Below are 72,089 nucleotides of genomic sequence, written 5' to 3' on the forward strand. Positions count from 1 at the left end.
ATAATAAAATAGTAAGAAATCACATTTCTAAATATATACATTTTAATGTTATTTAAGAAATGTTCTATTGTAATACAAATTATTTTTTTTCTAATGATAGCTATATCATAATCAACCTTTTAAATCCTGATCGGAACGATAAATGCATTGGTTCTATAATAAAGACTATTTTAATACGAGGAGTAAGAATTCGTCAATTATAAAAATACAGTTTTCGAAAATAAACAACTTTTTATTTTATAATTCAAAAATTAATTATTTATAAAAACTTAAAACTATTCCCAAATATTTATATTATAACTTAACACGATATAATTTCAAAATATTTTGGCTTTTATTGTGTTATTTATATATTATATATGATACATCTATAATTCCAACTTGAGTTTTTTTTTAATTTCTTTTTAATTTGTATATAATAACATGTTTGTAGTAAACATACTTAAAAAATACTAGGAATCTCATAATTCATCATCTAAGTACTGAAAAATATTAAAAATCATGAACAAATTTTTTTTAAGCGTTATCTTAATTTCAAATATTGATAAATTTTGTTAAAATCACGAAAATTTGAGTATATTTTGTAATTTATATAAGGATTCATAACATTTTAATACGAGGAATAAAAAAAAAAAATGGTAAAGAATTCTTTATAGTTTTTTATTGCGGATATATAAAAAAGTATTATAAATATTAAACTAAATTCATGTTTTACGAATGATTAAAATTCAAATTTGACGATATTAGAAATATTCAAACATTTTAAATTCATAACAACGATTTATCCTGTAACAAATGTTGTTATTTTATTATTAAATTATTATTCAATAAGCATTATTCGTAGAAACCTGACACATTCTGCAATACTGCTTAAGTTTTTATTTTTTTTACACAATGAAACTTTTAAAATATTTAGACTAATTTAAAAATAATTTTAGGCATTTGTATTTTTAATTTTTTTTTAGTTTGTTTATTACCACCCCGACTCTGAGCAGTATAAAATTTAACACTTATTTACGGATGTCAGTTGTATTGTCTAAAATGTTAATATTTACGAGTACGATCAATACCTATTTCTTATTTAGTATATAATTCGGTATTTTACATTAGGTTAGTAAATAATACTTGGCCATATTATGATATATTTATGGAAAAAAGGTAAATGCTCATCAGAATATTTAAAATTGTATTTTATTACATTATCATCAAATAAATACCTTAGTTGTCGAACTGTCACTATATTGTAGTTTTGTGTAGTAAGTAGTTTCAATTGCATAACTGTTATACAAACGTTGTAACTTATTTTAAAATATTATTAAATTAAATTTTAATTTGTTATAAAATTCCACAATACTTTTATTACAAAAACATTTCTTCAAAACAAATATAATATGTGATATTTAAAAGAATGTCAACACAATATTTGTTTTATTTTTTAGACCCCCTTGAAACAAAGGAAAAATGCATTCACAAAAATCGTTTTTTATAACTTTTTATAAATAGTATAAGTAAAATCATCTGTGTTACAATTATGAACAATAATATGTTTGACTTATATTTTTCAGTTTTATATTTCTGTTTTAAAAATAAAAAATAAATTATTTTGTATGAATGCGTTTTGACTATGTTATGCCTACACCAAAGAATGTAAATAAATGGTGCACTGAGGTTTTCTTCAGGAAATCTTATTTTGTTATGTTTATTTAGGTATAATTATGAAATACAATTTCTATGCTGTGTTTTTGTCAAATTTAAAATAAATATTATCGTTATTTAATTTTATTTGAAAGTTTTATGAATAGTAGTTAGTGGAAAAAATAAGAAGTAGACAAGTGGGTATTGCTCGCCTGTTTATTATTAGGTGTCGATTGAATCACTGTATTAGGTATGTTAAATTTGAGTTTAATAATGCTCCATTATATACGAAAAACGATTTTAAGTAGAGATGATCTTTCAACCTATATCATTTAGTACGTATATTATTTCATGATCATTTTGAGAATTATACCATATGGTCCATATGTTTATATAAAATGATAATATAAATACTTGGTAAAGATTTTAAATGTATTTGCTTATTCGTTTTTGAATTTAACATAAAACAAAATTCTTTGAGGAGAAATGGGTTACCTATTAATTATTATACATAGATGAATATCCAATGTGCAATAAATTTTAACTTAAAATAGTCATAAAAAAATTTATTTATCCTTTATTTTTGAATAAAAATCATATTCCAAAATTTATATAGAACATTGTATTAAGAAAGTTAGCAGAAAGAGTTATCCGGTTTGTTTCTTTATGTTATTTATAAATTGTACAGTACTAAGTATCTATAAATGAACAATTTTAAGTAAAAATAGTAGGTATAGGCATGATTGTAGTAATTTCTCATTTATTAAAATGTATATAATAAAGATAATAGGTAATCCTCAAAAATGGTTTTACAAATATATAAACTAAATGTAATATTAGATCTAATATTTATTATTTAGTATGCTTAAATAGTTTTTACAAGTTATAAATAATAATAAATCAATTCAATTTAAAACCACCATAGCTCTCAATCTTTAAAATTTATCACCATGGTTTTTTTATCTTTGGTACACAAAATTAAATAACTCAAAAACTACTTGTTTAAATTTGTATTTTATTACGTCAATATTTTTAGAAAAATTATAGTAAAAAAGAGAATTCTCATTCTAAAAACTGAAGTTATATTGACTCAACCCATAAAATATTCTTTTAATACAACAAAATCTCAATAATTTGAAAATATGGTATATTCAAAAATTCCAAAGATCAAATTTTAAATAACCGCAATATTGAAGAAAAAAAGAAGATCGTGTGTGGCGAATTACTTAATACTGCATAGTATTTTGTGTGATAATATTTTATGTATAACATTAAATGTTTAATCCTTGAACATTTTTTCTACTACGAATTCATATGATTTATGACTTATAAGATTGTTACTAAACATAATATAGAATATAGATAATACATTACATTCAACTGTATTATGATGGATTATAGTGAAAGCTTAAATGCTAACATGTTATTATGTCATCATATTTATACGATTGTTTGAGACAGCAGTAGTAAAATAAAATGACAATGGATTGAAATAATGTCATTATTACTGTCAGAAATTAAAGAACTTAAAGTTATAACAAACACACAATAAATTTATGAAATAACTAAATTGTTAAGAATTGTGTAAATAAAAATATAGCTTATGTATTTACAATAACAAAATGTTTAGTGTTAAAATTTCTTAAAACGTAACACATAATTTAAATAAATATTGTAGATTTTGTAGAAATTGGAAGTAATTTTAATTTGCAGTTTCAACTTTCAAATTTCAATATTATTAGCAATTAATAAAAATAATTATTTTATATAATACATAATACGTAATATATAATAGCATCGGTGTAACTTTAAGCTATCAACACTATTTTAAAGCTTAATAAGAAAAAATAATAAATTTTCAAATATATATTCATTATAAAACAAGATTTAAAAAAAAATTGTTTTGATTATTAAAAAAATATTTTTACTATTTAAAATTTTATTTTTTACATACGAATATATAGAAAATTGTTGATAAAAATTCAATTTCATTATTCACTTTTAAATTACAACAAAAAACTTATTTTATTTTATCAAAAATTGGTAATACGCAAATATTTTTGTTTCCGATATTTTTATTTTCCTAATTATTTTGAAAATCACTAGAAAATTTCTACTTTTGAGTACCCCAAAGACCAACCATTAAATACAATTTTCTACCAAAAACCATATTTAGAATATTAAATTAAAGAATTTTAACTATTCAAAAAGGTGAAGGAAAGAAAAATATTGTAATTAAAAATAATGAATATCATTGTAAGACTGCAGGCACTATAATCGTATAGCTTAGAATCTAAAATATATTAAGTCCTTTAAAATATTAAAAAAAATCTTAAAAGGAAAGGAAATAGTAAGTCACTCTACTGTTAAGTAGTTTTAGAACGTCCTTCATGTCCTCGTCATGGAGTTAGTCACGGTGGTGGAAGTGTAAAATTTGAATTCAATGATAAATCATTTTATGCGAAAAACTATATCGAGCGAAGACAGTCTGTTAGCCTATATTAGTATGAATACATTTTATGATATATTTATATTACTAATATTATAGTTATTAATTTTATTATCTATGAGTATACGATAGATTAAATTAATACATTTTTATCAAAAATATTGCATTTATTATGTATTTAATAATTAGTATTAAATTATTATAAAAGTACCTATGTATAATATGTTATATCATATATTATTGCTGTTAACTTTTGAGTCAATATCAAAATACCGTAGAAAGGTATAAATAGGTTCGTGGTAAGATAGGTTAATAAGTAATAACATAAAATTAATCTAAAGGTTTCAAAAATGTCATGGAGTGACATCGTGTATTTAAAATATAATAATGAACGCAAAAGTTTCAAATCTCCACAAAAAATATTCAAAATTAATAATATTGTTATTCTTTGTTAAATACTTAATTTCGTCCAATTTTGAATTCACTCACCAAACTAGTATTTAGGTATATTATAAGTATTATCATATAAGAATAAGTAATAATATAATATAATATTACTTTTATACATAATTATAGTTTGTAAATAATATAAAAGCAGTAGATATGCACTAAATAATAATAATTTTTATTATATACTAATATAAAATATATCTAAATAGTAAGTACCTATACTATACTTGATTTGCTTTTCCCAACATACAGTAATATACTTATAATATATCCAATTAGGTAACTATATAGTAGTCATAAACATGACTACTCTACTCAATTTAAATGTAAGTTTTGGTACCCAACACTTAGATGCTAGATATACTTGTTTACTATGTATTTAGTATATCGTAGGTTCTATTATTATCTTTAGTGTATTACAGTTTCTTATTTATAGACTTTCAGTTAGCAATTATCATAGTAATAATACAGCTATAGTATATACACATGTATATACTCATTAACATTAGATCAATAAGTATTTTAATACATTAATGTATTAAACCATAAAATTAAACATTTTAAATGGAGCCAAATTTATCTAAAAAAGTTAAATTGATATTTTTCTATAATTTGTCATACCATTTTTAGTCAATAACCAATTCTTGGTTATACAAGAGAATCTAGTTAAAATAAATTGTCTACTGAATTCTGTTATATTGACTGTGATCTATTGAAAATAATAGTATATATGTATATGTAGTACGTATTATGTACCTACGTATTAATTTTAAGTACAAAAAAAAATACATTTATGGTCATAATATTCAGTTGACTGAATAGAATTGTTTAATCATATTAAAATATCAACATTTAGCCTTCAAAAATTGTATGTAAAAAAAAAAAAACTTTATCATATATTATCTGATCATTTTAATCCCAAAAAAGTAACAAAACATTAATAATATGAAAGTCATATATTTATTTTATTATTGCTGTTTATTGACGTTATAATATAATGAAAACTATTCTAAAATTTGTTTATTGTTTTCAGAAAAAAAATGCAACAAAAATTAAATTGCTTGTTATTATTTATTTTTTATCGTAACGTTATCATCACGTATATGTCAACCATATTTTTTTGTTTGATAATTTTAACAATAACCAAAAGATTAAAATTATTTAAAGATTAAAGTATAGATAAAGTACTTATATTTGTGTTTCAGAAACATGCTTATTACAAAATTTATGATTCTAACGAATATAAATTTAAAAAAAAACCAAACTAATTTAAAAGGTTTAATAAAAATGCCCCCTTTTTTAATTAATATAATATATATATATAGGCTTTTTAATCTCTAATTTAATAATTGTTTATACCCATAAAGAACTGATTTTGATTTATTAAAGAATTGAATCAGATATTATTTATGTTTTTTTTAAATGTTACGGAATCAATGAAACCTTAAATAAATCCCTTAGCAAATTACTAATTTACCAAAATCTTGAAACATTTTTTTATTTAATAATAACCTATCAAATTTTCCAAGCATTTGGAAAAACTCAGTAGTTATTTAAATTCTTCAACTCAATAAATCACTAGAAGATCCTGCCTCGTATAGATCTAGAAGATTTTTCCCTATATTTTCTAAAATTCTATAAAAAAAGCTCCTTCCTTTTGCTTTCGTTAACAGCATAATATATTAATATAACACATCAAATTTAGTTTTAGATCAAACTATTCGACTATGCATTAGCTGCATAAGACTGTTGTATACTATATCCCGTTTCTTAGAAAAGAAGAATTCTATACAACAGTATTTCTAGACATCTCCCAAGTCTTCGATTAAGTTTGACATGATGGACTATTATACAAACTTAAAAAATTCCAATCAAAGTCCTAATTTAATTCTACCTGACAAACTGCTCTTTTACCTCCGTCTAACGCTCTAAACACCTTACTTACTTAACTTGTTATACAATTAAACAGGAGTCTCTTACAGAAGCAACATTGTCCCTTTCTTTTACAAGTCAATAATTTGACTACTCTGGATGACTGGACATACGGTATTCAACTATAAGCCTTCTAATACTAAAGCACTTCAGACCTATCAATCCATCAGTTTACGACTAATAACGACCTCTCCTTATTGGTATTTTACAAACAAATAGTTCCATAAATACCTAAAAATATCTACTCTTAATGAATTAACTAAATTTTATTAGGTACTTTAAATTTTAATCTAACCTGAACTCGTACAGTAACACTTATTAATCAAACTATACTATCCCCCATAAACTCAAAAAATAATGGCCAAGAAACCTATTAAGATAAAAAAAAAAACAACAACACTATAATATCAAAAAAGTTACAGGTTGGGTGACACTGTTAAGTTTTTGCCTATTAATGATAAACTCCTGTCATTTATCAGCCAATATTTATGATCAAATTTACTAATTAAAGTATTATAATCGTATCCGATCTGTATAGATTGTAAATCGTTTAAATAAAATAAGTAATAGTACATACAAAAAATAACAGATTACATAGATATTTGAAAATTTGAAAATCCATTATTGAATGCATGAGATTTATTATATTATATATTTATATACGATTCACAATCACATCTCATAAAAGACAAGAATAGGTATAGTATAAAATATTATATAAATCATTATCATTGGTATAAAGACAATTTTTTGATATTGGTTCTAACTATGATAAATAATAGAATGTTTATATAACCGAATCTCAAAACATAAAATATATATTGACATAAAATAAAATGTAAAATATAATCATTAAGTTAAAATATCTCGAGTATCTAAATTGTTATTTTTTATGATTTAGATGATTTAAAATTTTAATCTTACGTCATACCCTAGACTTAAATAGGCACAATATCTCTTCATAAAAAAAAAGTTGACCAAATTATTGTATATTTTTTGAATAACTATTTAAAAATGAATATAAATTGTGTTCAGTGATTAGGTAAAATATTTTTTTTTCACATTGCGTGGTTAAAAAATAAAAATATTTTTTGTATATTTATTAATTAGGAAGAAGAAAGTAAGCATTTGTACTTTGAATTTTTGAAGCTAAAATATATTGTAAAACACTGAAAAAAATTGTGAAAGACAACTTTAAAATCTAAGACTTCATATATAAAATGTATGTGATAAACAGCTTCTACTGTTTCAAGTTTATTTAAGTCGGTGTCATATTTCTTAAAAATGTTTTAGAATAAAATTTAAAATTGTTTATAAAAATTAATGTTTTTTTTTCCAAACATTGACAAAAAATCTAAATTTTTACGCACATTTTTATCAGAATTAAACATATTTATTAATACGTACTTGTAACAATAGAAATTAAGTTTAATAGTAAATGAAAATTTAAATACAATCATGAAATACCTACGAATTATCTTAAATTACGAATATTCAGTAATAATTATAATAATAAATAATAATATAATACTGAAACTATAATTAAACTCACATAACATATGTCATTATAAAAACCAAGACATTAAAATATTTTTGGGAGTCTATTTGGTATATAAAAATCGGCGGTCGTCATTATCGCACATTAACCGTTCATAACCACATATTTTACACCCTTCAATACTGCACATAGGTATTTATTTTATTGTTAAAAAAGTAAATTTGAAAGATTGATAGTTCAAAACCACCCTCATTTGATTGACAGTTAAAAATTAAGGATGTTTTATTATAAAAAAATAATTTAGTATAAATTAAAAATAATTTTATTTATAATTAAATTGAAATAAATTTACACCCTAATGTTTTTAAATAATCAATTAAATTTATTTCCTTGGTCATGAAATGATTATATAAATTTAAAATATATTTTTCTTTTCTCATACATACTTTATGTGTACGATTTACGTTGTCGTTTCGTATGAGTCTAAATTTGGTTTCAGACTTTTTGATCTTGATTAAAATAAATATAGTGTGTGGTACTAAAATGATAAAGTTATTTTAGATAAATATATATGTTATTGAAATATATTGATGTGTGCGGTATTGAACGATTTAATTTGGGGAAATTATGCGGGATTAAAATATAAAAGTGTGTAGTTTTGAACGACGCCCGTAAAAATACGAACTTATTTAGAATGTGCCGACATTTTTAATATCACTGAATAATTACTCTTACCTTAAGTTTGGAATCTTGGTAGATAACTTTTGTTTCAAAAAATCACTAATTACTACTCCACATTAAATTACTGATGACGTATTATTATTTACTAAAATGAATTCAAACAATGATAATACTGCTGCCACTTATTATATACAATAACTATTTCTTTAGGGTTCATCAGTTAAGTCTCATATAGAGTACATAATAATAATAAATTTTATAATGAAGCATTTAATTATTTAACCTCATTGTGATATAATAACAATAAGAATAATGTAGTAGAGATGTATATATTATACAAAGGAGGTCAAAATATCTACCTCTACCTAAGTATAAAGAATTAATTATTGTTTCGGTCTCTCTCTAAAGTGTACCTATATAAACCCTAATATCACCATTGCTAGGCCAGGTGGCTAATTACGGTATGGAACGATGAAAATAAATTATCATTGCTAATTGTCAAGCTACTTAATAATTAAATAATATCGACACATATATGATTTCTACATAAAAGTCTCATCAAAAAAAAGAAAAAATACAAAACTGTTTTTGGTGGACTATAATCATAGAAAAAATGTCATTTTATTCTCACGGTTATTATTTTTGATTTTTCAGATCCCTCGTATTTCGTTAAATCCATGTTATCAACTGACCCACAAAAAACAATACCTATTTCTACTATTCCGCGTTTTTACATTATTTACGACGAACGTATGAATAAAAATCTTGATCGTCATGTGGAATATAACGAACACGTAAAAAACCTTTTGTATTTTACATCATTAAGTTCATTGAGACGTAGTCGTCGTAACGCCGACTGCTCGCCGTCGCATTTTCTATATTTTATAATTTATTAATTCATATACCTATTCAAATAATTCTGACCGACGGGCAACGCCGACCTTTGTCATTGACATTGTATTTATTTCGGGCGGTAATCAAGAAAAATGGCGCCGACGAACGGGATGTTTTTTGAAAATACCGCGATGAAATTACCGCATTTACTGCGACGGGTCGTGTAGATGGCATAGTGGTCGCCCGCCGCTCCGGCGACGTCGATAGTGGCGTCTCCGTCGGTCAGCAGTCGTGAGAAGCCGGGAAACGGACGAATCAGGCAACCAGCTGAACCAGCATCGGCCAGCGGTTGATTTTATAATACAGTTACTACTTAATACTTATTACGCTCACTGCTGACGCTCGCGCCACATACCATTTAGTGGCATTTACCTGAAATGTTGGTCGTGGGCGCCGCGTGTTCGTTTGGTTGAGTGCGATTTCACTTCGTCGCAAATCATCAGCGTCCGTTGTTCGTCCGTTTTTATGGGAATAGTTTAGCCGCACGTAACCGGATATTGAAATTCGTCCTCGCTTATTACTATTATTATTATTATTTTTAATCGTTTTTCGTCCAATCGTTAAAAACATATTTAGCCGTTATCAATTTATCATCCGCGCGGTGTGGATTTTAATGCGTGATAGCGGTGAACAATAATAATAAAAAAGCAACACATTTTCGGGCGGGTCTGCGAGGCGCGAGTGCATCCTGTGATAAGAGATAAAGCGGTGTGAGTCTCAATCGCGGCCGGTTGTTGTTTCGTAACGTTATTGTTTAGGTTCCTAGTGACCAGTGTTAATTATAGAAATAATGCAATATATTTTTTCACCGTTTTTAGTACTTTTCTTTCCGTTTACACGCTGCTGTTGAACGGATGTTCGTTGTATAACAGTTACCGAAATTGTATTTATCTGGCCACTTGTATCTAGTTTAGTTAAACCGGTTTGAATGTGCGCTCATCGAATTTATTTTTTCAAAAGACCCAAGTGAAGTGAATCCAACAACGACGACGAATTCACCAATAACCTCGTTGCCGAATCGTCCTCGCCATACAACTATTGGTAATGGACGCGTGATCTATACGACTGTGTGCTCAGACATATACCCACGAGATAATGTCCACGACGCCGTTCGTGGTCAAGCACGATGGGAAGAAGCACAATATTGAACATTTTTTGCGCTTCCACCCGGGTGGCACCAACACATTGTCATTGCTGAAGAACGCCGATGTCACCGATCGGCTGTTGGCTACTCACCACTCTGCTGCTGCATACGAGTTGCTCAAGGATTATAGAGTAGACGAGGAAGATGTACACAAGCATATTCGAGAAGATGGAGATCTAGAAGTAAGTGATAAGTTTATCCACAAAATGTATTATTTTCCTACTTCTAGTATTGCATTTACAACCAAAAAAATTTCATAATATTTCTATTTGATGCATTAATAAACACAATGCCAATTAAATTCCAAAGTTAGGTTAAAAATCATAAGGTAAATAGGTACCTAATTTTAATAAATATATTTTGTTATATTCCCTATATAAATTATATATTAAATAAATTACATATGAGAGTTATAACAGATAGACATTATTCGTACAAGCAACTCTATTTTATGCATTGAATGCCAATAAATTAATTCTCTAAAGGTAAATCTATGAGCTTAAACTTAAAAAAATATCATATAAATGAAGTGAGATGGGTATTTATAGTGTGTACTTTTATATCATAGGTATTAATACTTAATAATGTTAGGCATTTATTTAAATTATTGAGTTTATTTTTTTTCTAATATTTCCTAATTACTTAGGTACTACAATTTATTTATTATCTTTAAATAAATTACATTTCTTAATCTTTTTAGGTAATAGTATAAAATACTGAAAATAAAGAGGCTTGTAGTTATAATAATTAAATAGATATGTATAAAACTTCTTAAACTTATAAATTACAAGCATTTGAGTAACATTATGTTTAATTCTGTTTTATAGTTAGTCCTTCATAATTTTATGTACCTACAGTTTTAAATTTTATACTCAAGTAGGTAGACCTATATATTTATCAAATTTAAATATTATTATAAGTATATAGTAAAAACTAAAGCTATGAAATTAAATCTAAAAAATGTTTATGTGCTCTATAAATTTAAAACAACATATTTATAAAATGCACTTCAAATATTTATTTTAAAATCATTTCTAAATCAAAAAATTCTTTAATTACATTTATAAATAAAATTTCCAGAGTTACTAAATTCCACATTTTTGACATTAAATTTAATTTTAGTGTTAAATGTCTTAAAAAAATTTTAAAATGCTCTAAAATAATGATCTTAAATCCAAAAATATACCTATATAAAAAATAAAAACACAAGATTTGGGTTGCTATCTTCAGAAAATAATGTACTTATCTAATATGTATCAAATACCTATTGTTATAAATTTTAGTAATTATTCATTGCATGCATGTTAAATCTGGTCAATAAATGTATTTTAGAATCTACTCAATACTTACTAATATTTAAAACAAATATATTTTAGTCAATTGTATGTAATGTAACAGTATACTATGATATCTATATTTCATAAAAGCTAAAAGTCTATACATTCTTGGCAACAACCAAAATACAATACAATATCATAGTTTGGATTGTTAGAATGTTAATAATAAAAAAATATTATATACCTACTTCAAAAATGTAAACATTTCAATTCTTATTTTAGTGAATATTTTAGTTAAAAATGTTGAATACATCTTTATGCAGAATGTAGATAGATAGTGACCTATAATCTTACTTATAATTATTCAATTTAGAATTTTATTATGTATGTACTCTTATGTAATACAGTTTGTATTTTTATTCTTAGTTTTATTTATCATTTAAAAATATAAAAATCAGATTAACATTATAAGTTATATTAAGTACCTAAGTTAGTAACTATATCATTAAGTTTGAGAATATAACACTTAAAATCAATTTTAATACAAAATGTTAAATTTATATATAGTTAGGTACCTCTTTTATCAGGTAGGTATTAATTATTTTTTTTTAGTATTAGTAAATTGCAGTTGCATTGGGGTTGATTGTAAATTAAACAGTTATTGTATCATTGAAAAAGTATACCTAATATTCCTCTGAATATAAATTTTCATCACACATCAATGAATTCAATATCTTGAAATTAAACTATATTAGGACACTATTTATAATAATCACAATAATATGTTAGAAAATAAGTAATTAAAATTAATAAGTTTCTTCAGTTTAAGTTGAGTTTAAAGGTTAATATGTATATATACTAAATTATTATTATTATTAACTGCTAATGTTTTAATGTTATGGTGCTTGATAATTGGTGGTATAAGTTAATTTTGAAAGTAATTATTTCTTTATGTGATATTCTTATTAAATTCCCTAAAAGTTCTATGTAACACCTTATAAATAAAACCATAGGTCCATAGATAATGTAGATAGACAATGCTTGTATAGGTACTAATTTTATGTCATGAAATTTACAAAAACATTTCAACTGCTATGAAATTAAAATTCATCGGCATTTAATTGATAAAATTGCCTTAGCTATTTGTGATACCTATTTTATTAATTAAACCAGTATGAAAATAAATAGATCGGTTTGTTTTGTCATTGATAATTTTTTATTAGTAATGTTTTATCTATAATATATTTTATTCATGGTTAAGTTTATAATATATTAAACTAGTCATTATACAGAAGTTTATATTTGGCTAAAGAGTGTTAAGTGCATTTGATTTAAAAAGTTATTAAAAATAAAAATACCAGAGAAAATACATTTATCTTAACTTGATAGATTAAAAAAAAAAAATTGAATTTTCAATAAATTCTATCATAAATTGTAATTAATTGTGTTAGGTATTGTGTTAAAATCTGGTTTGATATTAATTTATTAGAATCATAAAATCTAAATAAGACAAAATATCAATATTTTAAAATACTAAATACTTAACATAGTAATAATAATCATAAATTATAGTATGCATTCATCATTTTTTAATTGCCATAATAAATAATTATAACTTAGGTAATTTGTTATTTATTATAAAATTCCAAAAAAATGTAGATAGTACCTATTTTAGATTTTTTTTGATGATATACTTTAAAGGATTATTAATTTTAACTATTTTTAGAGAATAATTAAACAATTATTTTATACTCTAAAGAATGTTAAGTGTGTAATATATAATCTTAAAGTGAAGCAGATTATTTGTATAATCTATTTTTATGTTTGGTATTGAACTCTGACATTGAACTTAAATTATTAGAAAACATATTAGAAACAAAAGTCTATGGATAAATAAATCCTATAATATTTTAAATAAATCATTATTTTTATTAATAACATTTATAATATCTACTTTAAATACCTATTCATAATTTAGTTTAAATTAAAAAATAAAAAGTTTTTCAATCTAATCTGCTACTAAATTCTTTTAAACATAATTATTTTACAAGACATTAAAAAAATATTCATTATATTACATATCAGAGCAACTATACTCTTAGGAAAATAAACTCTTTAACTGTTAGAGCTGATTTGTGCATTCAACTTATGATTTAACTTTAGGTACAATTTAATGTAAATAACTTCTCTGATCAAAATCTTAACCTTAAATATTATGTATTCTTCTTATTTATGAACAATATTCTTTGAAAAATTTTATAACTATTCAATTTTGTGTCATTGTTAATCTTTTTATTTATCGAGCTATTTATGTAGTGTTGTAATATATGATTTACCTATTGGTTTATAATGTTATGTGACCTGAGATTTTGTAGATAATGTTATTCGTGCTGTATGTCATTGTAACTTTTGTTTTTGTTAGTATTTCTATTTTCTATTACATCCTATAAATGGACACTATATTCATGTTTAAGAAGTATGAGATGTAGAAAAATAAAACAATAAATCTCTCGAAGAATTTCATCATTCCTAAAACAGGTGTAATTTTTAGACAACAATATATATTTGGTCAGATTTTAAATTTAAAATATTAAAAATAATGGTATGAGACTTATCCATTGATGCTGCCATACTATCTTATAGAAACTTGGTATTAATCAGTAAGGAATTTAGAACATATACTTCTCAAATAATTATGAAATATTTTTTTTAAATTTACTCAGGTAAATTTATTTTATTATGTACATATTTAAAAAATGTTGTTATATTGTTACACGTCATTCTTTTTACACATTAAAACAATTAATACATCCTTATTCATTTATTTTTTATCATTGCATTTATTATAAATGTATACTATATATATATATATATATTGTACCCACATGTGATTGTTGGTATCCGTTAATGTAGAAGGTCATATACAACACAAATACTCAATAATATTCCTTTATGCTACCTATGTATCTATGTATCTTTAAATTGTATTTTTATTTTGTAAATAAAACTCAACGTTCCCGACAAAAAAAGCTTCCAGGAGGTGTATAACCATTTAAACATTTAATTAATTTACTTTTGAGTAGGTATATCTTATTAATTATAGTTATTAAAAATTATTATTAAATGTGTGTGTCATGATGTCACACTAAATTTATTACGATTGTCATATTATACTTAAATTAAATTTATTTTGTGTAATTAAAATTAGAAGTAAAATACATTTTCAAGCAGTATAAGTAATAGCCATTTGATATTTATCAATCATTCAACTTAAATTGGACTAAAGTTGATTTTTACCTAGGTATTCTAATATTCATTTTAACATTACACTTTACACAGATATATTTTTAAGTCAAGTCTCATCTATTTTTCTAAATTCTAAAGTAAAATAATAATTTATACAGCAAAAATAGTCAATAGAATCACATTCTTGCTCTATTCTAATAACCTATAAGTATGCCTCAGTAGTCATACAGTTTCATTTTTATATCTATGTTTTGTATTTTTAAATACATGTACACATGAGCCAATTATTTTATTTTATTTTAAACAACAAATGATGAGCAATAATTAAATTTTAATTTTAATGAATTCAAAATATATACGAGTACTCGTATAATGCACAATAGGTGATATACTTGATTTGTTCTAATATAATACAATTATGACGTGTTATTAATCCACCTTTAGTTTAGGTATAATATATATACTTTTTTATCGTGAAAATCACTCAAGTCTGACCAATAGAGTAAAGTTATCAAAAAAACGATAGCTTAACTTTATCGTAGTTTTGACACTCCATAATCCCCTATTCCTTCCATTCTTAAGTAATCCTTGTAGGAACTTGACAGCTTAGTAATAAATTGGAAGGGTTGAAAATTAAAACATGTGTGTCGTTTGCGTCTAGAATATAAACTTAAATAAAAACTTTCATCTAAATATTCTAGTAAATAATAAGCCAAGTATTACAATTTGTCGTTTTAGAAATTTTATGTTTTGAAACATGATAGTTTTTTAAATTTTTAACAATAGCAAGAAACGAGGCAAGAAATGTGTTGATTTACAATATTTCTATGGGCCACAAAGTATATAACTTAAATACTATTTATATATACAATCAAATTTGCTTATAACGATCTTCAAGGGACCTAGAGAATCTGATCGTTATAACCGAACTTCGTTATATTCAGATTATAAAAAGTAACTACACGTAAGATATAAAACCAATTAAATACATTGCTTGGAATCGTTTTACCCGAAATATCATTATATACGGCATCGTAGTAAGCAAATTCGACTGTATATAATATTCTTACTATATTTATTTAAATAATTACTCAAAAATTTCGATGTAGCATCTATATATATATATGTTGGAAATTGGGCCTAGATGTTATTACTTTAGGTAGTAAACTGAATGGTCATTTTTCATGTCGAATGCGATAATGTACCATTGCTATTATCATTGTTTGTTATATTTAATAGAGATCATAATAAATTGCTATCCTCCGTTGAGAAGAACAAAGTAAATCAAGTGCCTAAATACAATTTCTGTCATGTCAACATTTTTTTCTTTTAAATTTTCGTAATAATATAGGAAAACAAGTAACTTGTGAGGGGTCATTTAAAAAATCAAACTTAAATAAAATTCAAATATTTCAAAACATCACACTTGAACGAATCTTTATCTTAAACTTAATTTTTTAGAATGACCATGGTATTAAATCAATTGAGGAAGAAACCACACATTTTAACAAACTGTTTTTTTCTAAGCTAGTAAACATCCACAGCACACTCATAAATTATTTTCATACCCTTACACTTCCTAGAAATCTTCATTGAAAGTTAAAAAAGTGATATCGATAACTTTTAATTTAATTTTCTCTCCTTTTAATCTTTAACTAATATGTTATTAATGGATAGTTTCTTATTCATGTAACTTTACATTGATGTTTTATTTTCCTTTTATCATATTTATTGAATAAAAACCTGACATTTTATAGTTATTGGAATAAATAATCAAAAAGTTTTCGAGCCTTTGTTCACTTGTAGAACATTTAGACATAATATAATGTATATAATGAAACCCAAAACTGAGAAAATATTAAACTTAGAACTCATGTAACCATAACCACTATGCAATATTTTGGTTAATAATAACTCGAATTAAAATCGAGTAAATATAAATTTGTCTTTTAGATTAATTTTATAATAATAGTTTGTTTGTTGATCTGTTGTTATTTATTTTTTGTGCATTCTTAATTATTATATGAAGAAGGTACATTAAATAACTAAAATGTATTTTGCGATATACATTCATTAATTCAATAAAATTTATGAAGAAATTATGTACTACTTCATTTTTGATTACCTTAAAATGTTATTAATTACACGAAATTAATATTGGAAGGATTTAAATAAAAACTAATCCAATCCATATCTTTGTATAGTCGTACGCCTAATTCACAATCCGTAAAAATTGTTTTGATATTGTTCCTGTTTTTTTTTTTTTTTAATTTTAGTGTATACTTAAGCAATATAATTCCTAATACAACTTTGCCTTACTTAATTATGTAACTCAAGGTGTGTCAAATTATGATGATTAAAAATTAAATTATAGACAGGAAAAAGGTGACTTATAATAATTGGTAGGCATTTTATTGACAACTTAAGTATTATATAATATTAAACTATTAATGTATGCTTTACAAATAGTATTATTTTTTTTATTGTTTATTAATTTTATTAGTTACATCCGAAATTTTTGTAGTTGAATTTAATTAAAATTAATTAGAATGATGTTGTAAATAAGATATGATATGTTCGTCTTTTTAATTGACATGCAAAAATCATAAAACTTAAATATTTAAATGTATAATAATACTATTATATATTCCATTTTTATGAAAAACTTTCAAATATTATGATAGTAGATAATAGGTACCTGTAGTAAATTCTACCGCGGTAAAATTTTAATGTCAGGAAAAATGAATCATTGAATTAGTCATTGGTTGATTGTTTAAAATTTTTAGAAGATTTCAATTTAATTTGATATTTTTAACTATGGAAATAATTGATAATCCAAAAATTCCATAACAAAGTTTTTTTTATGATTTTAAAAAAGTTAACCCATTTTTTATTTGGTTATCCATACTTACCCTTTATTACTTTTTAAACCTATGATTTTAATTGAAAATTATCTTAGACCTATTTCACAGCTATGCGTATTTTGCGTAGTTTATCATTCGCTCATTTGATGATTTACATTATTTAAATACGACGTACGCTCCGTCAACACGAAGTCGTACTAATTTTTTAGCTACTATTATAAATTAAAATCGTGCTTGCTTGATCAATTATTTAGATTAATAAATCAAACTTTTTTCAAAAAATATTTTATAATTAAAAAAGATAATTATATCAAAATTACAAATATAAAAATATGCGTATGCGTTAGAACTGAGAAAAAAAATGATTAAAATGCTCTTTTAAAGAAAATTTTTCATTTAGTTGTTAAAATTTAATTCTTGCTACCTTACGATGCATTTATGTCTTATATTTGATGTTGCTAAAAGTAAGAAAAGGTACTCAAAATTGTTATTATCTGAAGGGAATTGAAAGTAGAGATTCTGTCATTGTCTAGCATACTCGAAATATAGGAATTTAGAAATGTTTTACTCATATTTCCGATTGATCTTATAAAGCGATAAGAATTTTGAAAACAGATTTGTATTTGTCGTAGTCTATTTGAGAATAATTTTATTATATCTTTGATTTTTTTTTCCTGAAAATGAGGACTATTGATTATCCTTGTAATTCATATCCTTAAAATAGTCAAGAATACTATAACATTTTTCTATCTATATATTATTTGGATATATGAAGCTTTTGTTTATACTATACAGTTATAAAATTAACATTTTGTGTGTGTATTAAATACTCATTAAAAAAATAGTTAAATTAATTATCATTTTGTATAAAAAAAATATTTAAAAACTTTTTAAATAATTGAATCATATAAGCTAGAGTCTTATATAATATATATTTGGATTTTTATTTGATTATCGAAAATCTATTTGCTTTATTACGTTTGTATCTTACCTGGTTTATATAATTAATAAGCATTATTTATTAAATAATGCTTTATTCACTTACATAGGTATATTTCTTAAGTATTGTATACTCGTGTGTCTATACTCTATACTATATTAAGCTGATATTTTAAACGTGTAAGCATAGAGTACACGGTAAATATAATTTTGAAATTACATTATACTGGCGTTAATACCAAATAATTTCGTTTCAGAATATATTTAATGTTTTTTGATTTATTTTCCAAGAATACGTTTTATCACGTAACTCCACTCGTGACGAGAAAATTGAATAATTAAATTGTGTCATTAAACTAAGTACTATAAAATATTCGTTTAAAATGTATTTAATTTTAGTATCAAGTCTAGTTTTGTAAACATTACTTCAAAGTATTTGTAATTGTTTGTAAATGATTAAAATTCTATTAGCAGTTGTATAATTATATAAAATTAAGTATTTATAATTATTATTGTATTTAAAAATTATTAATTGTATTGTAGTATATTTTTATTTCTTAGCGAAAATTAAATAAGTAAACTGTTGAAATAACATAATTATTGATTAATGATCGATTACCTATCAAAAATCAATTAGAAGGTGGTACTTTACACAAAATTGAGTTTATATTGATATAATATATAATTAGTTTGCCTTGTATTGAGTGATTTGATAAAAATGTATAACAGTTTATGTAGTAACTAGTAGTGGCAAATAGACGTATGTGCGGGATATGTAGGGTTAAGGTTTGTGTTTACATACCCTAATGGCTGAAGAAAGGCACTACTTTTGGAGAGCTTAATATAAATGATGTCTCAAAATAAGGCTTATTAGAAACGAATAATAATAAAATTTGTAGATTTAATCTATGTTCATGGCTTAATTAAACAACATAATTTTGTAATAAAAATTATGAAATAATATTCTTTTCAATAAAGACGTTTTTTTTTTAAATAATATGTTTTTAGTTTTTAGCATAAAAAAAATTTAAAACCTACATAATTTTCTACGTAATTAAAGCAGTGATATTATAAACAGTTATCATAAATATTTTAGAGGTAATAAGTATCAGTATTTATTTTTTAACATTTATATTTTTGGGGAGCACATTTTATGAGCCGTAAACCCTGTGGCCAAATTCAGTATACGCCCATTGCAGAACAATATAATCATGAGATATATCTATCACTAAAGAAATTAAGAACTGATTATATTAAGTTAAAATTCGGTGGTTTTAAAAAACTCTTATAGTATCTATAATTTTTATTTTTATAATTATGTATCATTTTTATTAAAAATTATGATAATTTTGATATCTGCATTTAATTTAATTTAACGGATTCTTATTTCAGTATAAAAATCGTGTTAAAAAAATAATGTAGGTATGCTTTATTTTTTTTTTTTTTTTCTATGAATTATTGTGTTTGGCGTCAAAAGATAGTTTCAAAAATGTAATTTTATATTTTCTCAAAAATTAATTAATAGTTAGGTATATAATTTGAAAAAATAATATATTAGTTTATTTAGATCATTTTTTCATGTAAATTTTAAACTATTTGCACCTCTAAAATATATTTTTAAACTAGACTTTTTAATTTTTTTACAATTGTATAACTATACTGTTTTACTTCTCTTAAAACTTACCAATATAATATAACAATTGCTATTTAATCTTGTACGTTATTATACTTTATTATCATTTTATAATTGTTCATAAACGTTGAAAAAATATAAATAAGTCCTGTTTTAACTAAAAAATAATTAAAATCGTTTTTTAATTTATTATTTTCTTCAAATTTAATATCACTACACAACATAGCCATATCATGCAGAAATGAGTGGAGCGAGACAAGTGTATTACTTCCGGTATCCCGTCTGGCTATCTATTCCCATTTTTAAAGTGTGAGAAAATTACTTCTTTTAACATTTTTAGAGTTATTGTATTGTATATTTTAATGGCAAAAACTTGGCATCAATTTCGTATATTTTTTTTAGCCGTTCTGGGTACTCAAGAAAACTATGAAGTTGATTTACATTCCATAGATTATACATATGTTATAAAATCAGGTCCGCAGAAGTCTAATACTTATGTAGGTTTTTCAGAACAAAATATTTGGAACTCTGACAATATATTCAACCCTTGAAAGTTTTTATTCAGACCTCTTTTAAAAATTTATTGATGTGTGGTTTTGAAAAACAAATAGATTTTAACTAATTTTGTGTGAGTTGTTCGTTTTTTCTTGTATAAAATAAAGCAGCTTTTAAATATTTTTTATGATAGTATTTTGGACATGGCCGTGTTTATTTATAAACTTAAATAATTAATAATAGATAATATGTATTTAATATGTATATCTTCAAAAATTATGATATTTTATCAAAAACAATACTTAATATTATGCTAGAAGCAGAAACTTGGTTTATAAGTTCACTTTCTGCAGGGTCTCTAATTTATTGTCACTATCATTTTTTCGTATTTTTCTAAATCAAGAAATAATTATTTAAAGTGAAATTGAGTAATGTTTTCTGTATTGGAGTAACAATCTACATTAAATAATTACATTTCCTATTCAACTTTTAAGCTTGTTGCTATAAAGTTCTTAATAGTATTTATTCAGACTAAAAATCAGAGAAAATTGTGATGTCATACGTTTTGACAATGCCGATCAATGCATTAGCCCAGAAATATTCGAATATTTAATCCCTTTGTTTCTCAGCATAGATATGATTATTTATAGTAGATAGTCCTTCTGCAGTATTATTGTTGATGATCTTGTACCAAATCATAATTTTTAGTGAATATAAATTCTATATATATATATTAATATACAATATACATATAATACTTTCTCGAGTACTTTCTTTAATTTCATCTACAATAGTAGTTATCTAGAGGTACCTAATAATTTCCATTGGTTTAAATAATAATTGGATTCTAAACAAAAACAACTTACAAGTGTTTATATTTTTTATGTATTCAACTATTTATTTTTTATATTTGATCAGTAATAACTTGTTTATTAAAAGATACTTTAGAAGTAAACGTTTCATATAACTCTTCTTTAAATTTGGAATTGAACACGGATGGTACATTAGAATATTAAGAGTTTATTTTTAAACTTTATAATATTTTTTTCAAAAAAATACGAAAAACTACTGAAAATATATAATATTCAGGAAACTTTGCGGGAGGTAAAATTCCCGCAGTAGAAGAAAACTTTTATCATTATTTTACTATTTTTTTAATAATTTTAGAGACTTGAATATATATTTTTATAATTTTTAATGTATTAATTTTTTAAAAGCAATAAAATTTTAAAAATAATATTGATCATACACAATTATTGATAAAAAATATCAATAACTAATGTACCTACTTATTGTCTTCATTTTATACAATTTGCAGTTTTAATTTAGAACTCCTGTAATTATCTTAGTTAATAAAATGTGTTTTCATAGCTATATTTATTAAATTTCTACAATTATAACTAATTATTTTAGATAATTCTAAGCCGAATGATAAGAAGATTTTACGATGATGTTTGTTTTTTCCTTTCCATGAACACATTTTTGATCAGAAGACTCAACCCAATCAGACATATTGTAACTCATTTTTTGGTAGCAAATTATATCTAGTTGAAAATTTAGTTTTTGGATATATTTGACGAGTGTGTTTGAAAAAACTATTAAAAAAATGACGAAAAAACCATCAAATTCAAAAAATAATTGCAACCTTTAAGTTTTAAAATTTACACCATATTGTCCATATTAGTACTTTATTGGTATTAATAAAAGCTCAATATTTTTTTTCTTAATATTGCATTATTTATCGACATTTTGGAGTTCTAGGTTCTTATACATACATTATATTTATTCCTACGTTTACTGTTAGTATATTTTAATATAAAACATACAGAATACTTAGCTGGTCTTAGAAATTAAGTGAATTATTACTCTAAAGCTCTTCTTATTAGAATTAATTTATTGAATGCAATTATTTACAACTTGATACACTCATTACAGTAATTTACCCAATGATGATTGATATATTGCACTCAAAACCTACTATATAACAGAGGGAGTCTTGTTTTTTTTTTTTATGGTCATTTAAAATTTGAAAATATTTCATTATACCATTATACTTAAACCAACAATTTTCCTAATGATCTTATAATATGTAATTATTGTTTTAAAATTACAAATAATTTTAATATATTGACTTGCTTTGAAGTGAATGGAGCGATATGAGTGATATCATTTTTATACATATTAAATTACTAAAAGTTTCGAGTTCTTCTGGTTGTACTAAACTAGATTTATACCCGACTAAAATTTACAGTTAATATGAAAACAATTTATAGTGATCAAAGAACGTAAACATTGCATGTTTTTAATTATTTTTGTTATTATCTATCTTATTAATATTAAAATAAATAACAGTTATTCGATTTTTCTTGTTTTAGAGTCTTGTAGATTGGAATCGACCCATGTTTTGGCAAGTTGGATCGTTAGGTCCAAAGTATAAAGAATGGGTATTAGCTCCTGTTGATCGAAAACTGAGATTGTTCGGCTCCGACTTCGTTGAATCGCTAACAATTACTTCATGGTATATGGTGCCATCAATTTGGATACCTGTGATGTTTTACCTGATATTCATCGGTTACCAGAGGTTAAGAAGTTCTCTAGCCAGCACAACAGATCAAACAATTAATTCAGGTATGAAAAATAAATTATTTTATAAATAACATCCTTTAATAATCTAAAATGTTTATAAATTGTATATCTACCCACTAAATAAATGATGATTGTATTAGATTTTAATCTTTATATATATTGTGTACGTCAAAGACCAGAGAATTGATACAAATTGTATCATCAAATATAAACTAATATTAAAGAAAATTTTATTTTTTATTTATTGAGTTAAATATTTTGTATTAATGTATTACTAAATTAAATTATAAATAAATGTTTTACCTGCGTTGCAAATTAGAAGTCTTAAATAAACTGAGCGTCAGTGAATAATAATAATAATTTGAATAATATATTTAATTTATATAAAATTATATACATTATATACAATTTATAAATTCAGTGTAATCTATTTTACGTGAATCAATAAATCAATAAATCAATAACTTAAATTTTTTAAATATTTGATTTTTCTTTTATCTATTCAATTTAAAAAAATTTATAAATTTTGTAAAATATATAAATTATCCTTATTAGTTTTAGGTAATTTACTTGGTATTAAAATCATTCAACTTTAATGTTGAAAACTTACTTTAAATATATTGTTGTGTGACAGCCACCCCGAGATATTTGAGAGTTTGAATGATATTAGACTTTTAGGTCACTAGATATGCATACATAATTTATTTCTTAAAATCATTTAATCAACTAAGTAATAAATCAATTAAAATTATTTCATCAATTACTTAGAATTAATTCTGATAATTTTACTACCTTAGCTTGACTAATCATTCATGTTATATAATATTTATAAATTATAACGATACAATTCAATTAAGGATCTAGTTTTCATTAATACGCATTTATAACTATTGACTTTATATATTCTCATTGAATATTGTAATATAAATATACTATAATGGAAACAGTAGCATCTTCTTTTAAAATAGAAAACTAATTCAATATGTTTTCGTATATTATAGTATTGGTAAAAACTGTAAAAATTAATTTCAAATTTTCTTTTTGTACATTTAATTGAAATTGGTTAATAGAAAAAGAGGTATCACTATTATATAATTGGTTAGAAAACGACTACGAATACATTTTTATAATATTCATTCAATTTATATAATTTTCATATAAAGTATACTCATGTCCATTAATAAAATATATTTTGAAGTCAACATTTTTTTTTAAATATGTTTTAATAAATTAGCAATAACCCAAGTAAAATTGTTCTGTTGTGAATTGAAGTGCCAAAATGGTAAGTCAGCCAAATGGGATGCTGGCGAGACTAGGCGATTTTTAGGTCATGACGTCAAACTTCTCTATTCCACTCGTGTAACGACCTATACGATTTATGGTCAATAAAAAAAAGTTTTATGCAATTGGTTGTTTTTAATTTTTTTTTTAAATAGATATTTTGTTGATATGCATGGTCGTTAATCTTATGTATAATATTGTCACATATAATTATTAAATTAGTTAATTCTTTATTAATAAATAATTATTATAAATGTTTACGGGTATTTATTATGAAAAAAAATTTGAAAAGTTCTATTATAAGGTCGTTATATATTAAACAATAGTCAATGTAAAACCACTATTACTTACAATTTTTTATTGCTTTTTATGATTAAGTTAGACATTTTTAAATTAGCTGGTAAAAAATCATTAGTGGAACACTTTCTACTTCGGACTGTTTTATAAGCATTTGATTTGTTTTTTATTAGTTTTGTTCGCAGCTCTTTAAGTTACAAACGTCATTCTTTTGTATCAATTATGTAGAATCAATATTTGAGGTTTATGATATATTCATTGAACTATGTAGCATTATAAATTATTTTTTTTTATAATATTAATATGATCAGTGACAACATTTGAATTCAAAAGAATATAGAATATTTTTAAATGGAAATAGACTCATATTTTATCATGGTTTACATTTATTATTAAATGTATATCTGTATATAATACATGTTCATAATTTTATAAGCATTTTTAACTAAATGAACATTTCTTTATCAACGTTTATAAAACAAAAACTAAGAAAAATTGAAGAAAGTTTTAGGAATGACAATTTAATTTTTTGTATTTCTCTTCTATCTCAATTGTTTTATTGAATATTGTGAATTTTCAATTTTGACCTCATAAAAGTACCAAATAGGTCCATTGTTTTCTAGTAGAAAAAGTGTTTACTGATATAAAAATAAAAAACACATATCATTTAAAAATCAATAACTACACTTATTGCTCCGCTCGGAATCTAAAACATACATGTTAATTCTACATACTAATAACATTATACATTTTGAGGACAGGAAACTCCTAATAATGTATTATATTATTATGATCTTAAAATATTATGAAATACATTAAATGTACAACCATAATAACATTTAAAACTAAATTTAAAAAATATGTATCTGATAAAAAAAAAAAATGCCATTATTGTACTTGCTTGTAATAATTATAGACGATATGTCTGAACGCAGCAAAATAATATGATCGTTTACACCATCTTATCTATATACATATAGGAGACCGCCTCTCAATTCACTCATCGCCCTGACCAATCCACTGTGTCTAGAGACTTGAAATTTGTACAGAGGTTTCTTAAGCAATGTAGGGGTGCACTAAGAAAAAATTTTTCTAAATTTGATCTCTAAGGGGGTAAAAGTCTGGTTTTTAAAAGTTTGTATAAATTTTATATAGCTATATAATATGTATTTTTTTCCGACTGTTATTGCTGATTATATAACTGGTATTAATATAACCAGTCGCAGGTAATCGGTGACCTACAATTGCAATACACAATAGATACTGACTGTCAAAGTCCAAAGATAATGTGAAATGGTGAAAACGTGCTGCCTTCATCTACTGTCGATCGTCAGCCTTACAAATAATGAGAGATGGTAAACTGCGGCAAAATGTACCTTTTTCTAAAAGTCGATAATATGTAAACTGCGGCAAAAAAATAATCAAGATTATACAATCTGCGACAAAACCAATAAGATACATTATACAAACTGCGGCAATTTATTTTATATACTAAACTTATACACGTTTATTGTTTAATTGGGTATAATACGTATTACGTGTTATGACAGCTATTAGTATTTCTTAGAGTATTAGGCGTAAAAATAAAGAAAAACCAATTTTAAAGTTAAAAAATATTATTATTATATTAAAAATTATTTAAAAAAATCGTATAATCAAAAAATAAATAAATAATAATACAATAGGTATCTAATTAAATTGCCGCAGTTTGTATGATGTATCTTATTGATTTTGTGGCAGATTATATAATCTTAATTTTTTTTTTTGCCGCAGTTTACATACAGTCCAAATAATCTAGTAATGCTATAACAATTAACACACACAATTTTTTTTTTTTTATATAACATTTATTTGATATATACAATCTGTAAAGGTATTTACAATGACCATATGTGCGAAAAAAGAAAAATAATACCTAATAATATATAACTATAAGGACATAGAGACGTGAGAAGAGGTCACCCAGCAGTAACACTGAGATACGAATAATGACATGATTAGGCTATATTAAATATTATGTAAATTGTTCGTATATATATATAATACCTAGTTATATATATTTTACTGCTTTAATTTAAAGAGCCAAGTTGCGACACCAACACTTTTTGTGCCTTCTTGGTGAATTTCCAGGGATGTTAGCTGAGTTAAATGCAAAAATCAGTTGATTAGGATGGTTTGTTAGATGGCAGCGGAAGCGTTTATAGTAAGATGAGGCCACTTTGGTGACGGTCGGTACATCAAGATCTGAGTGCAATTTATGATTTGTTACATTAAAGGGCGCATTAGTAATTATAAGTAGAGTTATAAATTGAAACGTTAGTATTTTATAAATGTTGGATTTTTTTGCGGCGCCCCATAGTTGAACACCGTAGGTCTAAATGGAATTCAGAAGGGTTTTGTAGAGTAATAATTTGTTTTTTAAGTTGAGTTTAGAATGTTAGCTTAGTAGAGGAATTTTCGTCTCAAGCTTAATAGGAGACGTTTTTGTTTTATGTTCTCAGCCCAAGTTAACCGCTTATCAAGGATCAAGCCTAAGTACTTGATATTAGAAACCACTGGAATCATTTTATTGGACAAAAAACGAGTAGGGGGAATGCCTTGTTTAAGAGAAAAAGTTTTATGGGTAGATTTCTCGTTATTTATTTTAATTTCCATTTGGAATACCATTCTTCCATGTCATCAAGGTGGACACACAGTTAAAATGTGAATTTAGCGTAATATTAGCATTATCAATACAATTAAATTTAACACCAACACACGGGCTGCGAAAATGTCAAAAAAAAAAACTAATATACGGGCAACGCTGTGTCAGGACAGCTATTATGATATAACATGATATAACTTTTTGATGGTCAGATCTTTTGGTTGGTACATGGAGTACGTTCCATAAGTAGTTTATGTATAAATAATATTTTATAATGTATTCATAATATAAACGTATATAGCCGCGTTAGCATATTAAGTGGACCCGAATCGGAACCGGATTCTTACTGGATCTATGATGTTGATTATTATGTAATATTATGGTTTACACATTATACTTCATCAATGTAAAGTTTTGAGTATCGCTGTACTAGACGTCTGGTATTATATTATAATATTATTACGCGTAGCCGTGTAGGTACCAATAATTTATTTTTATTTTGTTGATTTTCTAAAATGTTTTTAATTCAGTATATTTCGATACCAGTACGTGAATGTTAATATAATATAACAGGTGTCGCGTGTATTATAACATACGACTAGTTGCTATGTATAGTGTTGGTAGGTCGGGTCGAATGGGGTTGGAAACAAAATAATAACAAGTCGTATCGTGACAAAAAAAAAAAAAATCTCAGATACCTTTCACCCGACCCCCGTTTGTGTGGCGCTGGCCGGGCGCGTATGTGGGTACAATAAATGTATAATTTGGCGTAGAATATAACGTGTGATATGCGGGTGGCGTCGGGCGCGTTATCGTCACGAGGGTAATATTATAAAATTGATATAATACGCACGTATAGGGCGAAATGATAATATAATATTATAAAACGACACTGACCTCGCACCGCCGTGCACTTGTCGAACGAGCAGTGGCGGCGGCGATGGCGGACGAGAATACGCGTTCGAGTTCGTTCAACAGGTTCAGCCGCGCAACTCCTCTAATGGGCGGAACGCGCGCGGTCGGACCGTCGGGTGACTTTTATCTCGAGTTTTACATTCCGCGAGGCGGCGGACCTCATCCTCCGACCAGGCATCATAATAATAATAATAATAATAATAATAATTGTATATAGTGGTGCGCGCACGCGGACGAGACGGGATTCCTATTGCCGAGATCTGCGCCGCGCCGCGTCTACGTCGATACCCGACGAACACGCGAAAACGAGCCTGCTGCCACCCACCCGCGCTCGGCACGTGTATATAATAATAATAATAATAATAATATACCGTCACCCACATCGGAAACCCCTCCCCCTCCGTCTCCCGTACATTCTATCACGTCGCCCGCGTTACGTGCGTATAATAATATTATAATGTATAGTAATTATTTTGCTTTGCGAGCGGCGGCAGTGTGACAGAGTTTATTGCGCGCCGCTCGGTTATCGTTGTGTAACGGGTCGGGGGCGGTGAAGAGAAGAGGCGGCGGCGACGGCGTCTCGGCGCCGCGCCTGTCGCCGGTCTGGCGGCTTGCGGCAGACGCCAAGTCGCCGGTAACTCGCGCAATCCCTGCGGTGGTGGAGGCGGCGCCCTTTATAGCGCGCACACACTGCACCACACGCTGGCGCAAAAACACGCCGTCCCGCCTAACTATTGGTGGCGGCGGCGAGTGGCCGTATCGATCTCCCAGCGGCCGTTATATAGTCGTGATGTGTACACATCGAAGCAGGCGCCGCCGTCATTATAATATTATTATATTTTTATATATACATTGTACGCGTGTATCGTGTGCTTACGGTCATGCAGTTTGCGTACGCCGCATGACGTTCCACAAACCTATTATTATCGCGTGCGCGCCAATAAGTGTGTGTGCGCGCGCGCGTGTATTTATATAATATATAATTTCCAACCCGCAGCCCATAACGTTGCGATACGCGCGCGCGCTACCCTCGTCCCTTCGACGTACAGCACGGCCGCGTTGGCGTCCTGTCGTCGCGCCGCCGCCGCCATTCGGCGCTAATATTATGATATACCGATGCGCTTGACCGATTCCCTGTTGAATTTTCACGCGCGCGCCTATAGTTCTATAAAAAATATATACATTTATGTATTGTTATATTGTCGTAGTGCCGCTGTAGAGCGGGGCCCGATCGCCGCCGTGGCCGAGACGAAACGCGTGTTTTGTCGGTCGTCGTCGTCGCGTTATGAATATTATTATTATTGCTGCTTCATCGCTTCAAGCTGTACCTAACCACTTCGCCGCGCGTCCGATCCACAGACGGCATCGCGGTTAAAATATACGCGCGCGCCACCAGAGTGCTGTTTTATTTATCGCCGCGATTATTATCGGGTCGTTTTCGGTTTTAGGTTGTTGGAGGATTTTTTTTTTTTTTTTTATTATTATCATTTGCGATTGATAAATCGACAATTTCTCCGGGTCGCGTTAAATTTGATTTTTTTCCCTACGCCACCGCTATGTATAGAGTATACACAATATACATTTAATGACTCGGAAAATGTGGTTCTCGTAAAAAATAAATTACATTTACTATTACGGTTAATGTCAGACATCTACACCCCGTATCAACCTATAAAATAATCCATATACGTGGTTTATCTTTCAATTTTTTTATTTTTTTTTTTAGTTTTAGTTTTTTAGTCATTATTTAAACACTGGATTTTCTTTATCTCTTAGTGTTTATTTGTATTTGTAAATCGTTGATTTCCGTTTTCAGTATGTTTTAATCAACTTTCATCCGCCTGCATCTACATACCTACGTTTTAATGGTTTTACACGTGACATACGTTTGATTGACAAATTGTGAAAAATTATATTTAAAATTTAATATTATAGTAATATTATTTTATTTATGTAATTTGATTGTTATTTGAAACAAAATATTCTATTTAATTTTATGAGGTCTTTAAATCTTAATGGAATGTTTTTTATGATCAAGCATTCAATGAGCTAATCAAATTAAGTGTCTAGTTGTGTATGTTGGAGTTTTTAAAACAAAATATTTTTTTGAAGGTTCCCTAATATTTAATTGTCAACTATAGATATTTTATTTTATTCAGTTATTAAATTATATAAAATACCTATACAATATTATATAAATAATAATTATTCGATAGAACATTATATACATTATGTTAAAATACCATTTTATAAACCAAAATAAAATAGTTATTTAGATAGATACGATGAACACTTGTTGGACTTTTTTTAATATCCATAATTTTTATTCATGATTTGTATACAATCATAATAAAAACAATAACCATAGTTTATTGATACTAACTTATAATTGTTTAATTAACCCTAGTTTAAGCGCTTTGATATCACAGCGTTTAGTCACCATTTCGAGATGACAATTTGTATTAATTATTATTTGTCAATTTTATCTGTTTTAATTAACTTAATACATAATAAATGCACAAGGATTTCAATATTATCAAGTAAATCGTAGATACAATTTTGTGAACCCTGACTCTGATCCTGGCATATAAATTGTGGAGTTTAGTCAAATGGGATAACAAAAAAGTCGAGGAATAGATATAATTGTCTAGAATCTTACATAGTGGAATTAATATGGTGATTAAGATTTATTTGATAAAATGTTAAAAGATTTTCCAGGATTTTAGCCTCTATCATAATTCTAATTTTGTTTGCATACCTACCTAAATAATATTAATAATAATAATAATTATTATTATTTTTATTATTACCTATATATTAAATACCTACTATTTTTTTTTTAATATTTGATTACTTATTTATAATTTTTAGGAATATTTTAAAATTAAAAAAATAATTATATTCACTTCTGTGCTATTACTGATAATATTATTATAGGTAGTATAATATATTATAAGTAAGGAGCAGATGTTTATGCATTGATTATATTTTTTTAATAACATCTAAATTAATGTGGAGTGCGATAGAAATTTGTTTCATCACTCAAAGAATTCAAATTTATCAATTTAATTTTGCATATTTTTGCATATTTGTTCGATTTTTACTTGTTTGATCATATTTCTACATTCATCTTACTTTTAGTGCATATGTGTGGTTTTTTTTATATTATATTATTAACGGAATCGATAAGACTAATATTAATAGATCAACATTTCCCGCGGCTATAGGTCTATCGCCCATATAATATTTGCGTCAACCGGGAATAGTCGATTTTCAGATTAACAAAAAAACTCAACAGAAGTTTGTAAACATCGTTTTTAATTTTAATAATAATAATGAATTTTATTTTATTTTTTAAATAACCTATTAATAATTTATTACTTTAAATTTTTAAGAAATAAAAAATTTTATTGATGCATATTTTTAATAAATTCTATGCATATTTTTATACTTTATAGTGCATAATCGCATGCATATTTTAAAATTTTTTAGAGCATAAACATCCGTTCCTTAGTTATAAGTATAATAAACCACTATCAATAATAGTGGACCTTATACATTTTTTTACAAAAGAATGACTGCAATTTATTTCTGTAGAACTTAAGATATAGCCGTACAAAACAATCATATCTTATTTTTATAATGTACATTATATATAAAATAACTACGCCTCTATGTACATAACAGTATTTGAATAGCTGATAGAAATTATTTATTTTTCTTAATTAAACTTCGACAATTCAGGCCATTAGCTGTAAGATTTTTATAATTATTACTGTAAGGTGTAGTACTGTAGGCTGTAGGTTTTTGTAACACGTATTTCCATAATATGTGGGACATGAATACGTAGTTAAAAATTTGAGTAGTCAAGAGTTAGCAATGCCGGATGGTGCATTACCGCTATATTATTTAATGAATGTGGCTAAACATTACACCACACTATCCACACCATATCCCATTAATAATATGATTTTTTAAATATTTATTATTTGTATTAGTTGCCTAATGTTTTGTATTCTTAAAACGTATGGTTAAAGATTTATTACTTATTTAGTCGTTTAGTTATTATATACCATATTATATAGTTTAACAATATCTAGTTTTTAGGTATTTAATGCATCATAAAAGCCATTTATATTCTTGATAAATTATAAATAAGGTTTTAAATTAACGATTGTTTCTATAAAAAAAAATCAAAAATTGTTTCCAAAATAATATTGAAATATCATACCGGTGAAAATATTTACAAGATATTTTTTTTTTTTTTACAATTAGAAATACACAATCTCTACAACGTAGCACAATAAGTATATATGATATTATAATAGTAACATAAATATTTTGAAGTAAGAAATCACCCTTTGGTGACACTTAGCTGGGAATTAAAACAAAATAATCACAATTGAATTTAATTTGTAGATTTATGTATTTTTATTTGACCAAACTATTTTATGCTAAAATATTCTAGTAGTGTTGATATTTAAAAATAAATCGTTAAAGTATTTTGTAGTTTAGTATCTAGTATTTATAGGTATTAAATTATTTTAATTTGATTTTAATATTACCTATTTTAGATATATATTTAAATATAACTTTTAGTGAACCTAAATAGTTATAAAGAGAAGTTTAAGTTTGGCTGAAAATGTTATGAGATTCTATGTAATATGTATATATAAGTTTATTGTGATAATACTTATCAATTTATGTTATTTATATTAAGAGAAAAAATCTACAACATAAAATGTTTTCAAATAAATCAAAAGTCGTTAAAATATATATTTTAGTACATAGAAAATGGTTTTGAAATTAGACTAAATAATTTTTTATCAGCGTAAAGTACTTAGACTCTTACTCGGTCTTGCTGATTGTAAAATAATATTTATCAGAGAGCATATTTTAGCTTACATTTGAGTTATCAATAACCCAATGCACAAGACTTTGGTATCAAAGTTATATATACATATATATAATTCTACTTAATGGTCGGTGACTTATTAATTTCTCGAGTATTATTCATGATTCATGATAGTCTACGCCGTCTATAATTTGGTGGTTTAAAGTCCATTTCGATTGTACACACTTTAATGTATTTATGATAACCCTAAAACTGGGGTATAAATTAAATAATAAGTGTAGGTGATTTTATAACACTTCCTCATTTATTCTATGCCATATTTTATTATATGCTAGAATCTGTATCAATCACATTCATGTTATATTACTACGACCGCTAGTTATTGTCTATTAGTAGTTATTGTTCCGATTGAAATTATTCGGTCTGATAAAAATTTATTTAGGTGTACTCGGCAGAATTGTATATGCTGTATAGACGAAAAATTAATTAATTGGAATGTCACATCAACAGGAGTACCCGTAAAAAGGTTTATGGTTGCACATTTTGTATTTTAAATTATAATATTAAATATTTTTAATATTAGTATGGTTAGAATAAGATGGAACAATCAAATATTGACCATTGCACTTACAAACTTGTTACTTTCAGAGATTGTTCTTAACTTGAATATATTACGAAATAACTAATTTAAAATTAAAATAAAAACAATTTGAAATTTTTTAACTACTTATTTAGAAAAATTGGACTTTTTAAATTTTTTGACGCAACTTCAAAAGAATGACAATATTTTAATACTCAGATTAAATGCTTTAAAATACAAGTTTGAAAAAACTTATAAAATATAAACATAGATATACTAGGTAAAGTAAATTTTGTTTTTTGCCCGTTGCACCCACTGAACTTATTTTCTGTGGGCGCTCCCGCATTAACATTTAGTGCATGTGCAGTAAAAATTTGTAGTTATTGCGATAAAAATTGTATGGTATCAAAAGTTATCAGTTTAAATTTTAAAATAATTTTTATTACGTAATGCTATTTTTTAGTACCAATATTTACTTTGCATTAAAATCAAGCGGCTTAACTGTTTTTTAATAACAACCCTTCATCATTATATAACTTAAATTATTATCATTATTCTTTGGATAAACTTGTAACACTTTTTCTAATACTACCTATATTTAATTACTGATTAGACGCATAACATATGATGAGTAATAAACGTATTTTTTTTTTTTTTTTAGATAATTTTTCAATAGGAACGTTGGTCATAAGTTCAACTATTTTGGGATTACTCTTATGGCCTCTCATTGAGTACACCATTCACCGTTGGTTGTTTCATCTGCAGCCTCCAGATAACTCACCATTACTTATCACATTGCATTTTGGCATTCATGGACTACATCACAAGGCATGTATATATGTGTTATATTATCTCAGTCTACTAGTGTGCTTAAATAAATGAGTTTTTTTAAACAAGTCATAATATTATAATAATAGAATAAAATATAAGCTCTTATTTCACTGGTGAGCACACACTCAACATTATTACTATGTATAATGTATATGTGTATACAAATTAATGTGATAGTCTTTGGTGGAATAAATTACTTTGAGTACCTAATCATCTTTATGAAACGCTGTTATATATAACTCTTATTTTAATAAATATAAAAATGATATTTAAAAAAAAATCTTAATTTTGCTATAACATGATAAATCTATAACTATAAAATTTATTATAGTACTTGAAAGTAATGTTGGTAATTTAGGGCGATTTTAAATTATTCAGGTGTACTTTGTTTTTAGTTTATTATTTATTAAGAATGCATATTAAGCTGTGATGAGTCAATTCTTTCGGGTGAAGCTCATTACTTGTTAGTTATTGCTGCACATATTAAAATAAATAGAATATTGATTAAGAATAATAATAAATTAAATAATATGACTTAAAATTTTCAAGGTTTATAAGCAATTAAAATATAATCTACAAAATTTTAAAATATAATCTCTCTTATTAAACTCTAAAATTAATCATTCATCTAAATTTAAAATATTTAAAAATTTTATTATTTTTAATTTTAACAGAATGTGATTACTGATAAATGATAATTTATTATTCTATATTACATTTGCATTTCGCTCTACACCGTTAAAATAATGATAATTTTGAATTATTAACGAATTCAGTTTGATCTATCCGATATCCAACGGATTATTTTTTATTTATGAATAAAAATCCATAATCACCCTAAACGAGTTATTAATTTAAAATATACTACTTATTACTTAATTGTTTAAAATAGGTATGTACTCGTAATCGATATTATACAGAACAACTTCAGTATATTATTAATAAATATTGAGTAAAAATCTTTAAGAGACATTTTTACCTTTACGTATTATTGATCGAATTATATATATTAAATAAGAGTATTATTATAAAATGAAAAGAAATATTAGACACTATTCTGTTTTGTTATCTATAGTTAAGAATTTTTCCTTCATAGGTACATGAATTAATTTATTATCAAAATGCATTAATGACAGGTTTATAAAAGATTAGACAGAGGTCACTTTTATAAATTGTATCATTACTGTCGATTTAAATAATCTAATTTTACATAGGTACTAGAAACGAAAATTATATTATATTAACTCAAGCATAAGTGATTTTGTAAGTACAATATATTTATATTAAATTGAAAACATGGGTAAATATTGAATTAATTTTATATTAATTGATCATTTTCTTATATAGATATTTTAAGTTAATTATTTTTAATCTTTTACAATGTGATTTGAAATTTTAATAAATTGAACGTAAAATATTTTAACTACAATTACACTTATATAATAATTTGTAGTAAAAAAGGTTAATCAAAATTGTTCAATAAAAGTTAATTAATTTTTGTTCAAAATGAAAGAAGTTTTTGGTCTATTGACTTGTGTTATTTTATGCTTCATAATTTTAAAACATTCAAAACACTTACCTATATTGTATATTTGTATCCGTTGTTAGTTAAATCGTCTGATTGGTTACCGTTAATGATTTTAAAGTAGAACGAATTAACATCAGTTTGAAAATTATCAGTTTAACGCCTTCAATTTTATTGTAGTAGTTTTATTTATTTATAATTGTATATATTTCATATAATAATAATAATATATGAGTATATCAATTGCTTTGATGACCTTTTATAAGTGTTTCCTTAAAATATAATATTTTATTTCGAATAATTGTTAGTGATTGGCAACATTTTTGTATTAACGATTATTTCTTGTTTAGATTTGTTCAAACTTCAAAGCAGCAATAAAAATCAATTAAATAATTTTTGCATATATTTTTATTTTTTGTAATCTTAATTTTATTATTTAATGCAGTTCTATGTTATTTTAGTTTGAAATATTTAAATAACATAAGTATTAATATTATAAAGTATACTGCATTTTAAGAATTAGTTACTGTAAATTAAAAGCTTGAAATTGATTAATTAAGAACATTATATGTTTAATATTAAAACAATAATATTAATTTAAAGTACTAGTTCTAAATAATCGTATTTTGACTGCCATTAGAAATAGTGGACACATCGATTTATCGTATAATGTGTGTGTGTGTGTGTGTGTGTGTGTGTGTGTGTGTGTGTGTGTGTAAATTTTATGATGTTAATTTATTTTTATGATACTAATTGTAAAATTTCTTAAATTGTTTTTTTTTCTATGTTCAGTTAAAAGTGCTCTATGGATACCGTAGAATACGGGTGTGAATTCTATAAGATATAATTAAAGGATTGTTAAAATAACACAAAAAAAAAAAAAAATTAAAACAGTTAAATTATTTTTATATTGTTGTTAATTATTGATTTTGAAAAATAACATAACCACGTGATAAAATGATTATATAATTCAATTTTAATCAATGAAATATTTCGTCAATAACAAACAGAAAATTTATGACTTTAAATTAAAAGTAATAAAAATGAAAACAGTAATAAAACCAAACTATAATTAACATGTGTAATAATAGTTAATATTATCAATATTTTTCTTATTTCTAATTTGTTAATTATTAAAGTGAAAAATGGTTGCGTTTAATTTATAATTTTTACCATTTATTTCTATTTATATTCAGGAATTTAATTAATAGAGCTATGGTAATTTATTTTTCTTACTACTAAATTACCGATTTCACTAATAAGATAAATCTGGTTAGTGATTACACAATATTCTTTATTAAAGAAGCCGTATAGTAATATTATACAATATTATGAAGAAAGATACACAGGTATCAAAAATATAAAGTGTCTATTTAGGTACTCTTATAATTTAATAATCATAGTTGCATAATTTTACATTCTTAGAATGTGTATAAACAAGCAGTGAATGTAGATCTAAGTAGAAATTATAAAACTTTTTTTGTTTTTTATAAATTAATTATCTCAAAAATCAAAAGATTATCATTGACAATTGAAATAATTTTAAATTAATTATTCTATAAAATAATACCTAATCCTTAATTTAAACCCAATTAGTTATATGTTTACGTAATGTGACTCGTGTTCACATAAATTTTTCTTATTTAAGTTAAAATAAATTTACAATATAATAAATAAATTAAAATAGACACAAATGGGCATATGATATAAAAAGGTGTAGGTGTTTTAACAAACTGGTCAGTAAAATTTTATACTTTTACATTATTTCTAACAACACTTATGCTTATTGTAAAAATAATATATTTACAGATTTTATAATAAAATATACCTACTATATAATTTACGCAATATTTCACAACTTTACAGAAATAAAAACTTCCATCTCACTAAATATATTTCTAAATGAGTGTGTGTTGAAATTAATGATGCACCTATAGACTATAAAATCTATAATATATTTTATTATATTATTGATTATAGTACTGTGTTACGTCATCTACACCTAAATACATTTACATTTATTATAGTCTATTACGTATTACGGTATTAGTATTTAAGTGATGAATGACGATGATAAACAGTAAATATATTTTCCATTCATAACATAAAATTATTTTAAACTATATCAAAGAATATATAATTAAATTTGTTCTGTATATTAAAAGTTTAATAACATTGTTAAAAAAAAAAATACAAGGTATCCATAAGTGTTAAATTTGATTTAGTACTTTAATTTTTTGTTAAGTTTTAAAACTGCTGGTATCTTTATCCGATCCAGTTATTAGAATACTAAAATAAATAAATATATTTATAGAAACTATAAAAATAAAATTACTTATTAGGTACATTAATTTAAACATAAATATTTGTATCTTGAATTTTATCTGCAAGCATTCATTTATTACAAAATATTAATATCCTCGATCTGATATCTTCGTTTAAATTCAGTGTATCAAAACTTTTCTCTTAATTTACGATTTCTTCAGATAAAATAATATAAGACTTGGTTTATTTTTTTATTTCCATCACTTAGAAAACTGTTATAAATTATGGTTGGTATTTACTATGTAATTATTTGAAAAAGCAGGTAAACTCAATTAATTTGAAATAATATTTATTTTTTCGACATATAAATTAATATATTTTATTTAAATAATTTTAAACTATTTGTTTTGAATTATTTTGTTTGATAAACAGTATATAAACTAGAGCAGTTATTGTTATGTTTATTGCCTCAACGTGTAAGTGTATATGACTATTAAAACTATAAAATAAATTACTTTACAAATTAACTGAAAAACATGCGAAATTACTGCTGCATGTGATTGTATCTGCAATGCTCAATGTATTTCTGCCCTAATTCCTAATTTAGTTTGGCAATTTAAACTTTGATTAGTAACAAAATTAAATTAACATGCATTTTGTCTCAAAGTTATTAAATTTAGTAGGTATGTATATTAAATAGAACATGATTAATTGACAAATACTTAATACTACTAGTATGTTAATATTGAAAACTGAAAATACTGTCATCCACTTAATATAAAAATTTAGTATTATAAATAACCGCTGACAAAAATGTTATAATATTCAGATACATGCTGCATAAAAAAACAGTATAACAATGAATGACAATTTTACGTGGGTTTTTCATTTTTGGATCGATACGGCGCACTGTAATTTAGTGGGTTTTTGAGTACAATAAAACAGAAAATAAGGGTAAAGATGCTTTCGGACCTAACACGATTCGTGTAACCTATTCAGAATGAGAAGCAAAAAGCTATATTTTCCCGATTCACCCTTGTCCGGTCCGTGTTCAATCGATTTCTCGGCGTCCTAGTGTCCTACGTCAGTGAGAATCCTTCAAAATGACGACGGTTACCACCCAAACATATAAACTTCAGACTTTCAGAGCTTTGAAATTTATGGTTTTTTCGTTTTCAAAAGCAATGTGTAAAAAAAATCCAGTCAAAATATCTCGGAAACTTCACACCTGCTTAATATACTATCGAAGAAATGTATTTTGTACAATATTTTGACCAACAAATCGTTGGGTTTGTGAAATGCCAAGTACCCTACCATACATAAGTATTTTTGGTTTACAAAATTTCTTTAGTATAAATTAAATCTTTCAAACACTCAAGTATTCCATATATCTTTAATGTACTACTGTATATGTTTTACAAACATTCATCCACGTAAAAAATTTCGGTTTATTCATGTCTACAGAAATGATAAAATAAAATTAATCATAATACAATATTTCGAACCACCGTAATTTTATCAGTTAATTTAATAATGTTTTATGCGAGACGACGCTAAGCATATAAAGAAATATATTTTGTATGCAAACTATGCTCTCTGTTCATACATCCGGTTCAATAAACGTTTAAATATTACCTTAACAAACATTAAACATATAACAAAGTTTTACATTTTTATTTAGTACATAGAAAATAAATATAATATCTAAATTAATTTTATACTTAAATTTATAGAATTTTAGTTTTAGTATTAGTTTTAACTGATGGATTCTGTTACACATGACTGGATAAAAATTAAACTAATTTTCAATAATATATGTTATCTCTTGATTCATTAATTTATTTATCATATTAATTTATTTACAATTTATTAAGTATTTTATAAAAAAAAAAAAAAAAATATTAAACAGTACAATATACCATATACTCGTTTTCTTTGTTATATTAAATAAAATGTAAAATATTGATAGCTATTTTGTTATTTTATATGATATAAATGTTATAGATACAATAGAATTTAAAGAATTTTCTTCCATTAAAGGACGATTTGCTCCATGGTGTATTTCTAAAGCAACCCCAGCTTTGCATTAGTAGTAATATTTGATCCCGGTGTTTGCTATTCAGGTATCAATAGTTTTGTTCACCAACATAAGATTTTGAATGTATATTCTTATAGGATCTCAGACATTTTTTTCTTTAGTACTAACCACTTGGTATTTTAATGTTTATTTATCTAATTTCGACGATTTTTATATCGCGTAACAAAGTAAATCGAATTTTTTTTCTCAGATTTAAATTAGTTGGATGTCTTATCTTATATTTATTTTAAACGTAGTTTTTTTAAACAACCGTTATTAATTGAATATAATTTATTCTACAAGTTAAACAAAGAAAACTATTTCTCATTAAAGTAATAAAAAAACAAAACTTTCCATTTTTCCTTTTCTTATTCAATTAAAATATTTATATTTTCTTCTCAATAGTTATTTATTATATGATAGTTTGTTAAAGCTGTTAATAAAAAAGCTTATTAAATAATTTACATTTGTGCTTTGGGTATATTAAGTATTAGAAAGTAGAACAGTAACTAAAATAAATGCTATTTTTTTAGTGTTTATTTAATAAACTACATTACCTATATTATACTCTTCTAAAGAGTTTCTAGGTTAGGTTTGAATTTTGAAAAAAGCCATTACATGTAACATACTCGGTTCCTAGAATAATTATTTAATTATTTCAAATTTATTAATTATAAATAATAATATTTTATTTAAATTAGACTTTCGTTTTTTAATCTAAATAGCACAAAAATTAATTAGATATCTTAAAAACTAAAATCCACTTGGTACAACTTTGTGATATGATTATATGAACCTCGTGATTAAAATTCAAATCAACGTTAAAAATTAAATAATTAGTCGCAGAACAACAATCGTTATCAAAATGTATTATGTTGCATATTATTTGTGCCTACTAATTAAATGATTTTATTTTTATTATTTATTGATTACTTAATTTAGAAAACTATAAACTATTGTACACTGCTAAAACATTGACCACTTTTAATTAATCACTATTTAAACATAGATTCCATATTACTACATAATAATCATGATTACATAACTAATACCTATGTTATTATTTTTATTCTAACAAAACGATAACTGATAAAATTGAGAAATACAGAAAAATGGAGTATTTATGTTGTATCAGTTTTTGATATAACCGATTTTTTTCCAGGCAGGAATAAATGTAAAGTTTCTCTTGATCAAAAAGCTTACCATTTTAATTTAAGGTCCTACATATGTTTTTCTTGCAGAATTTCAAAAATGTTAAAAATATTTAAGTATAATTTATTTTATAAAAATTTGAAATTCAAATGTTGAAGAAAAAGTTTGTAAAAATTGCAAGTTTTTTCAAAGTTCATTTTATCAAGTTAAAATGTATAAAATTTTTAATTCTTATAACTTAAGCTTTAAATTATAATTTCATAAAGTTTCTCTCAAAATATTTTCAAATTGTTGTAAAAACATTAAAGCATTTGAAAATATCAAAAATACACATCGTTATTAAGTACATGGCATCAATAAATAGTAAGTCAACCATGATAATGGCCTTCATCTATATCGATACTTTATCTATTGACGTCACGTCGTTGTAGTCATTTTACAATTGAAAATTGTAAAAAAAGAAGCATCCGGCTCGCACAAAAAAATTGTGATCAAAGTGAGAGTAAATGCGACGGCATGTTTAGTCGTAAACATACATTATTGTTGTATACGTGATTGAATTGTATTTAAATAATTTGTTACAATGTCGTGTTGTAAAAATTGTATTTAATTATGATATTTATAATATACTAATATCGATAATTACTAATAAAAATCAACGTCTAATATTTAACGGGATGTCTGCGAAAAATTATAGTACACTTTCAATCAACTAACAAACAAAACCTGCTTCATCGATCTCCAAAGTTCTACGATCATTCCAACTTTGAAGTTCGAAGAGTAAACGTAGTTGATAATTATCTGTTTCACATTCAGGATTGACAATAAGCGCAATGATCGATACACTTCAGGGAAATCACACTAAACATCAAACTGTGAATACAACATTTGGGAAATCAAAAGTGATACAGCAACTGTTATTTTCGAAAGTTGTTGTTATATACAAACTTATTTTCCTAAAATTTAATGAAATGTATAAATGTTTCTTGGTTATTTTTATTATACAGAGTATACTTGAAGTATGATCGGTTCTTAATGAAGATCATAAGACGACCTGTTTTCCGAAGGTATTGACACCGTATCTGTACCGGATATATTTCCAACACGTCTTCGTTAATTTAAATTTAAAAATAAATCATCACCAATTGTATTTAAATATATTATAATAAACATATTATATGCATTTCAATATAACGAAGTAGAAAACAATAATATTATAACTTAAACTAGATGACGATACGATGCATACATAAATATGTATAGTATTGATCTTAAAATTGGTAATCCACTAGCTCATCATTCAAATTTCTCATATAACACGTCCATCTTTACACAATTAAAACGTTCTTTTATCAGTAAAGTGTTATTCCATTGGTACCGATGTTATTATGTGTAACATATTTAATAAATTATATTTATAATAATATAATATTATATTATATAAAATATGCATAGGTTGTCTTTATATTTATTGATATGTAAAATATGTAGATCGCATACTATGTTAAGTAGTTTTTAAATAAATATTACTTAATAATATATAAATTCCTTTTTAATAATTTAATCTGCCGGAAAATTCACTTTGAAACGCCCTGACGGATGACCTTCCATTAGTAAAACTCGAAGGAAATTATGTACGTTTTTATGTCAAATATACTGTTAAAACTTTCGGCTGAATGATAACAATTCTATGTAGAAAAAATATATTTGTAAATCTATGTATATTGTATATATATGCATCAAACTTCAAAGTGACCTACCTTTGTTTTATTATATAAGTCACGCATACCTGCTACAGCGTTATTAATACTATATTATTATATTCCAACCATTAACAATATACACAAACATGTCCATTATCCTGCAGGGATATATATGCACATTTTTATTCTAATAATAGGTACCTACTAAGTACCACTAAGTTTCATGAATTTATAATAAACTTATTCTCGATCAGAAAATCTTTAAAATATGATGATTAATCGCTTTTACACATTAAATAATAACAAAAAAAAAATTTCCCACTCCATTAATTAAACCGTATCACATCTGACATACCAACCAGAATCACCATAAATTGTATAAATATATTTTTTACTTACTTATATTTTAATATAAATGAAGTGGTATTGTTCCACATATTTTTACTAACAAACTTTATAATGAAATAATATTTATGATTTATACAAAAGATTTTATATTTTTATAATTTCATAACACTTAGCTTGAGCAAAATATGTATCAGGAAAAAAATTACACGCGTATTTTTTTATTTTTTTTGTTTGCAAATATCATGGCATAGTTTTTATACTTGAAAGTTAAAATGAGTTTGGAAATATTTTATAGCAAAAATAAGTTTCGCAAAAAAAATTCTTTGTATAAAAAGTGTAATGGCTTAATTAAGTTTATATGTGAAAAATCTTACCCCTTAATGAATAATTTGATTCCTCAAGTATTTAAATTTAGTCAAGCCCTTTTCATCTACTACCGTATTGTGCGGTGAACCACTAAATTTAAACTTAAAAATGTTGAAAAACGTTGTTTTACACGTGACCACAATTATTTTCGTACAATATTTATATAAATATATTGCATTATAGTCAATTATTAAATTACAAAAAAAACTGCAAATTTTCACTCCATATATTTGCGGTGTATATAATGGTGGAGAGCTGAAATCCATTCACTGCAGCTGAGTTTTTCAATACTTTTTATGTTAATCCTTGTTTTAATCTTTAATATAAAAGAAAGATTAAATTTTTATATTTTATTAAATGATAGTTTATTTAATACAGGTTGTTTTGTTTTATTCTGCAAACAGGTGCCATTCGACGACCGACGGTTATTGTTTCCGCCGGGACCGGCCGCAGTACTCATATCGGCTGCTTACGCTATATATCTGATGTTGTTTCCTCATTGGATGGCTCCGCTGGTATTGGCCGGTATGATTGCGGGTAAGTGTGATAAAATGTCATCAAAATGGTATATTATAATACTATATAAGCCTTGTATGTCATCGTGTTTTAAATGTAAAGACATACATTTAATGCAAGTAGTAGTGCATTTAAAAGGAACCAACATATTAGGTCATATTACCCCAATTAAACGAAATAGACGTAACAATTTATAAGAAAATATTATCTCAGAAATATAAATATTTCGATGTTTCTTTAAAATTACTATGTTATCAATGGCATTTTCTCTGGGTGTGCACGTTGTGTTTTAACGCCCTTAATGTGTATAATACTTTAATGCGTATAAAATATAATATAGTCATATAATTTAATTTATAAAATATAAAAATAATAATCAACTAATAAATTATTTTTAATTCAAAACCTGACCATACACAGACTGCAACTACGATGGCAAATTATGGAATATATATTATGTAGTGTATGACGTTAATTTTTTTAACGACTCGTGATATCTAATATCCCATAATCGTAATTTGTCGTGATATTGTCGGCCAACTTCGATACAATATTAATAGTTAATACTAGACCAAGTCGTAGAAACTGGAATTCACGACCAGTCAGTAACGAGTGGCCAATGGTCTAGAATTTTGTTGCGGGTTGCCTAGCCTCTAGTATTGTATTGTCTATTTTCGTGCATCAGTTATTACTCAGTTTTATGATTTTTTTTTTTTTTTTTATCAGGTTAATGACTAATAATTAAAGGCAATGAAATATTTATTTTTGAATAAAATACTTTTGTTACTATTCGTATCGTTTAATTTTTATTGCATTAAAATTAATTGTATAAATTTAGTATAAACTAAATTAAACTTATTCCATATGTACAATATTTTGTAGTTGTAGTGAAGTTGTAAATCAATTAAAACAAAAATGCTTTTCAAGAATTTAATTTACTGAAAAAAAAGTTTTAATTGAAAATGGTAAACTTTGTCCAGATCTTGACATTTTAACAAAAATAAAAATTTTCATAAAGAACTTTATAATATACTTGTCTGATTAGTTATGCAGTTGTGAATTATCGAATATATTTTTTTGTTGATTTTGTTTACTATTTTCTAAAAAAAAAAAACAAAAAAAAATTGGAACAATCAAGGGTATGATGATTTAAATCTTTTGAATACAGTTGTTAAAAACTTACTGAATCAGATTCATGTATCTATATAAACATATATCATAATCAACTGCTAGGATTAATACATTATTAGACAAAAAAAGATATATTTTCTATTTTACGAAGTACTTCTGTTTCTATACAATATTATATATAATACATTTTGTTGCTGATATTATTAATCATGAAATTTTTAATAAAATTCAAAATATACAATACGTGGTAATTATGCTTGACAAATTAAATCACAATTATCGATAACACTGAGATATTTTTCATGAAATGAAAACAAAATTGTTGAACGTTTCTATAGATTTGATAACAAAAGTGCTGACAAAACTGCATCCTCTTTATTTAATCACATAAATTAAGTAGAAGAAAAATTAAAAATATATTAGTGGTACAAAAATATAACGATAAGCAGTAGTGATGTCTGGTCAACGAGATTTGCAAAGTAAAGTTTTAGAGAAATTCTTAAATAAGCTATTTTTACTCATTGATATATGTATGTTATTAATTTAATATTTCAATAATCATTAGAATGCAACAAGGAACTTAATATTTTTTTTTGAGGTCTTAACTCTTTACCTGTAATTTTTTTTTCGTTCACACGTCTTACACATTTTACACGTCTAGCCAGTATTAAAGTATATGGCATCATACATTAGCCATCATGAATTAATTAATGTAAAGAATCTTATTACAACAATAATAATTAGTCGAAGTAATTTAATTCAACACTTCACACCAAACCAGACAAGACAAAATATATAAAATCATAACTTCGTAATTATTTTGTAATTTTATTGTTTGGTTTAACTTTATTGCATTTATAAAAAAGAAGTCAAATATTTATGCCGTCAATAATATATGATGGACGAAATTCTAGGAGAGGTGTATTTGATACATGTTGACCTAAACTAAAAATTATTAAATAAATTAACTCTATCATGCAAGTATAGTATCTATTAATATTAGGTAGTTTCAATTTATTATTTACGCCATAATTAAGCTCTTTGACAGAAGGTAGTGATATAACTAGTCTAAGTTATATAAGTAATATTCCTTTTTTGTACTAAAATAAAAATAAATAAATACGCACAATAAATCTATTGTCTGAGTGTAGGTAATATAATTATAGTACGCCAAGTTCAATAATGTATTATTATAGTGTATCGTGTTAAAAATTGACATTAATCTTACACAATCGGGTTTGCAGGCTATGTAACTTATGATTTAATACATTTCTACTTACACTACGGATGTCCCAAGGAAGGCTCGTACCTGTACACAATGAAAAGATACCACAACCAACATCATTTCGCACACCACGAAAGCGGTTAGTATATGATCACGATATAATAGTATAGTCAATATTCATAATATGTTTATTTTATGCATATATGCATATAGTGCTACCCCTTCCTTTACATTTGTACATTATTATCTTATAATTCATACAAAAAATTGAGAAGCTCAATGTAAGTGAGGGTATTTTAATATTTCGTAAATCCTCAAAATACTCTACATAATATATTGTATGTTTATTGTTTAGAAGAACTATATTTAATTAATTCGTTGACTTACAAAATGTGTTTTAGCATTGTTTTCATAAAAATCATAATACATAATATTACTTTAATTTAAAATAAATTACAATTATTCAGAAAAAGATACGTTATTTTGATAAAATGGAGAGAGATATAATGTAAAAAAAGAAAAAAAAATGTAGTTAAATGGTATCTGTAAGCCCCAATAATTTCCACTATATTTCACGCTTTATTCATCTATACTATATTATGTACGATGTGTATCAGAAGGATTTAACAATTTTACATATGAAGGTATCATATGACCGTGATACAATCTGTACATATATTACATAATAATATAATATGCATGTGCACCCTCTTTATACGAGTACGTATATGTAACCTTATTATAGACGGGCATCGTTATCCATGTGTTTCAGGTTTCGGTATCAGCAGCCAATTTTGGGACCACATATTCGGCACAGCAATTGCACTGAAAAAGCTTAGCCGATGTTTAAAATGGTACTAACCTGCTACCTGTAAACTCGTGCCTTATAAACTATAATATAATATATATAAAAAAAAAAGAGAGAAATTAAATTATAATATACTTATATATATATATATATATATTCATTTATGTATATATTAAGTATATATATATATATATTGATATATACATTTAATAATAATAATAACTATTATTATGATATAAAGGAAAGAAATCACACCAAATCTCGGAGTGCCTATCTAATGAAACTCAAATATTACAATTAATAATTTAACAAATAATGATCCGCTCACGGAAGCAGTCATAACATTACGATATATTATATATAATGTAACTCATCTAATTTTGTTATGCATACAATATATATATATATATATACATATATATATATATAAATGTATTTATTGTCGCTTTTCATTGCTATTTTGTTCAAAGGTATTACAAAACTTTAAAACTGTTTTGTTGTTACTCTGTACATTATCATTATTATTATTATTGTTTTTTTTTTTGTCTTTTTAAATAATAAAAACAATATTATTTATACTTTGACTGATTTAACTGATTGGTGTGCTAAAGCTTTTTACGAGTTATCCTCACGAGATCTATTTATCTGATAACTAATACGTCCAATAGTTACAAAAACCTATTTTTACAACCAACGTCTTCTATGATAGTGTATATATTCATATTTATTATGCCTATTGTTTGTAGTTCCCATTATTATTATTATTTTATTTTTTTCATTTTTTCGCTTATCCTTTTGCCAATTAATAATGATCAATATTTTCTCAAATAGTTTAATGTTTACTACCTACTATTATTCATAGTCTGTTAACCAATTTTTTTTCAACCTACCTACCAATATAATAGGGAGTGGTAATCAGCGTCATTATATCACGGATGTAAGTGATTACATCTACAAAATGTTTTGTACAATCTTGTCAATAATAGAACTAAATTCGTGAGTATAAATTATTTTAATACCTACGTCTATGAAACGTTAATATTTGTGAAGGAATTGTGTTCTTGCTTTGAGAATATAATTTGTTACGACTGTTTAGAAAAATAAATCGATAACGTTCCCGCCGAAGCCATACCTGTCTGCTAAACTACACCTGGATGTATCCATACATAGGGTTGTCATTTTAACGAAACTACGTAAGACATTTATTATTTTAAAAACTATATCTGTTATTCTTTTTATTTTAACTTAATAATAATTATTTTACGTGGATCTTTATGTGTATGTAGGGTGCTATATTATATTAAATAATATATTTAAATGGAAGTGTAAAAAGTATTTCAAAATTTTTTATTGAAGTAAACATAGATTGTAATCATAAAAGCTAGTGAGAGATAGTTATGGCTTATATTTGTATAAAAATAATGAAACACACTTACTAAATCAACTGTTATCATTATAATTTTTATATATGAACGGCTTTTGTTCTTGGTCAAGTAAATCCTAAACCTATGATCACACCACTAATCATCAACAGTATAAAAATACGAGTAAGTAAGCCCGTAGAATCGGACTGTCAAACTTATTCTAGTATCCCACTTTTAGGACTTAAATGTGTTGAGGAATTTATCACAACCACATCGCTTCTTGTATCGGTTCATTCCCATGTTATACTGGGCTAATTTTACTAATCTCAGATAGAATAATATACTTATTTTGTCTTCAAATGTTTTGCACTATTTTATTATAATACGAGTATTATGTTTATATTTTAAGAGGACTTGCATATGTTGTCTCCGTCTTACTAATACATAACATAAAAAATTAAATGGATCGTGTTACTCAGTTATTTATAATATCAGGGTGAATTGACTTATTATCAAATAAAAAATTTATAATGCTCATAATATATTCATATTGTATAACGTCCTCTTAGAAATATATTATTTTATTTTATTAATAGATTGTGTTGATTTTCATTGATTAACCATAATTCTATATTGATGGCCAAGGCATGCTACGTCGTAAAATTATCGTTTATGTACGAGTAATATGCAGTGTCCTGTACGGCGCAAATAAGCACAAAATACTATTTAAAATAATTTGAGACCTACTGACGATCAAACATCAGCAACATGATTAAATGATATCAGTCGTTCATACAAAGAGAGCATTCTCAATATATACAAATTTTTTAAACGATAACATATATTTTAGATTCTAAGCAGAGCAGTGAATGTATTGATTAGGTATACAATGATGTGTGTGTCCACACCACGCTTAATAATAATAAAAATGCTATGATATTTAACTTTTAAAGTGGCTTCTTGTAGCAAATTCTATCTAATTGGTACTTCAAAATTTAAAACTCTTCAAAAGAATCAGAAAAAAAAACAAAAAAATACGGGAATTTTTACGCGAAACCAGTTTTCCACAAAAGCGATTTTGTTTTTTAATATAACTCAGAAAGAAATAATCTAATAGATACCTGTTTTAAATTTTTATTAATTATTTAAATATTTGTTTTCTATATTTGATATTTTCAATGTATAATTTTGATTTTTTTCTGAGCTTTTTATTTGAAAATAAGTTTAGTTTTAAGTATAATGTCGATAAAAAATTTTCAAATACCTAGTAAACGTTATAAACAGTTTCTCGTAGGTTGTGGTATTTATTGGAATTAAAATAAAAATAAAAATAATTTAAATTTAATTCCATAAATATTTTGTATGTGCGTCTAAATTTAAAATGTTGACAAATTAAGTTATCGCGAAAATAACGATTTTCTTATTTGTCATGAGATGTGACTCAAAAACGAATAAACATAAATATCTATTTGACATTTTCACAAAAAATTAATATTATCATTTCTTGCACTTTATAAAATTTTCTGTAAATGTCGATAACATTTTTTACTTAAAAATTTGAATACGAGATTCCTGGTTATAGTTATTATTATAGCTATTTTAAATTTTAAAAATATATTTTCACGATTTTTTTGTAAATATTTAAAATTAAAACCTGGACGATATTAAAAATATAAACGAATTTCAACGATCTTGGTTATTTTGTTGTAATTATTGTGTATGCCGAGATTTGAAACTTTTCACTTTCAATTTTAAACCACACAACAGTCAACTTATTCACTCAGTAACTCTATTGGTTTATAATTTATAATAGTTAAAAAAAAGAATATGTGATTTTATATTATTATAATAATTAACTGTTAAAATAAAATTATGTTTTTTTCTGTTTTATGAAATAAAATCTATAGAAAAAGTTGTTTATCGATATAATATAATATACCTTATGTTGACAGACCATTCTGCCGAAAATCGTATTTTACATACAATGTTATATCATTGAATTTAAATTTTACACGTCTATTATAGAGATCCATTCAACATCTAATGTACAGCAAAATGATACACACTTGCCCACCTATTTAGTTTCAAATTTTGAAACCAAATATCTTTCGTTGTATTTTAATGCTCAAAAATTAAATTTTGAACAATTATTAAATATTTACTAAAAATTATAACTCGTCATTATTTGAACTTTAAACTAACGAATTAGGTAGATATTTTGCACAGTTGTTTTCTCAAACATTATTATTTTTCGAAATAATAATACTGCAGACTATATAAAAGAATCATCCTTTAGGTACATGCTTCTACTAATTCATAGATATTAAGTCTATTGATATAGACTCAGATATCTAATATCAATTCAAAACAATAATAGGATATTCGTTTACTTCAATGTATGTGTATATAATACATAGGGCACAACCGTCTACCAAAATGTGTATAAAACAATTAACGTATAATATAACTATAAGATATATATATTATATAGCATATAGGTATATTATAATTCTGTAGAATATAGACATACATGTTAAATATTTTAATTATGTATTATATGTAGGTCTGCACCCACAATAAACAGCAGTAAAATTCAATGTCATATAGATGTGGACTCTAATTTTAGTACAGGTGCTGTTTAGTTATTTTTTTCTTATTATTTTTATAGAACCGTTTCTGTGGATAGAACTCATTTACGCGCGTGGCTCACTACCATGCGTGGTAACTACACGGTATAAAATAAAGCCGACACGGGTGCGACGGCGGTGGGTACAGATAAATTTCTTCATACATATAATATTGTGCCAATTTTATTAAAAACGTATGTACACGATTTCGGCATGTTCATATTGCTATCGTTGTACTAGATGTTCTATATCTACGTGAAATATATGACCCTTTCAACCTTGGACCTATCGTACAAAGGGATAGCCCAAGGAATGTGAGTAAATTCCGAAATAACGTGTCGTCACGCCATGCATTTACCTACAAACCCGGTCAACGCTAATATAAATCACACAATCCGTACGCACAGTATGGTAGACGGCAGAAACGGACTTGGAAAAAAAATGTTTACCAAACCTCCTACACTTCGACTGCGCATATTCCATTACTCGAAGGTGTTTATATGCTATATCATATTATTGTTATCGATTAGGTTGCGATATTTAAACACAAAACGAAATCACCACACTGGTAATTATCGTATAAATTATTATAATTCGGGCGAACGACGCTCGTCGTTTTTTTTTCGCGAGTTGTATTATTATTATTATTATATATGGTGCTATGATAGAGTGTAAATTATAATTACGACCAATATAATTTTATCACTATTATATTATATATTACGCGAACGCAACGATTTTCTAATGCCCTAATGTCGTCCTACACAACTTTTTTAGTTAAAGATATGTGTGCGTAGTTAATTTATATGGTAAAATTTTGAGAAGGAGAAAATTTACCGACTTATTTTTGTCCGTTAATCTCTTTCTCTACCATTCTAAATGTTATGATATGATTCCTTGAATTAATAGTAATTTTCTATGATTTTTATTGATTTACCTACGAAAAATTTCATCAATTTTTGGCGGCTGTCATTACCGTATATTATTATCGACTACTATCTACAATCGGTAGTTAACGGCGCATATACCAATACAGCTTTATTGATAACTTTTACTAATTAATCTTATACGCATAGACGCATGTAAAACAACTGGATATTTAATTGCCTATTACATTCCTAACATAGTATTGGAATAGTTGAAGTCGTGAGGTCACTATACCAACATTGTGCTATGTTTACAAAATATACCTTAATAGATAAAATACCTATTCTGATAAAAAATACTGCAAAATATGTCAAACGTAATAATATATACATATTACATATTCAGTACAATTATTGTAAGCATTGCCCTGTTGAAGTATGGCTTTCGACTTCAATATAATATCATAATGTTTTCTAGTCGACTATCTATTTATTTTTTTAAAGTCGATTTATAATATTCCAATGTTATTTCAAAATTGAGGTTACGTAAAAGGAACATAGTTCCTCTTCTTTTTTAAATACGAGATATGTATGCACACCCCCTCTAGTTATATCCTAATCAATAAGATATTTAAATATTCGGGTGCGCACATTTTTTTACGCTTTTGAATCCCTTTCTAATTGTATTCCAATTCAAGCGCTGAATGTGTCTATGGTTATAACTTATAAACCACCATTAACTGTTATTATTTGTAATTATTTTATATTTTATTTCGATAACAGCATTTACTTTTCTTTGTTTTATACCAATAAAGTAGATGAAAAGACATGTCAATCACTCCAAGTTAAAGCTATTTTACAAATTTATCAATAAAACTACCACAATTTATTTGCACTTACTGTCTCCACCTACAACAGCAATTGGACTCCAAGATATTGATCCGTTTTCAACCATTAAGTTATAACTTCGTAAACATCTTTTATGATATACAATATGTTCACGCCTACTTACATTATTTATAATTTTATTTAACCATCACGATGTATATAAATATAAACGTCTATCAAATGCGAAAAAAAAAACTTTTTACTAAAAATGTTTTTATATAATTGTTATTAATATTATTTTACCAGATCAGTGCCAACATGTTGGGACAGCCGTACCAAAAGTGACCTATTTTATATATTACACCTGTAGATTTCACGTTACACCTGCAGCAGATGGTCCATTTGAATATGAAATCTCATATTATTATATTATAACATGATGACATTCAAAAAATTCGTTGGCAGTGTTAAGGTAAAATACCAGCGCCAAATATATATTACATAATATTTACGTGGATGTTTAATTATACATCAAACCGAGTAGTTGTATATATGAACATAAATATATTATGGGTACCTTTGGTTTACAGTAAAAACGAAGCACTTCTCATTGTTTGCTTACAATAATACAATACAATTAAATCTGTAATTGATTTAAACCGTAACGCAAGTAAATGCAATTTTGTGTTTTTTAGATTATATCTGAGAAACCCGTTGGTATATTATAGATATTATTGGTTACCGTAATGATATACTGCAACCAAGAGACCCGTTCCTACGTATAATATATAAACTAAAAAAACAATCTACATTTTTTTTTTTTTTACTTTGTCCACGACCAAGAGTCATATTGGGTATAATTCTTTCGTATGTACTACCTATATAAAAGTTGGTAACAATTTTTTTCACGTTATAACCATATAAATGTATTGTAAAATCAACAAGGTTTTTTATTGAATATTATATGTTTAAAATTATTTAAAAAAAAATTTAATTTATATAAATTATTTAAAAAATGTTTATTTTTAGTAAATAAGTACGTAAGTGCTTACTCAATAATTTATTAAACTATAAGATGTTTAAAGCACATTTAATTTCATAAGTATTTCCCATAATGTATTTTTTTTAAGAAAATCTAATAGCTGTAATATATTATGAACATATCTATGTGAGTATATGGCTCAAGTAGTAATTTAATTAGTCCAAAAGAGTATGAGTAGGTAGGTATTAATTATTACTGGCGCCAGACAGTAATGGACGTTATACATTTTATTATTTTCAGCGCGTGAACAATGTGATATTATTTCTAAACGTACATTGTACAAAGTTATAGCACATACAAAAATCTATTGATATATGACATACCGAGTTAAACTAGGTATAGTCTACCTAATTTATAATGTTCTACCATTATATGTAGATATAATTATCAATAAATTATTCAATACGAGTATATGAGGATGAAAGTGGTCCAAGTAAATACATTATATGAAAATATTGATAAACTTCATATTTTACGTCCGGTTTCATTAAAAATAAATCACTCGCAGTTAGCTTAAAAACTTCAAGACCATTTGGGTACAGTGGCAATAATACTATGTGTTTTTGCTCTTTAATATTTTCTCAAATTTTTATTTCATTTAGCATAGGTATTTTTTCAGTGTGCTTTGATAATATTTAATATTTTATCGACTTTTAAATAAATTTTAATAATATAATAATAATAATTTTAGAAAAACGAAATTATAGTTTATTTTAGGAATATATACTTTTACATAATATTATTGCTTTGATTTTTATATAGTTAAGTATTACTCATACGTAAACCTGAGTTATAGATACCCATTAAAAAATGTTAAAAGACACATTATCTCAGATTAATTATGTTAACACTTACTTAATGAATATATATGATCCCATTTTTAAATTAAATAGTTACAAGCACATAGCTATAGATACATAAAATGGAAATTTATAGTTTTACAGTTATATATTTTATATGTAAGTTCATTATACGATAGGATATGTCACGAGTATTAATTTTTTTTACTCTGTAGTTTTTAGATTCAGTTCAGAGCAATACATTTATTGCTCTGAAATGATTAATGAAATGTGTTTTTTAATTTTTATGTTTAATCACCTTTTTGGTAGTATAAATGCTCCGATTTTCGATGAGCGTAGTTTCTGGTAGTGAATTAAATATAAATGGTAAATTTATTTTATAAAAAGTAAAAAATTCCCAGCTCTTTTTAAAATTAATAGGGAAAAAATAAGAACAATTAAAAATGTTTACACAAAACTAGTTTTTAACAAAATTAGTTATATTTTTTTAATATAACTCAAAAATGAATAATCTTAGGTTCTTGAAATTCTTATTAAAATTGTATGTGATTTTCTATACATGTGGTATAATTTTCAAAATATTTTGAGCTTTTCATTGACATTTTTATTTTTTCTTATAAATATCAATAAAAAAATATAGGTACTTATAAACCTTGAAAACAGAATGCAAAGTTCCTCAAAAAAACCTAAAAGCTATATAAATACAGTATTCTTTTACAGAAATTTTAAGTTTAAATATGGAAAAAATTAAATATTTAAAAGAAGAACTACGAATTTAGTTTTAATTTAAAAACATTATTCATGATACTTGAAACTTTTAATGTATATTATTATACTGTGAGGGGAAAGAAATGTACATAATATTTTCAGCAACGACTAACACTAATTCAACCTGCCGAATTAATAATACTAAAATTAATTACTTGAATAACAATATACATATACTTAGTATTATAGCTTGAAAGATAGTCTTCGCTAAGAATCATTTTCGTATACAATTATTTATCACTAAATTAATTAAAATGAAGTTGATACTAAAAATAAAACTTATAAATGTTAAATAAAAAACTCATATATTTTATTTTGTTTTTATTTAATTAATTCTATAATTACAAAATTAAATTAAACTTTCCAAATTCGTATGAAATCACGATAATGTTTTAACGCGTGGAAGTGACTCGTGTTGGAAAATAATAAAATAAACATTCTTGTCAATGGGTAGGAATTGAGTAAACGATTTATTGCCCATTCGTACGTATAAAGCGAATCAGTATAGAGTATACCACTTACCTATACTCGGGAAATTATATTTTAGCTGATTAGTTTTCAAATAGGTTTTGTGCGAGTAAATAATATAATAATAAGGCTTCTATAAAATTAACATATTAAAAAAAAAAAAGAAATTACCATAAATATTGTACTAATAATTTCATTAGGTACATCACATTTAATAGTAATTTAAAAAAAATCAAATAATGCTGATATTTTTAATTTTTCCCTTAGTTCTACACAAAGTAACCTTTGGATAAATCAATAATAGAATTATCGTTTTAAGAGTTTTGCAGTTTTTACACTATAAACTTTGCTCGATTAAACTAGTTTCGAAATTAAATTATAAAAAATTAACAGGATACAATTTTATAATAATGTTTTTGTATACGTTACAAAAACAGTTTAAATTCCCATTTCCTGGTAACAATTGCAATTTATAATAAATTTAAATAGAGTAATTCACCAAGCATACTCATTGACCATTGCTCACTCCTACTTTTTTTTTTTAATAACCTATTTATTTACATTCTTGGGAGATTTGTTAATTAAATATACTCAAAAGGATGTCATACCTGCATCGTGTGTTGATTCCGACTTACTAATGGAAATCATAGTTATTAAAACACATTTTTAATTGGATTTTAGCGAATTAGTAAATAAAACTATTATTAAATTTAATGGTAAGAATATTATCATAAACTCCATGACAATATTTTTGATACTTGAATTTTAAAGCAAGTTATTAGCATTTTTAAGAACTATATTTTCAAATCCTTAAATTAATATACCATTTATGTCCTGTTACTTGTTGAAGATAGTACACACTTAGTTTTTCAAATTAGATCTAACCTTTTATACTGCAGATTTTTAAAAAGACAATTTTTTTAAATAATTTGATGTGTCTAAATTAAAATTTAAACGAACAATTTTTGAGTTATTAAAATGTATTATAGTCCTTAAACCTTAAAAATTATTTTTTATAAATATAAAATAATTTTATGTAATTTAATAATATATTAATATAGGTAGGTACAACACAATTTGAAGTTTACTTACTTTATTAAAATTTTAATTTATTAATATTTAATTACTATAATTTTCAAATCAGCATACCACCCATCATGTTTTCTAAAGCGTATTATTTTCAGTATACAAATCTTAAAAATTCAAAAACATGTTTAAATTTTGATTAAGACACGTCAACATTTTTTAAAACTTAATCTAGTTAAAAAAGTTACAGAAAAAAGGTGATTTCCGTTCAAAAAAAAAAAAAAGATAGTATAGTTATAGAACACTATATTTAGGTTAAGCTAAGTTAGGTATTTAAATAGAATAAAAAAATCTCTAATAGTATTTCAAAATATGGTGCTTGAAAATTCCAAAAATCAGGATTTGATAATTCATTGTTAAAGATAAATAAAGGGGTGACATTTTGAAGGAATCATTCTGTATATTTTATATTTACGTTCTGAGAAATACTAAGAAGCAAACAAGAAAGAAAAACCCATTATTGGTCAGCCCGACATTATTTATTTTGTTGTTCTTAGAACTAGAACGTTTATAGAACTTCGCACAACGGACACCGACATGCCATAAAACTACACTTAATATTATAATAATACAATGTAATTATATACTCGCCAAATGTAGTTTATACATGGAATGTATTCAATATTATATTAGATTAGATTGGTACAATATAAATCATAACTGCAGTTAACTGATCAGTGGTTATTTTTTCTGATTTTCCAGTGTATTTTTTTAAAATTTGAGGTTTATTACTTATGTAACCTATGTGATAATTGATAAATCCTGGATTCATAATTTATTTTCTAATATATGCTTGAATTGTGTTCGTTGTGTTCGTTAAATAAAAAACACATCTGGTGCATCAATTTTCCAATCAATGAAGCAGGATATGTATTTGCACCTATTTGTTTGTAAAAACAACTACTTTGAATATTTTGAATTTTGTATTGTTTTAATTCCCAAAGCTATCTTTACTATGGTCTAAAAATTAGCGAACTATTAAGAGACAATTTATAACAGTAATTTTATAGTATTATAATAATATTATAAAAATATCAAAACAAAAAAATAAAAAGGTAATTTTTAAAATGTTAACATTATTATTGTTTTTAAAAATTACAACTATTTGAACAAAAATCTTTAAATATGTTATATGTATAATGAATTACAAAAATTGATAATTTCCCTTCAAAAATGTCAAAAAAGAAAAAAAAAGCTTAAAAATTGCATTCGCATTTGTTTATATTTTAGATTGAAAATCTCCTACCCATTACATATACGTTCTACACTAAGTAGGTATAGTGCTATTGCTATGGCCTGGTAATAGAAAATAATTTAAAAATGGCCTGCAAACATTATTTTGGCACCAACAACTGAAAAATTTAAATTAGCATCTGACACACACATATACATCTATACATACATGTAGTCAATGGTTAAATGTACGATAAAACTTAATTTGCATCATAGTTTACGATCTGACTATCTGAGTATAAAACTTAACTTTTTTGTTTCCTAAGTTGTCCGTGAACTACATAATTTTATTATTATTACTCGAATACAGTTGCGGGGAACTTGTTGCAATCTGCAGAATATTACATTCATATATAATCGTACTGCAATCAAGGGGGTCCGTAACACCCTATAGTGAGTCTATGTTATAGGTATATTTGTGTGCAAATTGTACACAATTTATTACAACATTAAAAATATAAGTGTAATGAATTTATAATATATTCTAGTATCAGAATTTAAAATGATTTGTATTTTGCTACTACATTAATATCGATTACAATACTTACCTATATGAACTACTAATAGGAGAGAAGGAAGCTACTGGCTATAATAACTTTATAGCACCCACAAAAATTCAAATATTAATTAGATTTGGAAATTTTAAATGTTTTTTTGCAATCAACAGTAGTAAATTCTCCATTGATGCACACCGCAAGCTCAAGAATAAAAACATAAATAGTAATATAAAACTATTCCTTCATCAATACAGTATTTATAGGTATAACTTATTTATTTTTGAAAAAATAAAATGTATAACAAAAATTGTATATATTTTGTTAAGCTTATCTGTATTTACTATGATTTTATCGTAACTATCAGAGATATCATACGATCAACAAACTAAATAGCTAAATATCATTTCGAGGATATATATGGGTAACCCGCTAAAAAACCTGTTTCACTAGCTGCAGTGGTATTTACCAGTATTTGTTTCTGTTTCTTTGATTGCTAATCGATATATATATATATTCTTACTTGGTTTTTGATTTATTTTTTTTGTTTTTCTTCAAAAGTGATTTAGCTATTTTAGAATTTGAAAGTAATATTATAATTTAGGAACTTTGCAGTTAGCGTATGCTTCTTTGATAGTTTAATTTTAAAGCATGTCAACATTTTTAAAATTTTTATGACTTATTTTAAAATTAAACTATCTTAAAAGACTGTCGTGGAAGCGTGAGATCTTAAACAATATTCTAATTATTTTAAATTTAATTACATATACTTCAAATCATCAATATGGTACCTATATGCACCTATAGTCACCTCGAATAAACAAGGTTATACTTTTCTACTTTCTGTAGTATCTCAATACCTGCGTAGGTACTGCAGTAGGTATAAACTTAGTCAATAATTCAATATTATTAATTAATACTATGCGTATCAAATATAAATAATACAATAGGCGCACCTATACACATGATTTGTGCGTGAGTCTGTATATTTATGGTTTACTTTTCGCTATTGTGAACAGGTGCACAATATACACATCAATCTCTATGAATTAACTGCAAGTTTAACACTTTTCACCAAATGGCTTTAACAAAAAATATTAATTATTTATGATTTTACCTATATAATGTATTATTATTACACATTTTAGACACTAAAGTTATCACGCATCAAGGTCGTCAGTGCATATAATTTAATAAGTATGGAAATATAGCACACATAACTCCATATTTTATTTAAAATTATTATTTGTTATTTTGTTAAGCATTTAGCATATATGGTAATTAGCCTGTTTTTAAATTAGATGCAGGTAATAAGTAAAAAAAATTAATATTTATAATTATTTAAAAATTTTTATTTTTATTTGTATAATGAAAAAAACACGACTGATTGTTTACTTATTTTCTTCGTTAAGTGCATGTTGTCGTGTGCCCGAGTTAATGAAGATACAACTATATTATTATATATTATATCATGTTAAATGTATATTGACATACGAAATCAATTACTCCCAATAGTGCCTGCAACATGCAACCAGCACACTCTTGTATACAGTCGTGTTGTACAGTATATGTTTACTCATCCCCAAGTTTACACAATACTTGCCACGCGATATATGCATATATATATATATAACATTGTACGAATACACATTCGTCCGGGCCGAGAGACGTCTACTATATATATAATAAATAAATACAACTATTGTTACTATACATATATAATATATATTATTTATATAAGTCTATATCGAATCGATCCTCATAATGTACTATTGTCCCACGGCGTATTTATACGGAGACAAATACATATTACTATATATAATAGAATACCGGGTAACGATCGAGTCCCGCGGCAGTGCTTTTGAAGTATATATCATTAAATAATTTCTTTGTACATAGGTACCGTATATGCGTCGAGCATAATATTATCGACCAATAAATTTTCAATAAACCGATATGTTTTTGAACTTATGTTCGGCGAAAAAATCCTAAACAGGTAAGCCACTGCGCTAACATAGCATTGCAACAAGTTGCGTTGTCGTAGGTATAATACATTTATTATACTTATCAATATATACTGGACACTTGGTTGTCATGACGTTTAATGGATATTATTGTACACACAAGTACTGAAATAGGTACCACCCCGTAATTAGACAATATACTTTTATTATTTATATTTTAAAAAAACTGAACAAACTATTTATTTGGTCTGAAACTAAAAAAAAATTATATATTTTAATGATTTTTTATATTTTTAAAGATATTTCGGAAATAATGTTTTAAGTAAAATGTGACTGTTATTACTTGTGAGTGTTCAGAATATTACACTGCAATACGCTATACAATATTTATCGTGTTTAGTACTCATCTCACGTTGTACATTAACTGTGTTTCAATAATTCTATATAAAATAACTCTTCAAATGATATTTCATATATTTTTCGTGTACCTATAGTTTTTTTTTTTCACGCATATATTATCATAGATAACGGGATTATAGCAAGATGTATAGAGTATACTTACTTAACCTAACCTATCTGGTTGTTATTCTAAGCCCTTAGTTTTACTATAAAGTATAGTAAAATCGAGACAATTGATCTAGACCTATATTTCTAACTTTTTTTCACAAAATAAAACAAATACATTTTTGTAATACAAGTCTCTTCAATCTCACTTTAAAATAAATAACCATTAACTATAGTATTGAACCAAGAATTATTTTATTTTATTTTAAATAGTCATTATGCTATTTTTTATAGTATTTAGTCAAATATCTGTTATTCTTATTTCTTGGTGGTAGGATTATAGAGAAGCTATCGATATATTATAGCGTTGCATGACCTCCGGGGGTTTAGTGCATTTGTGAACCTCTAAGAGTTGCATACATGCTTCTGAAACGGAAATGTTTATTTATATGTTAATTTACGCACGGGTATATAAGTATATAGGTGTATAATATTATAACCATAATAATTGGTAGTCATCAAACGCTAGTTTTAGTGTTTCACGCATGTCAAGTCTTATGAGGAATGCATTACAATATAATATGAATCAGTGTCAATATAAATATATACGTATATACGTATATATAATAATTAGTAGTCCGCATGAAGTCATAAGTAGGTATTATAAAAAATATATATACGATTAACATAGTGGTATAATATACCAAAATAAACGTATATGAAATATAAATATATATTTTATTTACAACGAACGCGTTGAATGTTATTTTCCAACGCACCTATTATTAAGTGTATTATTACGTTTGTTAAGATATGTCAAATGTACCCACCCAATGACAAACCAAACCTATGAACAATTTCTCATAAGCAAAACTGATATTTACTTGAATATAAATTGTTGATAAGTATGAATATAACTATATCATCTGTAAGCCATACATTATGTACAAATTAGAACGTTACTGCAGCTTCTCGATTACTACCTCGTACATAGATATATCGCATAAATTAATTATAATTTATAAGTGATTCATAACGTCTATACAGAGTGATTCATCAAACACAATAATTCCCATTTTTTATTTAAATTTTGATTTTTGGAATTGTTAAGTATAATATACTTATTGAACTGCTAATTAGTTATTTTATAATTCTTGGATTTTGCAGCGTGTACAATTATTTAAGAAGCGAAACAAACTAATATTTTCCAAATAAGCGAATCACTCTTATTTCCGATTAACAGTTTGGCAGATGGTATTTTTTCTTAAATATGTTGATACATACAAATTTCAAATTATAATTTCAGTTATTTAACTTGGTGTATTTAAGATTAAGAATAATATGTCTATAACAATATATTTCGAAGATAGGAACTGTAACTTATGAATGTAAGGTACTGGAGGGTCTACGATGATTTGAAAATATTATAGTTAATATAAGCTTCTAATATTTATCAATCAACATTTTATATTTTTATACTTCATTGTTCGAGTATTTAATATACAAGTACGTACATAATAGATTCTATATATTAACTTGATAGCCTTTAAAGTTTAAATATTATCCACAGTATAATGTATATACATTTTAATACTTCACTCAAAAAATATTTTTATTAATTCTAAAATTATGACAGTTATTTGTTGGAATTTTAATTTAAATAGATAAATTATTAAAACTATTAAAAAAGTAGTATATATTATACAGATATTAATATATTATATATAATCCAAATATCACTCAATCAATAACTAGTAAACTAATAAATTATTTATTTTTGTTTTATTTATCTTGCGTAGGTACCACTAATGAAAAGTATTCAAATACGCAGAAATGTATAAATGTATAAATTAAAATGTAATATTGTATGAAACACGCACAGATATATTTGTCTGAGAATGTCTCTAAAATGGATGAATCAATTTTAACGGTGTTTTAACAGGTATTTTATTTCTGGTAAATAAAATAGTTATTATGATTGGATATAATTTTAGACCTGTATTTTATATTCGATCAAAACAACCCAATAACTGTTATAAAAATCTATGCAGTTTACACTTAACGGAGTTTAAGAAGGGATAAATCCACGAACATTTAATTTTTCATGGGTAACGCTGTGCAGTATCAGCTAGTTTGCAATATTATTACAATAGGAAAGTTGGGTCTATGTCGAAAAAAAAAGTTTTATCACCACAGGACACTCCTTATATACGGTGTAAAAAATAGAAATACATTTGATAATATGGTCCTTACTCTTTTTGTATATTAATATAAATTCAAAAAATGAGAATTTGAATTTTTGTATTATAAATAAAAAATGGGGCTAATCATATTTGGTGAATTATTCACCGTCAATGACCCTGTATATTGTGAAAAACAACAATAAAACGCTACATTCTATTTAGTATTTAGTCACATATTCACGGTAATTTAAAAATACGAGGACGCATCATTGCTGCTGCTGTATAATAATAATACATTATACACATTTGAAATTCAAACTGTTGCATAAATACATATCTATTACCTATACCAAATATCTATATAGACATATAGTATGTACGCAATTCACGCACACATATTACATAGATACAAATTTCTGAATATTTGTATAATATATGAAATTTGTTAGATTTCTTAAAAAATATTAATAATAAATTATTTAAATAACATAATATAAAGTAAGAATTTTTTTAAAAATCAAGTTCTCAAGTATGTTTACCTACATTTTAAATAAAAACTTGATTTTGATTCAGTTGTATACACATGTAATTATAAAAACGTGAATAATTAAAAAAAAAAAAAAAAAAAAAGTTGCATCATATTATGAAATAAAAAATATGAAATAAATTGTCATCGAAATTGTTGAACTGGACAACGATTGTTCTACACTATCGAAATAATCATTTTGTATAACGTGATGTGCTAAATCACATTGGTTAAAACATTATTAGTTTTATGAAGACATAAAGTATATTACGTTATAGTGATATACGTAAGTTTACAACACTACATATAAAATATTATAGGTAGTTCCTACTTATACAATGTATATATTAAAAATTATTATTTATTATGGGCGATAAAGTTTCGCCAAATTTAGTGTGATTAAGTGTATTAAATATAATTTTTAATTTTTAATGAAACATTATGTTCTCGAGAAATCGTGTTAGCATCAAAAACAATTTATTATTTTGATAGCAATAAGATTTTTTTCACTAATCAACTGTTGACTTATTTATCTGTGTCGTTTCAACTTTCACGTTGGAGATTGCTTCACACACATAATAGTATATATTGTTTGAATAAAAAGTATCTAGTAGAGTTAACGATGTTAAGAAAATGGTCATTATAAGGTAACACACTGCAGGCCACCCTGTCGATTTACGCAATAGGAAAAAAATCGAAAAAAAAAATAAAACATACTAAAAAACAACATAGACATACTCATAGATATTGCGTGTGGCATATTATATATAATATAACCTAATAAATATATATATATATATATATATATATATATACATATATATGATGTACCAACAAAAACCCTGAACTCTAAACCATTATAATGGTCGTGTATACATGTATAGTAAAGTAAATACCCCGTGTATAAATTATTTATTGGCGCATCAATAATAATATGTATGTATAGTATTAATCATATATGTGTCAAAAACCGAAATAACGACAATCGACTTCAAGTATACAACATAATATGCATAGTTTATTATATATCAGTATTTCTCAACCTAGGGGTCGCGACCCCTTTAGAGGTCGCTAACGTATGATTTAAAATTCAAACCAATACAAAAATTTAAAAGCTCAAATATTAAAATAAAGTAATGAAAAAATAAAATCAATAAATATAAAACACTGTATTGTATATACTATATAGTACTATTAAAGTAATTAATAATAATCTATGCGAGTATATAAAAAAATATATGTAGGGGTCGTTAAAAAATTGAAACTCAAAAAGGGAGTCGCCACAGTAAAAAGGTTGAGAAACGCTGTTATACCTACAGTGATTCAGTGTTGTGGCACAGTAGTTTGTATAGTGGGCAAAGAGAAAATTTGTGCGCATCGTAACACCACCAACTATGTATACGAGTATATTAGCCGTGCTGATATTTATTTAAATTTTGTCACTTTTTCTTTGAACACGATATTTTAAAATACTCTTTTATCGTATACTGTATATAAGATGATCTTTATTAGATACCAAGGGTTTACCACTCATTAGTTATTATTTCAAAAAGTTTTAACTTTAAAAAAAATACTATGTTTGTTTAATTTGATGTTATAACTTATAATAATTCAAAATATTTTTGAAAAAGATTTTATTTTTTTTCCAATATTTTATTGCTGTCAAGTTTTTACGTTTTAGAATGGCAACATATTAGATGTTTTAATTTTTAGATTCTGACCCGAACGATAAATGTATTTATTTTACAGTGATGTTTATTATTTATTTTTATTTTTTGCATATGCATGTAAACACTCTTTAATAGAAAAAAATATTAACATTTAAATTAATGGTATGCTATTATCTATGTTTTATTAATATCACAAACCTATGTAAATCATTTAACGATAAGTCGGCATTGGCTCAAAAATTAATAAAATTAGTATATATTATATAAATATATACTATCATAATAGTTATCATAAATGCGATATTTTTGGTAAAAATGATTTCAACTTAATCGTATTACTAATTTAAAAAAAAAATTATTAGGTAGGTACATCGTAATAGAAACAGAAATAGGTACATTTTGAAATAAAATCTAAGCAGAATATTTTTGAGACTATTTCGATACACAAAAATTAAATTTTAAATGAATACTCAATTAATTATTTTTAAAAATTTAAAGTTTTTCGATGAGCTGATTATAGTAAACTAACATATTCGAATGTACGCCCAGGCGTACCCTGCAGACAATTGTCGATGATAATGCACCTTCTCTTTTATTCATCGCATAATAATATAGAAAACTTAAATATAAAATAATTGGACATATTTTATTTAAGTATACCTTTATATTTAATTATAAATTTAAAAATGATTACAGAATACCGAATAAACTTTTTCCTTATCTCATAATTTAAAACATCGATTATTTAATGACGTGTCATAATTTAAAATTTTTCAAATACATCATTGTAATTCAAATTCATTTGCATAAGTAAATGTAGTTGTTCAATAAATAAAAATTTAAGAACATCATGTCCTTCGTGGTGCATAATCTTTAGTCTATTATAGGTATCTGCGGTATCAATAGCAAAATACACGTCTGCACTACAGATATAGAAGCCGTACGTAACTATTCATAATATATAAAAGGTTATCTCGGATAGGCAAAATAAATTATATAATATAATATATCGTGATATTCGTATTCGATTTCAAATATTATAATTATTTATAGTATTATAAAATATATAATTTAATATTGACACTCGAAGCCTTATTATAATCGTTACGACATTGTAGTTCATCTTCGCATACAAACATGATCTTTACAACCGTAAAAATATTCTGAGAACGCCTAGCTGTACTTCATATGCCACATTATATACCATCTATTTAATTAAAAAAAAAAAAAATGTTAATGTCTTTGTTATAGTTAATGATTGTACCTGATATAACATAAAAGTTACACATTTAGCTATGCCATATCACATATGCACAACATAATATTATTATATAAAATAAGTACATTTATGTATTATTGTTTTATTTATTTGTTCATTACATAATATATGTAATAACTAATAACTATGATAAGTGTATATTATTTATATTTTATACTTTTACATAAAAATTATAAAGTTGTACAAGTAAAATAATTACTATATTAATATGTCAAAAAACAAGGTCATTAGTTGACCACTGCTCATTATTTTGTAACATGCGTATGGTGTAAAATTGTTGTTATACCCGTATGCATAATAAATAATAACTAACTGCGTTACAATGTACATTTTCTAATGATAATAATAAAAGAAAATGTCAAACAATATTTTTAAACTTTGAATCAAAATTATTTATAAATTTTACTAACTCCGTCACTCTGATACTTTAGAATTTAGATTAAAAAGTCTCTAATATAACTAGTATATGCCAATTATTTTTGAGAAAACCTGACTAATCGTAACTTTTGTATGAATATAACTATTTATATTAAGGCATATTTTATCACAAGTATATACCATCGGTAGTCGGTTAGGTTAGGTTACCCTTCCTTCCTATCTTGTTTGTATTATATTATATACTTAAAAATGTAATAGTTTCATTTATTTTGTTGTGGGTGAATATGTAGAATGACAATCCTTTTAGTTTTCATTTGAATAGACTTGAGCTATATATATATAAATAAAATGTGATATAAAAATCTAGCAAGATTTCAAAATTATATTAAAGGTAAGCTGAAGAGTGGTGTGGTGGATAAAGTCTTTAATGCCCCATACAAATCTGTTTTAAATTCAATTGTCCAGCTTCCCCTCCATTTAAAAGTACAACATTTAAGTTTTGCATACTTATTATATATTTACGTGTTCTATATATCTACGTTTACATTTAAGATTCACAGTATGTTTTCCATCATAGACCTGCAACAACATATTGTAACTGCAGTTTCTATACACTAGGTATGTATAATGACAATCGTTATTGTCAAAAATAGGTTGCCATACATCCCGCGGTATGGTAATCAGGAGTCTGGACTTCACTAATTTTAAATATTGAAATTTTTGGATAAAACTTACCACTCCCTTTCTAACCATTACAAGTCTTTTTGAAATGTACAATTATAACAACTGAACTTTTAAATTTAATTAATTACAGTTATATCTATGAATATTATTTTTAATTATCAAAATTATTATATTCAACTATGAAAAAAACATGCCTTCATGGATATATCAACGATTAAGCTTTCCAATTACATTAGCCGAACAAAAATAAATATAGTCAAGTATTACACTCATATAAAACTTACATTATAATAATTATGATAATAAACTATGCCTTCGTGAATATGTAAAAATTTAAATTAAGTTTTATTTTTATAATAATACGATATTTGTTTCACAAATTTAGAATGACATATATTACTATTTTTATTCTCTTCAGTAAAAATTTCATTTTGTTGTTGCTGTCCATATGTTTTGTATCATGAAGTATTTTTAGAATGTTGATACTTCTAATTTGTATGTATAATATATAAATATATAATATAATAATTATATTTCATTAATAATAGGACAGCTAACTAAAATTTTGAAAATTAAAAATCACATTTATGGATATATTCATATTAAATTAAATATATAAATTATCAAGTTCAATTGTTATGATTTAAAATTTTAAAGGGAACTATTGTGGTCGAAAAGGGCCTTAAATATGCAATGTCCCAATGTTTCGAAACTTTTTTTATTGAGCATTTCTAATAGAAAACAATATTATTTTGATTAACTACATAATTATCAAGTTGATTTCTATTAGTTTTACTTTTTTAACTTATTTCATAAGAATACTAATTGTTTTGTATGATATTTTAGTTGTAAAAAAATTACTACTAACTAAAATTAATGACTAACCGTGGAAAATGACAATAAAAATCTCCAAGTAAAAATTTTCCGAAGTACAATATTAGTTGCACATTATATAGTTCAATAAAAGTGATAAAATAAATATTTTCAACATATTACTTATATCTCTAAAATTATTCATACCGAAGTCATGAATACAAAACAATAATATAATTATATTATTGTTAAATTTGTGCGATATTATTTATATACAACTAACAACTAAAAAAAAATATAGGTTTTATATTTTTTAACATTTTTATTTTATTTTTTGAATGGTAAAAATCCTTTTTATAGTCCCATTATAGAGGGTGCGAGAGGTGCGTGTGCACCGGACGTTATGACCACCAAAAGCCAAAATATTTTTTTATAATCTAAGTAATATTACTGAAAGTTAGTCATATTAATTCACATTTTTTCACATTTAACGCCACAGTCTTGAAATTTAATGATCGCCGTTGTCAACTACCAGTCGACAAATATATAAACTTATCTAATTGTATGATTTTCAGATACCAACGCAAAAATTGATCCATTATTTTATTTTAATATAGATTTACTAGAAAACTTTCTTGATTGATCCGGAAATAATAATAAAAAATACTTTAAATATTTTTCACAGTATTTATATTACAATATACAAGGTTATTCAAAATAATTTATACCATTTTAAATGCTTATATATTTTAAGCTTTTATAGATTAGGGTTAATGTATAATTAACTATAATACATCAAAATAAAGCAGAATAATTTTTGAAATTTAGTTTATAATACTTACCTAATGTTTTCTTTAAACTTTCCTTGGTTACACGAATAACATTTAATCAATAAGTCAAATTTGTACCATATTTAAAAGTTACATATGTAGGTACTTGTAAAAATTATTAATTAGGTGGTAAATATTTTAATAAAAAGTTAATAAACATTTTTTTTTTTATATATATATATAAACTTATTATTTTATACTAGCATACATTTTAAATAATATATTAGATAAAGTATATATTAACTTAAATTATTATAAAAATATTTATGAATACGTCATTATTTTATCACTTTACAAACATATTTTATACATTAAGTAAAATACAATATTTCCTTTAAGTTTTTATCTAAAAACTAGTAACCAGTTATTGTGACATGTTAAATGTTTATAGAGTAGGTACTCTATCTACGATAAATCCATTTATTATAAATATTGATTCATATTTTGTTTAAAAAATGAATCATTATATACAATGTTTATACTTTCATTTGAATACTGCAGTATTTTAACTTTAGTATTTCATTATAAGTATTATTATTAACAAAAACACAATGAAAACGGTATTTATATAATACAGGCATTTTTGATTGTCTTATATAGACGTTATTATCATTAATATTTTTTTAAACTTCGCATTATTATTATATCGATAAAAATGTAATATTTTAATACGTATTGCCACAGTACATAAATACATAGTACATAATATCTAGATAATATGATAATACGAACGAATATCGAGTTTAATTTGTATCATACATTTGTAAAAATATTTACTAAAAATTAACATGAATCAATTAATTAAATCTATTATTACAACAATATTAAAACCTACTTTAAAACGTTTGATTAGTCTATCTATATAGTATAAATGCCATTATGGTTACAATTTTTTTTCAAAATAGAACAAACTTGAATAGTTAAATACAATTAAGTTAAGTAAGCAGTAATAGGTTATAAGTTAAATATAATATCTAGCAATAAACGCTCATCAATCGTCATGTCTGTCATTTAACATTTACCTACACAGCTGTCAAGAATTCAAGATGATAATGACCATATATTACAGTTATCAATGCTATTTCAACAAAAAATATATACATATTTATTCGACGATGATTGAAAATATTTTTTAACCTAGATTCCCTGTAAATATATCATATATGTAGTAAATAATATATATTTTCGTTCACGCATGTCCTATATACGTACTTAAGTATTACATATAAATATAAAATGTAAGTATAACACTTAATTCTTAATTAAAACATATTATATTTTCAACCCTTTTCAAACGTAATACATTTTATTAACTTTACAAACAGCTGATATGGTGAAAGTAATGTCTTGCCATTATATAAGTTGTAGGTACCTATAACTAAGTATCTACACGTTTTGAGTAAATGTCAACCATATTTTCAGGTTTTATAGTATACTGCA

The 72,089-nt window shown here is 25.0% G+C and overlaps 1 protein-coding gene across 1 annotated transcript; it reads left to right on the forward strand.

The window, feature by feature from the left end:
* The first annotated feature begins 9,803 nt into the window (after positions 1–9,803).
* On the forward strand, positions 9,804–48,386 carry LOC112595999 (fatty acid 2-hydroxylase). Its single transcript, XM_025341434.1, has 6 exons — positions 9,804–10,865; positions 23,513–23,765; positions 34,957–35,123; positions 44,967–45,099; positions 47,454–47,573; positions 48,207–48,386. Exons 1-6 carry the CDS (start codon positions 10,635–10,637, stop codon positions 48,293–48,295), a joined length of 993 nt encoding a protein of 330 aa, XP_025197219.1. The 5' UTR covers positions 9,804–10,634; the 3' UTR covers positions 48,296–48,386.
* Positions 48,387–72,089: the final 23,703 nt, after the last annotated feature.

The sequence above is a fragment of the Melanaphis sacchari genome, unplaced genomic scaffold, assembly GCF_002803265.2.
Source record: "Melanaphis sacchari strain LSU unplaced genomic scaffold, SCAv2.0 Contig2_pilon_pilon, whole genome shotgun sequence".
Taxonomy (NCBI): Eukaryota; Metazoa; Arthropoda; class Insecta; order Hemiptera; family Aphididae; genus Melanaphis; species Melanaphis sacchari.

Excerpts from the sequence above, each read along its gene's own strand:
- LOC112595999 (XM_025341434.1), top strand. The coding sequence starts at position 10,635 with ATGTCCACGACGCCGTTCGTGGTCAAGCACGATGGGAAGAAGCACAAT. Across the intron at positions 45,100-47,453 it reads ATTGGCCGGTATGATTGCGG|GCTATGTAACTTATGATTTA; the intron begins GTAAGTGTGATA and ends TCGGGTTTGCAG. Across the intron at positions 47,574-48,206 it reads TTTCGCACACCACGAAAGCG|GTTTCGGTATCAGCAGCCAA; the intron begins GTTAGTATATGA and ends CATGTGTTTCAG.